This window comes from Hoplias malabaricus, chromosome 13 (genome assembly GCF_029633855.1).
Source record: "Hoplias malabaricus isolate fHopMal1 chromosome 13, fHopMal1.hap1, whole genome shotgun sequence".
Taxonomy (NCBI): domain Eukaryota; kingdom Metazoa; phylum Chordata; class Actinopteri; order Characiformes; family Erythrinidae; genus Hoplias; species Hoplias malabaricus.
Window position 1 is genome coordinate 24,582,597 of NC_089812.1, and position 63,742 is coordinate 24,646,338.

At 38.9% G+C, this 63,742-nt stretch overlaps 4 protein-coding genes across 8 annotated transcripts in view; 1 reads left to right on the forward strand and 3 right to left on the reverse strand.

Moving 5' to 3' along the window:
• The window catches only part of dcaf7 (ddb1 and cul4 associated factor 7), a 10,643-nt gene extending 6,187 nt beyond the window's left edge, over window positions 1-4,456 (reverse strand). For both annotated transcript variants that reach the window (XM_066642779.1, XM_066642781.1), the window contains exons 1-2: window positions 3,951-4,456; window positions 1-44 (exon numbers count right to left, since the gene is read on the reverse strand). The exon at window positions 1-44 is cut by the window's left edge and continues 115 nt beyond it. In XM_066642779.1, coding sequence (XP_066498876.1) covers window positions 1-44; window positions 3,951-4,088 — 182 coding nt within the window. In that variant the 5' untranslated portion in view covers window positions 4,089-4,456. The remainder of the gene's footprint in view (window positions 45-3,950) is intronic.
• Window positions 4,457-5,456: 1,000 nt separating this feature from the next.
• On the forward strand, window positions 5,457-14,198 carry ccdc47 (coiled-coil domain containing 47). The gene is made up of 13 exons (XM_066642251.1): window positions 5,457-5,588; window positions 7,976-8,268; window positions 8,691-8,777; window positions 8,966-9,140; window positions 9,527-9,648; window positions 10,069-10,134; window positions 10,263-10,364; window positions 10,461-10,571; window positions 11,394-11,479; window positions 11,582-11,640; window positions 11,816-11,925; window positions 12,505-12,672; window positions 13,117-14,198. Exons 2-13 carry the CDS (start codon window positions 7,984-7,986, stop codon window positions 13,195-13,197), a joined length of 1,452 nt encoding a protein of 483 aa, XP_066498348.1. The 5' UTR covers window positions 5,457-5,588; window positions 7,976-7,983; the 3' UTR covers window positions 13,198-14,198.
• Window positions 14,199-21,053: 6,855 nt separating this feature from the next.
• On the reverse strand, window positions 21,054-41,615 carry mylk5 (myosin, light chain kinase 5). Of its 2 annotated transcripts, XM_066642134.1 has the most exons (17): window positions 41,312-41,615; window positions 36,498-36,626; window positions 35,814-35,966; window positions 34,983-35,162; window positions 33,649-33,684; window positions 30,929-31,056; window positions 30,677-30,830; window positions 28,199-28,510; window positions 27,980-28,079; window positions 26,430-26,633; window positions 25,898-26,115; window positions 25,142-25,265; window positions 24,581-24,733; window positions 23,278-23,407; window positions 23,105-23,192; window positions 22,592-22,714; window positions 21,054-22,065 (listed from the first exon to the last, which is right to left on the reverse strand). In XM_066642134.1, the coding sequence occupies exons 1-17, from the start codon at window positions 41,442-41,444 to the stop codon at window positions 21,839-21,841; spliced, it is 2,592 nt and encodes an 863-aa protein (XP_066498231.1). In that variant the 5' UTR covers window positions 41,445-41,615; the 3' UTR covers window positions 21,054-21,838. The 2 variants fall into 2 exon arrangements, with proteins under 2 accessions (XP_066498231.1, XP_066498232.1); XM_066642135.1 differs by lacking the exon at window positions 33,649-33,684.
• A 4,217-nt stretch (window positions 41,616-45,832) lies between these two features.
• LOC136665437 (EF-hand calcium-binding domain-containing protein 3-like) lies at window positions 45,833-51,974 on the reverse strand. Of its 3 annotated transcripts, none has more exons than XM_066643067.1 (11): window positions 51,946-51,974; window positions 50,433-50,570; window positions 49,891-49,961; window positions 49,580-49,723; window positions 49,382-49,456; window positions 48,703-48,811; window positions 48,144-48,292; window positions 47,745-47,896; window positions 47,412-47,537; window positions 46,427-46,669; window positions 45,833-46,085 (listed from the first exon to the last, which is right to left on the reverse strand). In XM_066643067.1, the coding sequence occupies exons 1-11, from the start codon at window positions 51,966-51,968 to the stop codon at window positions 45,945-45,947; spliced, it is 1,371 nt and encodes a 456-aa protein (XP_066499164.1). In that variant the 5' UTR covers window positions 51,969-51,974; the 3' UTR covers window positions 45,833-45,944. The 3 variants fall into 3 exon arrangements, with proteins under 3 accessions (XP_066499164.1, XP_066499166.1, XP_066499165.1); XM_066643069.1 differs by having other exon boundaries at window positions 51,923-51,948; XM_066643068.1 differs by lacking the exon at window positions 51,946-51,974 and adding an exon at window positions 51,335-51,550.
• Window positions 51,975-63,742: the final 11,768 nt, after the last annotated feature.

Sequence of the window (63,742 nt, forward strand, 5' to 3'; positions counted from 1 at the left end):
CACACAAACTCAGAGCTCTCCTCATCTAGACCAACCAGCTGCACCTACAAACAAAAACCAGGACAGAAAAATACATCAGAGCTGGATATAAAGGGGTGGTTTCCCACACAGCGATTAAGCCTTGTCCTGGACTCCATAGGATTTTGAATTGTGATTTTCCATTCAAAGGATGATACAGTCCAGGGCTACGATTAATCTCTTTCTGGGAATCAAACCCAATGTGTTCTGAACAGTGAATGATTATCCTCATTTTTTTTTTAAATACAAGAGTAACACGGGACACTAACCATGTATATTATACTGCAGAGTGTTGCGTATGTTGTACTTTAAGTTTGATTAATTCAAATTTGGGTGGCACAGAGTGTGTCTCTGTCACACAGCTTCAGTATCCTGGGGTTGTGGGTTCAAATCCCACCTCTGGTCACTGTCAGTGAGGAGTGTGGTGTGTTGTCCCTGTGTCTTCATGGGTTTCCTCCAGATGCTTAGGTATCCTCCCACAGTCCAAAATATTGGTAAGTGGACTGGCTGTTCAAGTGTCTACAGGTGTAGGTGTCTGAGTGACTCTGCGAGTGTATGGTGCCCAGTGATGGACTGGCATCCTGTCTAGAGTTTGTTCTAGCCTTGTGCACAATGATTCTAAGTAGATTAGGATAATACGAAAAATTTTTTTAGATTTTAATGTGTCATGCTTTATTGTTGTTCCAAAATCAGTCATTCCCTGCAATAATCTAGACCAGTGGTTCTCAAACTGTGGTCTGAAGCAGCAAGAGGTGGTACACCAAATGACCTTGAAAAAATTACTAATTAATTTATAACTGGAAATATAATTTTTAATGTGTAAATTACGTAATGTTTCACAGTTTCCATAACTATGCCCCAGTGAAATTAATTTTTATGCATACACCTTAGTTGATTACATCTGTAAGGGAACGGCGGGTGACAGTGTTCCTCTGCTTTTTTCCAGGGGGGAAACGCTATCCCCCAGTTTTTGAGAAATCCGTGTAAATAAAACCCAGTTTCAGTTGCTTACTGGATGTAAGAAAAGGCTAGAGACAGACGTGAGCAATTTTGATTTAATTATAAAAAGGGCAATGCAAAAATGAGAAAAACAAGCAGAGACCAAGTCCGAGAAATACTCCAGATATACACCCAGAAGGACTAAATCCAGAGGCAAAAATAGAAGGAAACTAAGTAAGAATTCTGTACACACAAAGACAAAATAGAAGAAAACACTTGGCTGAAGGAAAACGTGGCCGTTCTTCGCATCATTACAGCCGTAAAACAAGGTTTAACACAGCGCCGCCCCTCCTTCACCTACCACCACAAGTGCAGAGCCGCTGTGACCTGCCCCAAGACCCTGCCGCACTGTAGCCCATTAAAGCACATAACTGATATTAAATTGACAGCTTCTCGTTTTTATTTCTTTCAAAAATCTTACTGCCCATAAATTTTATATGTTCTCATAAATGTATAATTGTGTTTAGAACATTCAGTTTAGGCCTAGTTATTTGTGTTCTCTCTATAATTTGTAGTATTTATTTTAAGCATGCAAAAATTCAAGCATTATGCCCCTGGAACAGGAGAAGAACCTGGGTGCACACATTTCTGTGGTAAAAATCATAGGTGGTACTTGAAGGTATTGGTTGATAATGGGTTGTACTTGGTCTAAAAAGTTTGAGAACCACTGATCTAGACCATGGGTGCTCAAACTTTTTTGGGGAAGCAAAATGCCATGTTTGTTGTGAACTGAGGGCCAAACAAAGGGCATAGATTTCAAATTGTGCTTTTAAAAATAAGCTATAGTCTACATAGTAAAAGAAGGTTTGACCTGTAGGCCATGGTGTATTAACCACCATGGTGTATTAACACAGAATGCAGTGTACAGAAAACTCCTGAAGCCTAGTCCACAAAGCAGGATTTCAGTTAGCCATGAAACATATGCCCAGGCATGAGGCTATTGGACACATTTGAGTTGGGGTGTAAGTTATCTGGTTAAAAACAGAAATCTTTTTTTTTCCCAGCTCTTTTTTTTGCAATCGATATAAATGAGTGAAAAAACTGCAATTTTAGTCTTAATTATTAACAACTTGTAATTACACACAGGATAAGATGTAAAATAACCTATGCCAGTCCAGTAGAGCTTTACACACAGCCCACCACACTCTCTTCCTACCTAAAAACATATGGTGTGAGCCTGAGGGGGGTAAAGGATTTCAGAAATGTGGGCAGGGAATAAATTACTTTGGAAAACTAAAAAAAATACACAAAATATTCTAATCTAAATGATACCGAGCTCAACGGCAGCATCTAGACCTAGGGTATGACAGACAAACCCTCTAGAGTAGTGACCTCATGCTTTCCCATAGTAAACTAAAATAGATTATTTACTGGCAGGTGTATATTGTAAATGACAAATGTTACCCTGAGATAAGATTTAAGAGCACTTCAGATATATTATTAACAACATCAACAATGTCAATGGTCTTGTCAAAACAAACTATAGAAGAGTGATTCAAATCAATAACAAGAAAAGCAGGAAGAGCCGTAGGTGAACTGAGCCAATCAGAGGCCAGCAAACACCCATGTGCTGTGTGACTACATGAAAAGGGTGGCCCAAAAAAAGCTTGTTACTATGCCGGGCAGATTCCAAACACTGCAGGCATGCAGACCTGGGTCTTATACATCAGTTAAACATGTCAGAAATATTACAAATACGTAATTTCCCAAATTTTCCAACCCCATTTCATGGAGTGAGCAAAACCAGTTTACACACATTATTTACACTCCTCATCTGGATCATAAAAGATGATAGATGACTTGTGTAAATATTACAGATAAACATCTTTTTAAAAATCTAAATTATTATTTAAAATTAATTATCTAAATTTATTTAGTACAGCAAAGTATATGAAATGATGAATAAATATCAAACATTCATAGTGACCTGAGTGTTTATTAGCTGTTTTCAAATTTAGAACTATCGATTCTCTAAAAATGTTTTGGGATTTCTATCATAAAAATATCTTTAAAGAGACAAGCCAGTTTTTGAAAAAAAAAACTGAAAAAGCTTTAAGTCAATCAGAAATCAAAATAAAATATGCTCATCTTGTAGGTTCATGTACTAGTTCAAAACAAGTGTAATATACGGTGCCTTATGATTTAAAATACAGTTCTCGCCTCTTTGCTTCTTTCTTTTTGATTTATAATCTAGATTATTCCCCACCTATAAAAGTCTCTCTGCTTTGTGACATCATCAGTGAAATCCTGCAGGCGTTAAAAACAAAACAAAACAAAACAAAACAAAAAAAACATACTCTACACAAAAATGTCACTACATTTAAACAACAGTATTTCACAATCCAATCAGAGCTCAATGTTTAAAACATGACCTGTCTGTATTAGAGCTTTTGTCTTCAGAATCACTCAGAAATACATCTCTTGAAGGATGTAAACTTTATTCTGATGTTTCTGTTTTATGGTGTGGACTATGAATTTTAAATGATTGTGAGTTGATATTTCTGTCATTTTGCTTACTCTATATGAAAATTAAATATTACTACCACAATTTAAGTTAATATAATTGTGTAAATGTTATGTGAACTTTTCTCATATTTTCAGCATTTTGCTCTCTTTTGTCACAAAAGTCCTTTTTTCAAACTCACAGTGAGAAAATATGAAGTATCTGTCTTGGTTGTTCAGACTTAAATCTCAAACAAATGAGAGGATGAATTAATGGATAAATAAATGAAGCTTAAAATCGAGTGACGATTACTGAACAAATTTCAAATACCAAGATACGCTGATTTTAACATATCCTGCATCCTTTCGCTGTCCATAAGCGAACACAAATATCCCATCAGGCCTCTATCCACAAGCCATGGAAAGTGAAATCGGAGTCCATGATGCAACAAACTGTCTTAAATGTCTGAATAAAGCCGTTTTATTTGTACCTTGTTGTTGTATTCCTCCACGAAGCTGCCGAGCGCCAGTCTGAAGCGCTTGTCAGGTCTGACGCTCCAGTTCATCGCGTATACGGTCCATGGAGCTTCATATTTATAAATCTCTTTCCTTTTACCGTGTAGAGACATGATTAATCTCCGCTCTACACGACCCTTAGCCGAACAAAGTCCAAAATAAACCCGTTAAAATGGAAGAAACTCAAATATTTCACAGCGACCCGCAGCCAGTCCCGTTAACGCAGACAAAGAGAGAGTGTCATAACACTGCAGAGACTAACTACGGAGATACCGCCGCCTCAACCCGCCTCTATAAGCTCTCCCCAGGTCGAAATCAGCGCACTAAGCCCTCAGCATTTTACAGAAACTCTTTAACTTAAAATTCAACGAAGAAGTCTTAACCCAAACAGGGCCTTTTCTGATCTAACAAGCCACAAAGACGACGGTTTGAGCTTCTGTTCCAAAATGTCCTGACCACTTTCAAAATAAAAGTCCTGTGCTTCCCTAGTAATCTGTATATTCTGAACCCTTGTATGCTCTTATGGGTATTTCTAAGTGTTAAACTTTATCTGTATTAGGAGAATATTAAAATTCATTTTAAGCCATAAAAGCAAACTAAAGGTTTACCTTTCTATATTTACTTAAATATATAGGTACTTGTTAAAATGCTATGAGAATATTTGGGCATTAATAAAGTGAAGATACTACCTGGTGAAAATGCAAATTAACTCTGTTTTACGGTGTTTTTTATATGCTAGAATCGTGAGTGAAAAAAGCAGGGTGAATCAGAGGTGAGGACCAGTGTGTACCAAATGAATAATGAGGTTTTAGACTTGCATCTAATCCACCTTTTTTTATTTCTTGGAAATGAAAGCAACTTACATATTCACTGCTCACTGATCTTTTAATACGGAAATTATCCCAACCTTTATTTTACCCACCTATAAGTTGAGTGGTTGTCTGCGTCTCAAAAGATCCCCCTATAAGTTATGATGGGTTGCTTAGGTTTATGACACAAGAAACCCTGGCTCTTAAATCCACCTGTCTGTCTTTGGTAACACTGCAGTTTCACTGTGGGAATGCTCCATGTTGCTTTGTTTATTTCACTCATGACACACATTCCAACATTTAAACAACATCACACAAACATGTAAAAAGTTTAAAAACTTGTTTTTCAATGGAGAATTTAAATGGATGCTTGCAGTGGCCAACACTGTGCTAACTGGAGTATGGCGCACCATCTAGTTCCTTTTCAAGTAGTTTTATAAAACTACATGCGACAGAATGCAAGCAAATACTTACAGCAATATTCTAACCACTAATATACTGACTTTGCCAGATAAGTAGAAGTTGCTGTTAGCAAAGATGGACACAATCCTATTTTACCCTTCATTTCAGAATACATTTGGATTAATATTGACATGGTAAAGGAGAACTAATCATGCAGAAAAACGTCTCCCTACTTAGGTGCCCTAGGTAGGGATTAAGTGCGCCTATTGGAGCGGGCCCCACGCCATATTCTTGCAGCTATAATGAGTATGGGACGCGGCCCTCACTGGGAGAAGACGAATTACTGTTGAGAGGAACAAGAAACTCGGTTATTTCATATTAAATTACACGACAAACCTGAAGGTAAATGAGTAAACGTTTAGATTGTGTCGTTGTCTGGTGGGGTTTGCGATCAGGTCGTGAAGTTATTAGGATAAATAAAACAGTCCCTTTAGGGATTTGGGACAAGAGTCACAAGCAGGTTAACGTTAGGTTGGTGGAGTGGGAACGTTAATGTCGTTTGTACAACTCGTGATTTATTGGTGGCAGGGCGAATTAAAGTGTTTATTTATTTCCCAAATTAGCCTATATTATTAAATGTTAACATATCTGCCCACTCTTACATTCAGTGTACTGTCAGAGACTAATAACCGGGGTTATCTTCTCGTTAGTATATGAAGACGAAGCTAAGTTGGCGTCATATTTGAATTGTCCGTTCCACCTTAAATGGTGCACCAGTTACGATGCGAGGTTTAAGGTGGAACGGAGAAGTCGAATAAGAAACTCAATTAAGCTTTGTCATAGATTTCATATTTGGTCCACTTGCTGCACGTTTTTTAACAGTTTAAACCTACGTTGCTGTTTTAAATTAAACACAACGGATTAATTCCGTTTGTTCTTTAGTAGCAACATTGGCATCAAAGTCTAGCTTTAAAGATGTGGTTAGTTTCATATTCGATATTCTATGTCACAATAAACTGTGCAGCATTTATATTGCATAATTTAAGGTTGAACGGACATTTTAAGTGCACCAGTTAAACGGAAAACAGACGCACAGAGTGAAGTAAGCTGCTCGCCTCTAATCTGTGGAGTTATATACTCATATCTGTGGAGATTTGGTTTGTCAGCACTGTGGGCTCTAATTAGCTTAGGCTTGGTTCGAGTGGTGTGGCAGTAGCCAGCTGACTATAGACCAGTCAGAACATATTCAGTATATTGCATTGATTTGACCTAAAAAAAAAAGCATTTATTTTTTACCTTTATAATACACTGACCTTGAAGGGCTGATCACATTCTCTATCACTTTGTTATTCAATATTCTGAAGATGAAATAATTCTGCAAAGATGGTTTGGCTCATAAATGTATACAATGTCATTTATTTATTATAAAACAGGGTATGACAGTATTATGTAAAGTAATCATTTACTTTTTGAAACTCTTGTCTGTTTGGGCTTCTTTCCCTGCACATTATTTTACTTTTTACTATTCTAGCAAATTTAACTCTCTGTATAATACATTTAAAGTAAATATCCTGATCCTAGATCTGCTCTTTTTCTCTGAGTAATCTGAGCAGCTACAAGGTTACAGACTGACAGACTTAAAGAAGAAGCATTAACTCAGTGTGAATGATTACAGAGACAAAACATGACTGTATTAATATTAAACAAGTTAGTAGAAACCCTTCTGTTTGGAGTTTAAAAACCTCCTCTGAGAAAGTAAACAATTGTGGGCTATTGATCCTAAAAGCAGAGTGGTTGGCATAGTGCTTACATGTAGTTTTTACATGCTTTTAATAAATAAATTATTTTATAATTTGAATTTTTTTTTTTAAATTTCTTTTCAACAGTAAAGTGACTGGTTCTGAGCAGTTACTGACTCCAAATTTGTGCTGGAGTCGTATTACTTATAATTAAGAAGAGCTGAATGTTTAGGATATTCTGGCCTGCTATGCTTAAATGTCTATGTTCTGTTTGTTTTATTGCTTGTGTAATCATAAATCTATTTTACATGTTTTTCAGTTATGTACAGGGTGAGGTCAAAAGTCACAGAACACCCTTTTATATCTTCAGTATGCTACATGACCACCTTCCCTTTGGTAAAACTTACCCTCGATCCAATATGGTGGCTTTCAAGATGGCGGCCATATTCCAGACATAGCCTAAAAGATAGGCCCCTCACTCATTACTTGTATTCAGATAAAAGGGTGTCCTGTGACTTTTGACCTGTACAATCAATTTGTATATAGTCATATATTCATAAAAATGATCAGATTTTGATAATTATGCTCAAATTCATGTGTGTCAAAGCTCATAGAGTTGCCTAAATGGCACAAAGGATTTTTGGCTTAGATTTGGATCTCAACTAACTCTAGGATGTGTTCGTGTTGTTTTCCAATAACAGCACCTGTGACTAAGGGATACATCTATGCTGTTGGAGTGAATGCTTTGAATGACTAGTCGTGAAGTGTACAGTTAAAACATCTCTCCCATGTTACTATATCCCTTAGGGCATGTAAACATTTCTCAATGTGTACAGTTTAGTGCAAAATAAAATCTCAATATAATAAGAATAGGTCGGCATGTTTCAGAAAACTCACATTGAATACTCAAAGGTTTTTTTTTTTGTTACATTGATGGGTAAGGGCACATTTTATTGAATAAAACTGTTGAATTGTTAGTTTTTTCCACTCTCATATAAGCATCAAATCTTAAGTTCTTATCTTTCCTCTGTTGTATCTGTGCTATTGTAGGTTAAGTCATGAGGAGCTGTTTGTTGCTTCTCCCTGCTCTTCTTCTGTTGCTGACCCTCCCTGACACCAGGGGGCGTTACAATGACGACTTTGATGATGGTGAGGACCTAGCTGAGTTTGACGATAATGACTTTGCAGAGTTTGAGGATGTAAGTGAGGACCCGACGGTGGAGGTGGAGAACGAGCCTCCACCGAGGCCAGCACCTTCGTCCGCTCCAGTGGAAGACGACGAAGACGAGGCCACTGTTGAGATTGAGGACGGACAAGACGAGTTTGAGGATGCAGATGCACAAGTGAGTGTAGTGTGTTTAAGGCAGAGGTCAAGGCTTAGATTTTTTTAGTTTCATTATTGAAGTGGAGGGTTAATCAAAGAGAATGTGATGCAGGATTAGTGTCCAAGCGTTACTTGGTGAATTTAGTGCTGGGGCTATGAGGCTAACAAAAGGAATTTAGGAATCGCCCAAATCTTTGCTCTAAATGTGTTCACTAAATATATAGGTCACAGACTTGTGAGTGTGATTTAGGATGCAGTGTGCAATAGGAAATGGAATACTGGTTAAATTCTGACCATTTTGGACAATAGGTGTTGTGTTATATTCTGACTTGTATGGAGTTACCTGCTTTGGCACTGACTGTAGGCTTGGACAAATTATAACTCAATAAAAGCTCTCACATTTCCTGTTTTGAAATGTATGAAATGTGTCTGCTCTTTCAGGATCAGGACATCAAGTATGACAACGAGGAGTTTGAGGGTTATGACAAATCCAACCCTTCCTTCAAGGACACTCTCATCTATCGAGAGGTAACAGATTTACTTATTTTATGTTTACTGCATTCGTACATATTCTATAACTGACATTTTATCTAATTTTTTTTATTGTAAATGCATTTTCTAGGAGACATTATCAGAATTACACGTCTCTATACTCACATTTTTTATCATAATTAACTGTATAATCCAAATTGTATTTTGTAAACTGTGTTTGACAGGTCCCGGCTCATCTCCAGAACAGCTGGGAGAGCTATTACATGGAAATACTAATGGTCACTGGCCTCTTGGCTTACATCATGAATTACATCATTGGAAAGAACAAAAACAGCAGATTGGCTCAGGCTTGGTTTAACTCTCATAGAGAGCTGCTTGAGAGCAACTTTGCCCTTGTTGGTAAATATCTCTCTCTTATACATTTCTTGCTGTTCTATCTTCCTTTTCTGCATTTCACTCTTATCTTTAATATTCCATTTGCACTAATATTGTTCATTCACCCTAGTTTGTAATCATTAGTAGGTATGACTAAGTGGCTAATGCTAACAGGGCCCAATTTCCCAAAAATATCTTGGTGTTAAGATTACCTTAACAGGGAGAGAGAGTGTTCAGTGTGATGCTAACTCTACAACTTAAGAATCTTCTTTGTTCTAAGATGTTTTTGGGAAATCCAGCCCTGTTTAGTTAACTACCAGTGACTACAACATACAAGATACTAGATTAACAAATCCCTCAGTCTCTGGCTTAGACGTTTTCTCTTACCTGGTGCTGTTGTGCTGATTTAGGTGATGATGGAACGAGTAAGGAAGCAACCAGCACTGGGAAGTTGAATCAAGAAAACGAACACATCTATAATCTGTGGTGCTCAGGACGTGTCTGCTGCGAAGGAATGCTCATTCAGCTCAAGGTACAGCAGGGGCTATGGGCTCTTGTTGGTTAAAGCATGTGTAAAATGACACAGTTCAGTTTCCCAACCTTTTACAGTTATTATGCTGCTCAATGCCTTTGTTTACATTGTCAGAAATGTTCAACATCAATTCTGAATGTTTGTGTGGATTAAACCAGAATGGAGCTGGGGGGGGGTATATTTTACTAATGCTACAGTCTAATTAAGAAGTGCTAATATCAATAGCATTTATATGCAATGTAATACAGACAGCCAGTCTCCAATGCAGACTAAATAACTAATAAAAATACACACTTATGTCATTAGGGAAATCATGAAATGCTGCAGTCTACATTCCTCCCTATACACACCTTTCTGTACAGTTTTCTACAAGTTGTGTTGCATGAAATTTTAAGTCGATTGTGTTTATACCTTTTGCAGTTTCTGAAGAGGCAGGACCTGCTGAATGTGCTGGCCAGAATGATGAGGCCAACCTGTGATCAAGTGGTGTGTAAATGCAAACACAAATCGAATACAAAAAAAATGATCCACCCACAAACAAGAGTATTATTATATCTGTATTATATATTATATAGTGTTATATATTATTATACCTTGTATCCTTCCTTCTCTAGCAAATCAAAGTAATTCTGAACGATGAGGACATGGACACATTTGTGTTTGCCGTGGGCAGCAGGAAAGCCATGGGTCGGCTGCAAAAGGAGATGCAGGACTTGGTGAGGAAATAGTTTCTCTGGATTTTGGTAAAAATAGCAATTTAATACGTGTTTAATAAATTTTTCATGCTTTCTTTCTTCCCTGTGTTCTTCCAGAGTGAGTTCTGTGGGGACAAGCCCAAGTCGGGGGCAAAGTATGGCCTGCCTGACTCTCTGGCTATTCTCTCAGAGATGGGCGAGGTCACGGATGGGGTGATGGACAGCAAGGTGAGCTTGAGCTTCCCATGCAACAGCACAATTTAGACCAGGCAGTACTTAGCAAAATGTAGAGTAAATATATTGACACAATGAGGTGAAATAGGTTATATAGTGTGCATGTGTGTATTTTATTTATATATATATATATATATATATATACAAGTTAATTTAAAGGAACACTAGGCAATATTTATACCTTGAAATTTCAGCTTCAAAATCAATGTTATGCTTCACTGTCATGTAATAGGGGTAACGGAGCATTTGTCCCTACTAATCACAGTTCAGCACTATGTAGCTTTTAGAGGAAGGTAGGACACAACCCCCTCCACTACCCACCCCCCACATTGACTTCAGTACAGTGCTGTAAAGTGTTTTTTTAAGGCAGTGTCATGGTTAAGGCATGTGTGGCGCTGATCTTCTTCAATGATGTAACTCATGATGGAAGTAGCAGAATGCATTCTGAAATGTACATGAATTTCTTCAATCTTGACTTCAAACTTACTGTTGTGATGCAGCAAGACTTCGGTGACACAAAGCATACTGCACACTTAAAGTAAGGAGTTAATAAGAATTATGAGGTAGAAGATTGACAAAGTCAGTTTGATTTGTACTCAATGGATCACTCATTTCACGCTGTTGAAGAAGAAAGTCAGAACATCCCCAAAACAAACAGCAGCCGAAAGAGCCTGTAGTATTATATAAACGTATCCAGTTATTTTAGTACAACAAAAATAAACTCTTTAATTGTTTTAATATTTTCTTTTTTTTCCCGGAATGACCCGTTCAGCAAATTCTAATTTAGTGTCATGGTATTTTCCCCTTGTCTTTCAGATGGTACATTACATCACCAACAACGCTGACAAGATTGAGTCCATCCATTTCTCGGACCAATTTTCTGGTCCAAAAGTTATGCAAGAGTAAGATTTAATTTTAATTTAAACTACTTGTGCACATTACTTTATAGAAATAGAATATATTGAAAACTGCTTTGTACTGTATTTCTCTGTTGTGTATTGTAGGGAGGGTCAGCCCTTAAAGCTTCCTGAGACCAAGAAAACGCTGCTGTTTACATTTAATGGTGAGTGACACAGGCCTGGAGAACAAGGCCAGCTAACTTTTGAATCTCTGATCGTCTTAATCCTTGAAGAGTTTCAGAATTCTCTCCTGTCCTATGGAGTCATCAGTTGAATACATTTATATTGTTGTTGGACCAGAGAGTTTAATAATAAAAGCGGTATTGACTGTTTCTCTAGTGCCTGGGATGGGTAACACATCTCCCAAAGACATGGACAGTCTGGTGCCGCTGATGAACATGGTGATCTACAGCATCGACAAAGTGAAGAAGCTGCGCCTCAACAGAGAGGTGAGCATACACCAACAGACTGTACATTCTGCAGATGAATCTGTGTCAGTCGTTCGTTCATAGTTTATAACCACTTATCCAGTTCAGGGGCGCAGTGGGTTAGGAGGATACCCGGAATCACTGGGCACAAGGTGGGAACACACCCTGGACGGGGCGGCACACACTCACACCTATAGACTCTTTTAAGTAGGCAATCCACCTACCAATGTGTGTTTTTGGACTATGAGAGGAAACCAGAACACCCAGCGGAAACAAACGTGAACACGGGGAGAACTCACCAAACTTCTCACAGTCACTGCGAGCAGGACTCGAACCCACAACCCTTTGTCCCTGAAACTGTGTGACTGACACTACCTGCTGCGCCACCCAATCTCTATTAATGATTAATAATTTTTATTATTTACCAGAAATATATTAAAAATGGGATATTTTTTTGTCAGATTAGCTTCTCATTGAAGAGTCATGAGGTGTGTGTGTGTGGTGCTTTTTCTGAAGGAGAATGACAATAGCTCATTCAAGTGCCTCATAAATGTGAAAAGAGTTTAAATTACATTATTTACTAAGTGTGTGTGTGTGTAGGGGAAGATGAAAGCAGATCGTAACCGTGCTCGTGTGGAGGAGAACTTCTTGAAGCAGACCCACGCTCAGAGACAGGAGGCAGCTCAGACTCGCCGTGAGGAAAAGAAGAGAGCGGAGAAAGAAAGGATCATGAACGAAGAGGACCCTGAGAGACAGCGCCGCCTAGAGGTACAGGGATCAGGAAGAGATTAAATACATGATGAAGTATTAAAAAAAAAAAAAAAAAGTGGTGTAAATGTAAAAAGCTTTACAATAGTTGGATTTGGTCACAATTAGTTTTAGGACAAAGTGATACTTGAGATATTACATGTAATATTTCAGCATTTTATTCCTCAGCCATGGCGCGCGCGCACACACACACAAATAAACTAGCATTTCTTTAACTGTCCTCTCAGTTATTGAATAAAAGAAAAGAAACCTGAGGGAAAACTTACAATTCCTAGCATTAAAAAGTAACTCGTACTTTCTATTTTATTTAATTCTAGTTGTGCTTTATTAGAATAGATAATTCCGAATCAATGCAGGTGAATCAGATTGAAGCCTCACATGTCGCTGCACATTTCCAGCTGTAATTACAGGTTTAGTTACACACATTCTCACTCTGTGTTTCAGGAAGCTGCTCAGCGTCGTGAGCAGAAGAAACTGGAAAAGAAGCAGATGAAGATGAAGCAAATTAAAGTGAAAGCCATGTAAAAACAAACACGCCCTTCTTCCACGGCTCCAGGCGCCTGAGAATGTACTCACTACTTCCATTGCTCCTGACTCTACACTTCTTATTTAAATGTGCATCATTTTAAATCACAGCTGCTTTACCCACAGAAACACTCTGGGCAGTCAGAAAAATCTGTAGCTTTATCTTTTGGTGACTGCTGACTTGGCGATTAGGGCAAACTCAAAGCTAGATTTACTACCTAATAATCTAATATAGGAAAAACGATGATATGTTTGTGAACTATTGCAAAGGTGAGAAAGGAAGATGCCCACAAACAATAAGTGCACTATTGTTGACTGGCAGTCGAGGTTTAACACAGCACATCACTGTACTGCTACATTCAGCTTTATGATCTTGGGGCATTTTCCTTGAGCCAGATTAAGTTTAAGCGCAGGATTAAAATGATTTTGAATGATTAGTTATTTTTGAGGCTTCAGTTTAGTCCGAGACGATAATGCATGTCTTGGAAGCTGACCTTTGATATGCTTTCTTCATCAAATGTATAAATTATTTGCAAGACATTTAAAATAAAATTAGAATGGATCTGAGATGACGCTCCTTTTAACCACCTCCTGTCCTGTTTCCTTTCCCCCACCCTAGTCTCAGCTGTTGGCAGCTGTTTAAGAGCTTGTTCAAGGAGCATTTTTAACAGGAAACGGGTGGGCAAGGAAGTACATGCTGTGTTTTGTAATAATGCACGCTTCCAAGTCCCTTTTTTTGCAAGTGTGTAGATTCAAACTTTTATATATGAATTATACAATTTTATAAAGGATGAATAGATGCTCAGCACGTCTGCTTCTTTGTTGAGCCGATGCAATCTATGTATGTATTTAATATAAGTAACATTTTTTAATTTATCTTTTAAGTGTGCGGTTGCTCTCTGCATGGTGTGGACGTGCTCATGAGAGACTTTCACTTCAACCATTTTCTGTAACATTTGTCTTTTTCTTCATATAAAGTTGGCAAACATAAATAAAATGTGCACTGAACAATTTTTACTTCCTCACATTATTTTCTGTACATTTTAAAGAGTCATTAAGACAAGAACACGACTTGAATGGGCTTTTTATACAGCATACTTTATACAAGGGATATTCAGTAATTCATTTAGTTTAAAGGAAAATCCAACTTGAGGCATATTTATAGACATCTGCTACTCCAATCTTTATTCTCACATAGCTCTGCGAGGAGGTGTTTACTGCATTCAGACACTAGAACGTTACTTCTGTTGTGCACTGATGATGATGATGATTGATTAGTTGTGGATCAGTTCATTTCAGCCTAAAGATTCTGAATATGGCTCCAATAAACTAATGCCTGGTGACTCGTGCAGTGTGCTCTGAAGCACCATTCTGTGGATCAAAGATAGGATCAATTTCTTTGGAGACTATAGAAGCTATGAATTGTAGGATGTTTGTATTCCCCTGTAGTGATAGTTCACACCTCGGTTCGTTTGACTGGGTTGGTATCTGTGGACGTGTGGTACTAAATTTGGCAGAACGCTGTGCCAGCAGTGAGCAGCGTTGGTCAGTTCATGTTTCCATTATGGCTTGTGACAATGAGCTGTTTTTTCTTAAATCAAAAGAACAGTGAGAATATATATTTCAGCCAAAAGCAACACAAGTCCTGAAAATATTTTTCCCATTGGAGGTTCATTTTATTTATCTACTGCATATTATTTTCAAAACTCATTTGTCCTCTCTAAATCCACCCTGCCACCTTTAACCTCACCACCAGAGAGACACTGCAGAGCTGGTGACGTCACACCAGCGAACCCTGGATTATAGGGCTATGGATTTGTTGATTTTTTTTCTGTTTTAATGTTTGATATATTTTTTTTAAACCTGTGTGTGTGTGTAAAAAGCACTTTTCCAAACTGGTGAAATGGATGTGAAACATCTGACAGGACATGATCTGGACAATCTCATGTTCAAAAGCCAAAGTAAAAGTCTGCTTTCCTTCATGAAAGGTCTCCCATTGGAAATGCTTCAAAAAGTGTATTACAGAAATCTAAAGCACAGTGAAATGGCAGTGAAGACAGAAAACAGCTCATTTTCTCATTACAATAAATATCTCTGCTGTCCATTAGTCCATTACTTTGTGAGCCCCCATATCTCTCCACAGATATGAAACAGAAACACAGCTGAACAGGGATTTAAAGGCATTATGTGGAGTTAACTTTCAATACCACAGACCAGGAAAGAGAAACATTTGAAAACAAAACCATTACATACAAAACTAAAAGAACATACACACTTACACAAAAATATTTCTACAGCACTACCACTGAAAGCCTTACAAAGGTCTGTAGGCGATTTAAACATGCCAAGACTCATGCATGCACAACATTGTACAACTTTTTCATATTCTAAAGAATCTACTGAATTTGATTTAAAGCCTAAACGAAACGTGGAAATCTATCCAACCTTAACCATTAAGTTGTAAAGGAAAATGAGTGGCGTGACAAACCCAGAGATCAAGGACAACAGAATTAACGAGGGAACCTCCACACACCAAAAGCTAAAAGTATCCCCCATAAACAAATACCTATAGGTAAAGAGACAAACATGAGGCAGATAGTACACCAATGTCACCACCATGACACTCAGAATGACCCAGAAGGCCTTTTTCTTGGTCGGGTTGAGGTTTGAGTGCGTTTGATTGCTGTTTCCAGGTTTCACTGAGAACAAGGCTCGCAGGGTGGAGATGTTACAGTAGATGACAACAGGCAGACCCAGGTAGAAGGAGATCAGACAGACTGGGTGAAAGATTTGAAGATCCAAGCATGTGATGATGATCCCAGTACAAACGGCATAGGCCCAGATTATCAGACAGTACAATGATGCCCAATTCCTCCAGGCTTTGTTAGCTCTGTGGATCACGGGATGAACCACAGCAAAGTAGCAGTCAACACAGATGACCGCTAAGAAGATAGGAGCTGACATCTGAGAACAACTGTAAAGCACACTTATGAAACTTTGCCAAATGACAAGGACACGAAGTTCATTGTTAAGAGCGTTCAGCATAATCCAGATACTGTAGAGTATGTTGGTGATGTTCAAATTGAGGAAGAGGATTTCACAGAATGAAGATGATGAGACTTGTCTTGATCTCTTGTATTTCTGTCTGATCACAGCTGCGGTCAGGAGGAAAATGGCTATCGCTATCACAGTTTTAAAAATGGCTAAAGGTTGTATGTGGCTTTCCCTACAATAGCCATCTGAGAGCAGAGTTGTATTTTTGTCCGGGGAAGTCATTGTCTCTTTGCTGTTCCAGTGATGTAAACTCTGTATTGGTATGTGTTGGTGCCAGTCCTCCAGTGAAAGCTCTCAGAAATGGTCCTCCACTCAAATACAACAGGGAAACAAGTAACAAATTATGTAATTGGCCATGTGCCCCTCCCAGTTGGTGGTGAAGGGCTCCAGTAGGTGTCCAAACATTTGCAGACAACCTAAATTATGGTGCGCAGATTGTGGACACAGATGTTTGGTTTTGCATCTATAGCTTATATATTGTTCATAGTAAGTATGATAATTAAATTGGAGCTGTGTACTACCTACACATGAGCCTAAGGTCACCATGCCCATTGCCAGGTGTGAGCCAGAGTAACATAAAACCCCTAGCATTAGTTTTTTCCATCCAATACCTTCCCTGAACTAATCCTGAAACATTAGCAGGAATCTAGTGTGAGTGAAATTATGTACTGTATAGGAAATCATCATATATAACCAGAAAAGACAAGGTCTAAGACCAGTTTGCACAATGTAAAAACACACTTAAGGTCTTTGCAAAAAGTGTTAATTTGGATTTGGTCTTAGACTTTTGACTAAAGTGTGTATTAGTTTTAGTCTCATTTTAGTCATTTAATTATTGTTAGTTTTAGTCTATTTTTTTAGTTGAGAAAACTATAATAATTTTGGTCTAGTTTTAGTCAATTCATTTTAAAAAAGCTCAGTTCATGTATTTTAAAGATTTTATATTTTATATTTGTTATTCATTACTAACTTTCATAAACAATAGCTTAATTTTTACATTGAAATATCTAAAATTATGGAAGGAATTTGGAAATACATTTTGCATTCATTTAAAATTAACATTTAAAGTTCAAAACCAGTGCTCAAGGCACTTGTAAACCTAGAGTGAGTGGACAACTCTAGGGAGTTACAACTCTATCAATCACTCTATGGCCCAGAAGTTGATATGAATGATGACGACTCCTCACTATTCTGCCTGGCCACTCACATCACCTCGACAAGTGTAAACAGACAGAGCATTTTCCTGTTCATATTTCTTTGCAATTTTCTGCTTTTCAAATTTTTGTTTAGTTTTTATTCGTCGAAGATTTTTTTTTGTTTGTTCTTATCTTCTTGTGAAATATACACACTGATGCTGCATTCATTAATACAACAGTAAGCTCACAAGAAATCAGTTAGTATTGATTGAACAGAAAGTGGTACCCAGTTTACCTACACAGTACAGGAATAGTAAAGGTGCTGCAAAGTCACAAAATGTGGGCAGTAACATTACAATAGGGTATTCAAAACATGCAAACCTCACTGGGTCTGTTGGTTTTATAAACCTGTATGTAAAGAAAGAGACTTGGGGTAAGTAGTACAATATCATCCCAACCAGAATGCTCAGAATGATGTGGAAGGCCTTTCTCTTGATGGGGCTGAGTGTTTGGTTGCTGTTCCTGGGTCCAGCAGAGTACAAGGCCTTCAGTGTGGAAAGGCTGAAGAACACAACTGTGGGAAGACTGACATAAAAGGACAGCATGCAGATGGGGTGATAATAGTTGAGGTGGTACATTATCGTGATCAGCCATATGACAAAGGCATACACCCAGACTGGTGTAGTGTACAACAGTCCCCTATGACGCAGGTTCTTGGCAGCAATGTATGCCACTGGGTGAACAACTGCTAAGTAACTGTCCACACAGATGGCCACTAAAAGCAAGGGCCCTGCAGAAAAGCGTGGACTGTAAAGAGCATCAATAAAATTGCCACTTATCCAAAAGAGATTCAGTCCTTCTACAAGAAGCAACAGCACGCTAAAGCAGTAGCAGGTGCCAATGACGCTGAGGTGCAGCAGGAAGATTTCAGAGAGTGACAAGGTGAAGGACAGGCTTCTGTCATTTTTTTTCCTGTAGTTTCTCTTCAGAAGTTCCATGATGACAAAAAGATTAGAAGGTAGACTATAGATGACAAAAACAAGGTTTGTGATGGACTCAGCTAACTTGAAAGATCTGCCACAGAAACCGATGGCTGAAGTCAAGTTTTGGTCTTGAGGCTGGGTCAGATTAGTTGCCCCAGACTCCATGTTGTATTCCTTGGACGGAGTCCTCCAGTAAGCTCTGTGCACTTCACAAACCAGAAAAACTAAAGTCCCTCCAAACTAGTTCATGACCCAACATCAACCCATTCTTCAACCCAAGTTAAATGACGAGGCTATGAATATACATCTCTTGAACTATCCCCATGTATATTATCTTAATGGCTGGAGACCAAGGCTCTGTCATTATAATGCAGCGATTGTATTTAAATGTTGTCTTCACTGGCAAAAATCATACATCATGGTGCCTGGTTTATAGGTTTCATATTTTATGTGGATGTCACATCCAAATAAGCTGACACTGGATCGTGATCTACTGAACCTGAAAGCATCTCATTTGAAAACCAATCCTGAAATGAAACCTGATCCACTGAGGGACCACAAAAAAATTCTTGTCAAAGAAAACGACAGAAGACTAATCAGCAAATGAAATCAGCCATGACAGAAAGCTGAATGATGACATATTTGCATACAGTAACATGGCTGAACTTTTGCAGTGAAGAAAATCAGCAGAGGTTAACTGATCCAGTGTTATATAAAATACATCATCAACACTGTTGGTAATAGTGCCATATAAATCTTGGAAGTGTTGGTCATTTTGTTTTTTTCCCTTCCACTTGGTCAATAATCACACAATCCTCACAACAGAACTAAACCAACCAATCTTACATTCACAACATCATATGAAGAAGTCTGGACTGAGAACAATTGAGCAGCATTGATCAGATCATACGGAGTCATGTGTGGACACTAGTGTGCTAACTAATCCCAAAGAATAATACAATAACAAAGAGCAAGTCAAGCCTTGGTGATCAGTTTACATAAGCAATGCAGGAATAGCAAAGCTGGGGTAAATTTTAAAACGGAATGCAGAAAGATGACCAGAGGAAACTCAATACAGAAATACCTCTCTGTTTCCACTTGGTAAATAAACCTGTATGTGTTGAAGCATGTAGTAAAAACTGTTAATACCAGTGTGCTCAGAATGAAGGACCAGAATCCTTTACCTGGGGAGGGCTGAATGTGTGCTTGGTTTTTCTGTATCCAGAAGAGTACAGGGTCCTCAGGCTGGAGATACTGAGGAACATGTTTGTAGGAAGACTGGCTTAGAATGGCAGCTTGCTCATGGGGCGAAATAAGGCAGATTGTAAATGACACTGAACAGACATATGATAAAAACATACATCCAGAGTAGTGTATTGTACAGCTGCATTCAGTGAAGCAGGTTCTTGACCATAATATACTCTGCTGTGTGAATAACTGTTATGTAAGGATCCACACAAATGGCCAATAAGAACAAGGTCAGGACAGTAAAGCTTAAACCACAAAGAATGAAAGAGAAGAGGTGATTGGCTGGGTTGATGTTCAGTTCTCTAAGATGAATTAATCAGAATATAGAAAGAATAGGAGATGCTGGTGAGGCTGAAGTATACAAGGAAAGCTTCATAGAGAGTCTCCAGCTCCAAGGAGTTTAAGGTAGGGGCAAATTGACAAAATGTTTCATCATTTGTTCATCATTTAAAGTCCATCTTTCTTCACAGGTGTGCTTCACTAGCGTTTCAATCAGGATGGCAAATGTTCATGTGTTTAATTTCATGACCCTTTTTATCCAGGTAGAAGAATCACTGACAAATACCCAAAGCAGTAGATTATTTTCTAATACACATTTAACAGCACGGATATTATTATTGTTATTACATGCAAGTCTGAAATTATGTCACAGGCCATACTAGTAAAATTTTACATTATATACAATCTTTACATCCAAATACGTTGAGGCTGATACGTAATAAAACTATGGGAACAAACTCATTTGAAAGCCAAACTCAAACTTAGCCACACTGTAACTCGAACCTCAGAAATATGCCGCATCATACAAAATGACAGAACCAATAAATTATGCACACTACAGAAAAAGTAGGATGGTATTTACATACCATGTCTGTTCATGGACATTACCTCCATCAGGAGACATCTGGACATACACACATACTTCATTACGTCTTAATAGGGTATAGAATTACACATCATTTCATTTGATTACAGGCTGTTTTTACTGAGTTCTAATGAATAATGTTTTTTTTTTTGTACTTATCAGTCCTATACAAATGCACTGGTGGCAAGAGAGGTAATGGCACATGTAATTTCCCATAAGCTACCGTCTCAATGAGACAATGCAAATAGGAAACCAAAGTCATTTTAGAGGGTTAATGTATTTTCTGAGGATCTATTGTTTCAGAGACGCAGCACAAATGAAATGTCACTTCAGGTTTTTAACATCATTTGTTTTAGATTTTGCTGCAAGGAACAGAGATAATGTAAATAAACAATTATCAAAACTTTGAAAAATACATATCTATGTAGGGGAGAGGTAACAGGGCCTGAATCACTAACATGAATAAACTGAGCCCTACAGCCCAATTTGAAAAGTCACAAGCAAATAATCTTAAGTAATCCTTGTTTTAAACACGGAAAACATCAACAACACAGAGGTCAGAGGTGGTGACTGCACTGGTGAATTTATTAATGTATTCAGTAAGTGATAACATGTCTATCAAAACTAGCACAGCTTTCCCTCAGTCCCTGGGATGTTATCAAAATGACAATAAAATAAAGTGGCCTTTAATGATATGTATGGGACAGCCTGAGTCTGAATGTACTCCAACAGGGTCTAAAGTAATGTAACATGTTTCATATTTCAAGAAAAAGAGAGAGCGAGAGAGAGAGAGAGAGAGAGAGAGAAAGAGAGAGAGAGAGAGAGAGAGAGAGAGAGAGAGAGAGAGAGAGAGAGAGAGACATATTGCTAATGCATAATTATATAGTCATGCGAAAGTTTTGGGACCACTGGTCAAATTAAATTACAATAAAAATCTTATCTAATAATAAAAATAAGTGAAACACATCCTCTGAATTACCAATGCCCACTTATGTTTCATTGGTTGAAATTAAAAAATGGAATGAAATGAAAAGGTGCCCCCTCCAGGGTGTATTCTTGACTTGCGCCCAGTGATTCCGGGTCGGCTCCGGACCCACCGCGACCCTGAACTGGATAAGCGGTTTCAGACAATGAATGAATGAATGAAAAGGTGATTATATGTGTAGGGTGCCATATATATGTCATGTTTTATGTGTAAAATTTTGTCTCACCGAGTATGTTAAACTTAACAAATAAATAAAATGCACTTTGTGTTCCCTCAAGAAATACATTTTGAGAGTAATTAAATCTTTCAGACATAGCTGTATATATATCTTATTATAGCATATCTATGTGTGGATGAGCTGAAGCCGTTCTCAGTTTGTGTCCTCCTCCTGGTCCGCCACGATGAGTCTGGCTGTGCACACTGCCTCTCCGTGGACGTTCATGGCTCTGCAGGAGTAAGAGCCACTGTGCTGTAGGTTCACATTCTCCAAGGTCAGGACACATGTCCCGTCCTCCTCATAATCCACCTGCACTTGACCCTCTTTCTCTTCCAGCACCTCGCCATCCTTTATCCAAACCACCTCAGGGTCTGGGTAACCTGTGAGTGAGTGAGTGAGTGAGTGAGTGAGTGAATTAGAGAGAGAGAGAGAGAGAGAGAGAGAGAGAGAATATATCCACTATATTTTCAAACATATCTACACAGCTCATGCAACATGTCTTTGGAAGGATATTAATAGGGAGTATGTAAGGATTTACACTAGACAGTAGAATATTCCTGTGAGGATTTCATTCTGTCATTTACTGAAGTTAGATGATTTGTTCTGGGTCCCATCCCAACTCCAGCTCAATCCCAAAGGTACTGGATGATGCTCCATCACTGCAGAGCACTGCAGGTCCAGTGCTCCACAAAAAGATATCACATATGTGGACTACGGTTATGTAGCTGGACAAAAGTGATCCTGTGCTCAGAAACTGACCAGTGATGAATGGGACAGGGGACATAAACTGTGCAGATGGAGTATAGTTTGTAATTGTACAGTGATTTAGAGAATCTATAAGGCATGAGATATTCCATAAGTGACCAGTGATAAAAACTATAAAAGGGACAGCAGTGTATTTCTCACCTTTGACCTGACAGAAGAACTCAGCGGTGGATTCCTCAAACACAGACAGGTCAATTGGAGTCTTAGTGAACTCTGGCTTGGACTGCATCTTCTTCTCCAGAGTCTTTAGGGCCTCATCTGTTTCTATTAGGAATCAGAGAGAGAGAGGATGTGTGAGCAGAGGGCTAGATGAAGAAATTATATCATATACATATGTATTTCATATATGTGTAAAGTTTGTAGACACCACTCATAATCAGTCATTTCCACCAGTTTAAGGTGCACACAATTTGGAGCAGCCCACATGAGCCTAAGCTCAGCCTCCTCTATGCCAAACATGGGCTAGAGAGCCCTTGGGCACTGAGCTGTACAACAGTGAAACTGCATTCTCTGGAGTGACTGAACACCATCCAATAATTCTGAGATAAAATGGTGTGGCATTGGTGTCCTAAAACTAACAGGTGTCCTTTAGACATATACCTGTGACTATAACATATCAATTACTATGCAGACTTAGGGTTTTAGGAGTTTTACCATCCACAGGGCTGGGGAGAGAAGCTGAGCTATCGGCTTTAGACAGCATGGCCATCCTCTTCAGAGCCAGCACGGCTTTTCCTGTTTTCTGCATAAACAGAGACTCCATTTAGGCTCCTAATCTCAAACACCATCAGCCTGTCTTACTTCCTGTGCTCTTATGTGTTCTGTACCTTCCACTTCTGCCTGGCTAGGAACTTCTTCATCTTGTCTTTGGAGAGGTTTTTGGCCGTGCTGGGGTCAACAGACTCAAACGCTGCCATCCAGGAGTGAGACAGCGCTTCTTCGCAATTCATCCGACGCCTACAGAAAAAAAAAAAGCGCGAGAGAGAGAGAGAGGATTCAGGATTGAAAACTATTATTTGGAGTTCCTAGTTATTAATCTATCTATCTTTTTAAAAATTATTTTATTCTTTTATTAACATCCGGTGCAGTCATACAGCACAGTCATATTTTCAGAGCTGACACAGGAAAAAGTTTCTTGTCTTATGTCCATGGATTTCAATAACCTATCTATATACATCCCAATACAAAATGTTTCATAATGATATGATTTTTATACACAATATTTCAATATATATTATATACGGCGTCTGTCACTGACTGACAGTCATAACAAGTCACATCAGTTCATTGCACTCAATTTTAGTTAAAAGTCAAATTTTAGTCATTCATTCATTATCTGTAACCCTTATCCAGTTCAGGGTCACGGTGGGTCCGGAGCCTACCCAAAATCACTGAGCGCAAGGCAGGAACACACCCTAAGGGGGCACCAGTCCTTCACAGGGCGACACACACTCACACATTCACACCTACAGACACTTCTGAGTCGCCAATCCACCTACCAACGTGTGTTTTTTGACTGTGGGAGGAAACCAGAGCACCCGGAGGAAACCTACACAGACACGGGGAGAACACACCACACTCCTCACACAAACCTATAACCTCCAGGTCCCTGGAGCTGTGTGACTGTGACACTTCCTGCTGTGCCACTGTGCCGCCCAAATTTTAGTCAAAGCTAGTTTAAAAATATTAATATTGACAAAGCCAAGAGGTGGTTGTTTGATGGTGATGTCACGTTGCTTTCAGTTCTTGCCATTTTTTCTCTGGCTTTTTGTTACATATCAGAATTATATCGCATTGTCTGAAATGAAGAAATATATTGTGATATAAATTTTGGCCGCATTATCCAGCTCTATACACAGGAATTCCCAGGAATAAATGTTGATATGACTCCAAACATGAAAAAAATAAATAAAAACACATCAATATTTTATACCATTTATAATTCTTCAACATCAACTGGAAAATATCAAATAACGGGGGACCACAAAAACATAAATGTGTTGGCAACAAGACCGATGGTTCCTATCACCACCACAACCTTTACAGAAATAGGTGCAATTCCTTTTCTCATAGGCTTTGTTTTGTGGTAAAACTTGTGATAAATCCACTGTGACACACAGCTAATCTAACCTGACGTCTTTGTGCAGCAGGGAGCTGATGAAGTCTTTGGCCTTGTCAGTGATGTCCTCAAAGCTTTCCTCATCAAACTCCCACTGGGCTGCAGTCACTAGAGCCAGGGTCTCTGAGTCACTGTCCCCTTGGAATGGAGATTCACCACTCAGCCTTTATACACATATAAGGCAAACATAAAATTAATCATTGCAGTATTATTCTATGCAGTTCTAGGAATCACATGTAATCACAATAGCAACCACTAGATGGCAGACATAGCTTAGATTCTCATCTTATTATATTATTCCTTTTTTTAATAAAGACATATTATTCAGCACCTGCTATAAATAATTCAGTAACTACTCTAAATGTTTTGTTATGTGTCTCCTATAAAACCAGTATATGATTTCTATAGTTATGAATCTGAGGAACAGACGTGTGGGCCACAAAAACACACAGGGCTGTTACTCAAACCCAGGGTAAGTCCAAGAGATTGTATACAGAGATTTGGTTTGAGCATCTACTAACTCTAAGGGGCAAAAACACAAACACAAACACAAACATGTACACACCACTCACAGTATAAAACAGATCACTCCAATGCTCCACATGTCTGTGGCCAAGCAGATGGGTTCGAAGTTAATAACTTCTGGAGCCACAAACTCAGGAGTGCCATGCATCACCTTCAATGGGTTGGAAGGGTCTACAGAACACGTTCACACACACAAACACATCAATGCTCCAGCATTATGTGAAACTGTGATTCATCATTAAACCATGTACATTTTGCACAAATAAAATAATAGACCCATGTCATATATCACAATAAAAACACTAATCCATTCACACTCTGATCCATTGGGGAGCCTGTGAGAGGGGTAAAGGGAAAAGTCACAAACATAAGTTTTTATTCAGTATGTGAGAGCGGACATCATTAATGTTCTCCTAAATGTAATCAAACCTTCACAGTAGTGTAGCAACCCTCTAGTAGTGTAAAACCTTCACAGAAGAGTGACATCTGTTACTGCTGCACGGACGGACAAATCTTAGAGGGTGTCCACAGACTTTTGTCCATATAACAAATAATCAAATTGCCCTGTTATAGCCAGTGTAAACACACATCGTCGCTGTCCAAAGTAATCTCCATTTTTGTTGGTTTTTACTTTACTACATTATTTGAACGCAGCAGCTGTCCAATAGGAACGCTCAAAAACTTTCACTGTGTATTTCTTTATGACAACAGTGACAATATGCTTTGGCTTGACTTACAATGAAAGTGAATTCATTAGTTTTCCAGGGGTCCAGTCATGTCTCTGTGGAGTCCTGGTCACTCACCAAGCTTGGAGGCGAGGCCGAAGTCGATGATTTTTATCTGGATGCCCGTTTTGTCCATACACACGATATTCTCAGGCTTGAGGTCCAGGTGGACGATGTTCTGCTGGTGCATGTACTGGATCCCCTGCAGAATCTGACGCATGTAACCCACACTGGACGGCTCGGTGTGCTCGAAATTATCATCAACAATACGCTCAAACAGCTCTCCACCTGCAATACTACAAACACAAACACACACTCGGCTCAGCTCTGATGTGTGACAAAGAAATCAACTAAACGTAAAATGGATTTTGTATTTTCTTAGCCAGTGCTGTCCAAATTGTGATTTGTAGGTTAAAATTTGGCCATCAGCAGAAAGTCACCATAACATTACCTCCTCACAGTGTAGAATAAATAAATGTCTGTACAGAATCAATATGTAATTAATATATATCTTGTATACTCTTAAGAGAAGTCCACATCACAGGTAAACAATGAAAAATAAACAATATTTTGTGCAGCCCTAACACAAACCCATGCCTCAGACACTCACAACTCCATCACCATCACAATCTCAGGTTTGTTGTCGTACGCTGCCAGACATTGCACCAGCTGGGGATGGTGGAGGAAGTTCATCAGTTCAATCTCTCGCTTTGCTGCCTCTCTCTCCTTTGCACGCCGACCCTTATAGAACTTCCCAGCACACACTCGTCCAGTCTCCTTATGGGTCAGCCGGAACACCTGACCAAACTTACCCCTGAGAACGAGAGAGAAATGAGGGAGGACTAAAGAAACAATGCAAACAATTTGTGGAAAAGTCCCATGTTACAGCACAGTTAAAGCTGGCAGATTATAAAACAGTGACAATATAGAACAATGATAAATGCTAGAATTTTATGTTAATAATAATCCCAGAATAAATGTAGTGAACACAAAGTATATTCCTGTATTAACTTATATTTTATTTTGATCTTTAATTTAACCAGGAAAATCATTAAGAACATATTCCTATTTACAATGGCAGCCTAGTAAGCAGCAATGACTACTTGAGGAAAAAGGAGGGGATAAAAGAGGGAAAAAAGGGCATCCTGGGCATGTTTTACAGCTTAAGAGTACAGAAAGATTACAAAATAATAAGGGTACAAAAACCAAAGTAAACACAAATAAATGTGAAATGATGGTAACTGCTGTGAAGGTCACTTCAGTGACAACCCTAACTCTAACCTTAACCCTAACCCTCACTGTGTGATGTACCATAATGTCACTAGTGCCCTTCTATCAGGATGAAACCCATTTTAAAATATCCCCTTTTTCCATCATTAGAAGCAGACCTCCTAGTTTGGGCATGACACAGCTGTCTAATGACAGATGACATCAGTGGTATCTTTAAACTGAAACACAACTTTGTTGGAACATGCACTTCTTGCAGCCGGAGCCAGTGTTTTTACAGGGACTGTTTTCCAGAGAATATGAAAGCTATCAGAGCCTGATGGCTAATAATGGGTTTCTCAAGTTTCTGAAACACAAACAAGTCTGTACCCTTTCATCCAAACAACCCTGCCCCCCACATATTTGTGCTTCTGCTGGTTCAGATAATTGTTATGTTTGGGACACTTTCTAAACAAAAATCTGTTATTGCAGCTTTTTCTCTCCCTCTCTCTCCTCTCTCAGAAATGAATAAATGTTTTAAGGTTAGGTTAGGCAAAAAGTATTTTTTATATTATACACATTTATTCATTTATTCATTGTCTGTAAGCACGTATCCAGTTCAGGGTCACGGTGGGTCTGGAGCCTACCCGGAATCATTGGGTGCAAGGCAGGAACACACCCTGGAGGGGGCGCCAGACACAATCAGACACTTTTTTGAGTCATCAATCCATGTGTGTTTTTGGACTGTGGGAGGAAACCGGAGCACCCGGAGGAAACCCACGCGGACACGGGGAGAACACACCAAACTCCTCACAGACAGTCACCCGGAGCGGGACTCAACCCACAACCTCCAGGTCCCTGGTGCTGTGTGACTGCAACACTGTGACTGTGGAACATATGTAAAATCCCCTTTAATGACACTAAAAACAATGTGTGTTTATGTTTGTTACTCACACTCCTAACTTCTCCATTACATTGTAGTGGTCAGTGACTTTGTGCTTATCATCAACTGTAACAGTCACAAAATGGTTTAACTTCTCTTCATGAGGATTCCCTTTAAAACAGGAAAAGCAAAGCACAGCAGTACATCAACACCGCCATTCTTTACAAAAATAACTTTAGCAACTTAAAAGTTGAGACTACACTAGTCACGGTTTTGTGGTCATTTCTCACCTGGGCCATCCATCTTGATCACCTGAGACTCCTGGCTGGGTTCACTGATACCCACAGTGTTGCAGGCTCTTACTCTGAAGCGGTACTGACCCTGTGGCTTGAGTCCAGAGGTCACTCTCAGAGATGTGCTCCTGCAGTGGGCAGAAAGCTCAGTCCAGTGCTTACTGTGATTAGAATCTACAGACTGTATTTCCACCACATAGCCAGTGACAGCTGAACCTCCGTCGTAACACGGGCCTGACCAGGAGAGGACCACCGAGCTCTGAGAGAGAACACACACAACTGGACACGAAGCAGGGGGCTGGGGCCGCTCTAAAACACATACAAACACATATATAAAGACAACTTTTAAAATGATTGCTTATGTAAATTCATTAATTCATTCATTTTCTGGTCTGATTTATTCTTTTATTAGGGTCATGGTAGGTCCAGGGCCACCCGGAATCAGTGAGAGCAAGACACACACACACACACACACACACACACACACACAAGACATGCTGGTATGTGAAATGGCTACTCAAAAGCATCCAAAAGTGTGACGGTGTGAGTGTGTGTTGCCCTGGGAAAGGACTGGTGCCCCCTGAAGGATGCGCTTCTGCCTTGCACCCAGTGATTCTGGGTAGGCTCCAGAAAAACAGAGACTCTGAATTGGATAAGTGCTTACAGACAATGAATGAATGAATTGCTCAGTAGATGTAGTCACAATGGCTCCAAAATGTATTTCAATACTTTAGCTATATATCCTCATTCATTCATTTATTTCTATAATCACTTATCCAGTTCAGTGTGGCAGTGGGTCCAGAGTCAACCCAGAATCACTGGGCACAAGGAAGCTATTTATCAGCTGGGAAAAGATCAAACTATTTACATTATTTCATAAAATGTTCAATAATAATAATAAAAAAACTTAAAGAGAAAAATACATTAAGCACAACATCAAAATGATGGTGGACTGTGGAGAAAGCCTGAAGAAGAATTCCAGACTTAAAAGCACAGAGGAGGAAACCCTGAAAAGCAGAGCTGCTTTTCTTTCTTAATGATGTCACTGCCCTTGCATTTATTCACAGGACGTTGAACTTAGAAGTGAACAAAGACATTTTAGATATAAATCTGTTGAAGTTTGCAATCAATAATAATCTAAAAAAAAATGCTGGCCACTTTAGGAAAGAGTACTTCACCAAGAAGACATTAACAGACATAGAAAGGTGTCTTAACAATTAATGTGTATAGGTCTGACATTTCTGTGAATTTAATACATTTTAACCAGCGTGTATAGGGTGGAGCTTATCAGAGACAGACAGTGTGAGTGTGTGATGGGTGGAGCTACCAATAACAGACAGTGTGAGTGTGTGATGGGTGGAGCTTATCAGAGACAGACAGTGTGAGTGTGTGACGAGTGGAGCTACCAATAACAGACAGTGTGAGTGTGTGATGGGTGGAGCTACCAATAACAGACAGTGTGAGTGTGTGATGGGTGGAGCTACCAATAACAGACAGTGTGAGTGTGTGATGGGTGGAGCTACCAATAACAGACAGTGTGAGTGTGTGATGGGTGGAGCTACCAATAACAGACAGTGTGAGTGTGTGATGGGTGGAGCTTATCAGAGACAGACAGTGTGAGTGTGTGATGGGTGGAGCTACCAATAACAGACAGTGTGAGTGTGTGATGGGTGGAGCTTATCAGAGACAGACAGTGTGAGTGTGTGACGAGTGGAGCTACCAATAACAGACAGTGTGAGTGTGTGATGGGTGGAGCTACCAATAACAGACAGTGTGAGTGTGTGACGAGTGGAGCTACCAATAACAGACAGTGTGAGTGTGTGATGGGTGGAGCTACCAATAACAGACAGTGTGAGTGTGTGATGAGTGGAGCATACCAATAACAGACAGTGTGAGTGTGTGATGGGTGGAGCTACCAATAACAGACAGTGTGAGTGTGTGATGGGTGGAGCTACCAATAACAGACAGTGTGAGTGTGTGATGAGTGGAGCATACCTATAACAGACAGTGTGAGTGTGTGATGAGTGGAGCATACCAATAACAGACAGTGTGAGTGTGTGATGAGTGGAGCATACCAATAACAGACAGTGTGAGTGTTTGATGAGTGGAGCTTACCTATAACAGACAGTGTGAGTGTGTGATGAGTGGAGCATACCAATAACAGACAGTGTGAGTGTGTGATGAGTGGAGCATACCAATAACAGACAGTGTGAGTGTGTGATGAGTGGAGCATACCAATAACAGACAGTGTGAGTGTGTGATGAGTGGAGCATACCAATAACAGACAGTGTGAGTGTGTGATGAGTGGAGCTTACCTATAACAGACAGTGTGAGTGTGTGATGAGTGGAGCATACCAATAACAGACAGTGTGAGTGTGTGATGAGTGGAGCTTACCTATAACAGACAGTGTGAGTGTGTGATGAGTGGAGCTTACCTATAACAGACAGTGTGAGTGTGTGATGAGTGGAGCTTACCTATAACAGACAGTGTGAGTGTGTGTTGTGTGGAGCTCTTGCGGTCTCTTAAGACAAGTGTGTATCTTCCAGAGTCTTCAGGCTGAGCATCAGAAATGACCAAAACACTGCTCTCACTACTGCTCTCTATAGAAAACCTACAGCTCTCCACCACCTACAGAGAGAGAGAGAGAGAGAGAGGGGGGGGGGTAAACACTAACATACAATACAGTGTGTTTATGAATGTACTGTACTCTGTGTGTGTTGAAGTACCTCTTCCCTGTTGTGGATCCAGCAGGACACAATTGGGTGGTTGCCTTTAAATTCACAGCTCAGACAAACTTTCTCGCCCACCGGCACCTCCACCTTGTCACAAGAAGAGACCACCTGCAGTGGGATGACTAGAAGCACAGCAGAGACCCCAGTCAGTCCACCTACATTAACTCTATTAAGGATCTCTGTTAATGAGCTATCAGATTAACTGGGACACTGATGGCTCTGTGAAATGTGTGTGAAATGCTCCGACTCTGTGTTGATCTGATAGTGAGCAAAGAAGACTGAAAGAGGATGGGTGAGAACCTCCTGCTAATAATATTAAGTCAGGTATTGAAGATGGGAAATTACTTCTGGATCACAAAATACTGCGAGTATGACACGTCTCCAGCTAAAAACGGGCTCTGAGCATATTGTGATATAGGTTTGTGTGCTGCATCAGAGCATCACGTTCATGTTCATGTTGTTCTCTAGAGATTATACAAGCTGTGTGTGTACAACAGATCCCAAAGTTATTGCATGGAGCTCCATTACCCCAGAAAACACAGTTCCACAGACCAATGCTGGAGACTGTAGGCAGTATAGCACTACAATTGGCATTTGGGAACTTCAATATCATTATTCATACTTTACTTTGAGGCCTAAACCACAGATGATGTAACAGTTCTCTGTGAAACATCAATGGGAGGATTTTGGATGACCTCTGACTAACATAAAGGTCAATATTTACCATTTGATTTTATAGCTTTTTCCTCTGTTCACCAAGGTGATGATATGCGTAATTAACCACCAACAAACACACACATACACACTATCACACTTTATGGCTCGGTATGCAATAAAACATTCAATTCTGACAGAGAGCCACAAAAGCAGCCATTATTCAAATAAGATTAAATTAATTTGACTGCAATGACAGAAACCTGCCTAATGTCCACTAACAGTGACCAAATGTTTCAGCTAGCAGCGAAAGACAGGCCTTAGATATCAGTGTTTTACATACCAGGCTGAAACGGGTTAAGCTAAAAGCTGTAGCATAGAAGCCCCATTCAAAACAAAAATTAAACTCTAGAGTGCAACTGAAAGAAGAATCAGAAGCTTAAGATCGAGTCTCGTCCTGAACTGATCTAAACACTTTGACGTGCTGCCTGCGTTGGCTAAAAATGTGACACACAAAAAGCGATGAGCTGTGAAAGCTCACTTCCTCCGATATTTTTACAGTTCTGTGTGCTCCACTTTAAATCAGACTTAGACAAATGTAGTTAATCAGCTAAGACAGTTTGGTTTCTGATTTTTGCTTCGTTATTCATTGCACTGTAGCTGCAAGTCTGTACTATTAGCTAACGAGCAATGGAAGTGTACTAAGATAACAGAATGCCTAAATCACCACAAAATGTCCTCTGTTGCAGCATTATTCTGATTTATTCTAATCCTAGTGTTTGGATGCTTTCCAAAATTTCCCTTCTGAAAATGAAGGATATTAATCAAAGATTTGGCTCATATACTCACGTAACAGTTCCTACTCTGCTAGATGTTGAAAGATTGCTGTGAGTATTTTATAGCATTCAGCCACATAAACATCAGTGAGGTTAAGTAATATTTTTGGATAATTAGCTTTGGATCATAACATGAACTGAACTCCTACTCGTCCCTTGCTTTACACATAGCATTGAACACAGTGATGTTATGCTCATGTGCAAATGCTACAGAATGCCCCATGGAAACTCTGCATTAATAACAGCTAACTTTCTTACAATGAAGTTTTCTAAATATAGCTCTATCACTCCAATGCAGGGGACCATCACTCCAGATTCTGTAGCTTCCCTGCTCCACAGCCCAGCATTGGGCACTTTACACCTCTCTAGCCTACAGTTTAATAGGCCACCTCTGTTATCATAGAGGCAAACTTGACATAAATCCAGTTTTACAGCTTTTCTCACTGTATTGGAAGCATTGCTGATTATAAACACATATCAAACAGGGCAGAGCAGCACACACAAAACACAGAACCAATGAGAATGATTCATTTATTTAATTCTGCTATTGCAAATGTCATTGCCTATCATACATAGAAACTGCAGTCTGCATTAACCTAAACACGAAGGTCAGATTGGTAAAGGTTTAACTGACTTCTGTGGACCAAAAGAGTGGCATTACTGGGCCCAAATGTTGCATGACTGATAGCTTCACCGATAAAGAAATCCAGCGCAATAAAAATACTAAACTGTAACTCTAGGCTATGTTGAGCAAAATAACAGGAGCCTGGACAGAGAAAACAACATGGGTCAGACAAAGTAACAAGGCCAAAACATAATACACAGCACAGACAAAAGTGAACACTTGCTCATCTGACATAAGGGCATTAATGTGGTTCTGAACATTGAACATGGTGACCTTAGGCTCATGTTCAGCTGCTCCCGAGAGTCTGATTTTATTTAATGGCGTTCTGTAGAGAGTATACTTCATAGGAATGTGTGTACAATTGAAAAACTGTGTCTACAATGTCTTGCTGCATTTTAAAGCAGCTGTATTCACTAGTTGTAAGGGGTGTATAAAGTGTGGACATATAGTTTATACACACAGTGTGAGCACAAGCCAGGTTCTATAAATGTAAACCTATAATATAGCTCATTTTAAATCCACAGTCTTCTAATCTACTCATCAGTATCATGAATCAGATGGAGAGATGGAGAGATGGAAGAGAGCAGTGATGGTCTTACCTGTCCCTGAGCTGCTTCTCCTCTTTGCAGTCACCTCTAGGACAGGTGAGGAAGAAGAGACACAGGTAAGCAAGCACACACAAGCAGGGAGGGGTTACATATGTGTGTGTGTGTGGTTTCAGTGACAGTCATGTGGCTGACAAACACATCCCCTTAAATGGGAACAGTTAAGGTAGGCATGAACAGAGGAGAACAGGTAAAGCAAGCAGGGAAGCACAATGGTTTAATGGACCCAGTTATCTACAGTATAAGCATAAACACACATGCTATTCATACACAAATAAGAGATATGACTACTTCCTGTTTTTTCAGAAACAGAGCTGCAGGGATCTGTGTGATGGCATTAAAGGCAGTAAAAGTTCACAAAATCTCATTTACTGTTTACACACTTTCCCCAAATGCAGGGCATCATCTAAGAAATGTTTGCTTCTTTGGTGAGCTATGAGGATAAAACACAAACCTTTGTGGATACACCAACATCACCCATTACTCATTCAGAAATGAAGGATATTAATAGGTAGCTTCTACAGTAATGGCTAAATCACTAGATTGTTAAACATAGCTGTAAAGATTTGATGCATTCATCCATGAGAAGTGAAGTACTGATGCTCGATGATGGTTTTGGATCATAAACCCTGAACCAACATATCCCTTAGTGACTGGATGGTGCTTCATCACTCCAGAGAACATAGATTCACTGTTCCACAGAGCAATGATGGATAGCTTTATATATTCATGTAATAATTCATTAATGAATCTGTAACTTCTTCCTCGTCGAAGGCTGTCCCATTTAATTTAATGTTTTTCTGTGTTTATATGGATGACAAGGGACTGCATAGTTCATTCATTCATTCATTATCTGTAACCCTTATCCAGTTCAGGGTCGCAGTGGGTCCAGAGCCTACCTGGAATCATTGGGCGCAAGGCAGGAATACACCCTGGAGGAGGCACCAGTCCTTCACAGGGCAACACAGACACACACACACATTCACTCACACCTACGGACACTTTTGAGTCACCAATCCACCTACCAACGTGTGTTTTTGGACCGTGGGAGGAAACCCACACAGACAACACAGTTCTCAGACAGTCACCCGGAGCGGGAATCGAACCCACAACCTCCAGGTCCCTGGAGCTGTGTGACTGCGACACTACCTGCTGCGCCACCGTGCCGCCCCCCTTTCATAGTTGAACATATAATATAATATGTAACACATTACTTTTATGGAGAACTACTCTAATAATAGCCATTTTAGCCTCGTATCTCCAGGGCAGAAACTAATGACAGAAGCTGTAATGGTCTGTGATTAAGACTTGCTTCAGTAAGTAGGTACCTTTCCTGTGTGCAGGACTCTGAGCCTGAGGACTTTCTGTTTGTGGTGACTCTGGCCCTCCTCTAAAAACACTACTTTCATCCAGAGGGCTCAGAGGAGAGGTCAAGACACCATTTTTAAGCCCAGCAGCAAGTGGTTGAGCACGGGTTGTGTTACTTTTCCGGGCAGCAACAACCATCTCTGAGAGAGAGAGAGAGAGAGAGAGAGAGAGAGAGAGAGAGAGAGAGAGAGAGAGAGAGAGAGAATGAAAATGATTAGCTTGTGGACTGGGTTTAATGACACATCTTCCATGTGAATTAGTGTACCCCCTAGTGGCCACATTGTTAAATACATGATATGTCTAACTATAAAGTTTATAGTTTTATTAATTAATAAAAAAAGAGGCTTTCCTTCATGATTAGCCTCTACACTTCTGAGAACCTACAGAAAACATACTTCTCCAGATTGGCATTGGAGACTTCTCCAATGATTGGCATTGAGAATGGTAATCATAGGCTCATGTGCGGCTACTCCAGAGTATTCCATTCTACTGTCAGTGCTTTGCTATATTGAGATTATACAAATTGTTTGAGTCCAACTGAACACCAGTATTTAAAATATATGTAGTGTATATGTTAGTATCTATGCAATGTATCTGTAATTTATTTAATTAAGTTTGATGTCTCTGATTTTCCCATAAACTCAGGACCATTTTTGTTCCAAAACGCTGAAAAACACACATGCTGAACAATAAGACTGGAGTTTGTGTTCAGGAAACCAGTGAAGCACAACTTCTTCACAACAGACCACTGTGTGTGTGTTTGTGTGAGTGTGTGCGCATGCATGTGTTACCTCTGACACACACAGCTGAGCTGCAGGACATTTTGCCCTCAGTGTTTTCAGCCACACATGTGTAAGCTCCAGCATCCTCCGGGAGACATTCCCTAACAACCAGCTTCACCTCCCCATCAATAAACGAGGATTTACCAAAACACAACGCCTCACCTGAGAGACAGAGAGAGAGAGAGAGACACACACAGAGAGAGAGAGAGAGAGAGAGAGAGAGAGAGAGAGAGAGAGAGCGAGAGAGAGACAGAGAGATAAAGACAGAGAGAGAGAGAGAGAGAGAGAGAGAGAGACAGAGAGAAAGAGAGAGAGATAGAGACAGAGAGAGAGAGTGACAGAGAGAGAGAGACAGAGAGAGAGACAGAGAGAGAGACAGAGAGAGAAAGAAAACAAAGAAGAAATAAAGATAAAAATTGAAAGGTATTAATAATCACAAAGGAAATACAATGAGACAAACACTTATGTATTTGATGCTGGGAAGTGTCTGCCGTTATTTCAGACATTAAAGTGCCTGCTCCTTCTTCTGAAGGATCCCTCCTAATACAACTTGTCATTTTTTTTAATTCACCGTACAAATCCAGGCGTTTCCCCCTTTATAAAGCTCATTAATGTACATTATCATAGCGGTATAGAGATGCTGGTTTTAGTAGATGTTTGTAAACTCTGTGGGCCTGTTTAATCAGAACTCACCATTATGCAACCAGGACACTTTGATTGGTTTCTTCCCTCTGACGGCACCCTTTAGAATGATGTCATTTCCTTCATCCACCAGGAAGTCCTGAAGGGGCTCCAGGAAGAAGGGAGCAGCATCTTCATCCACTACAATCCAAGAGATATCGGACAGAAAATAAGAGAGAAATGAAAATATATGAAAGCTTTCTGCATGGTGTCACTGAAAGCACAAATATTTCTGCCTTCACGTTGTGCGTGATATAACATATTAACGAGATGAGCTCACATGAACACCTCCGCACCATGTGTAGTTAGAATAAGGGAGGCAAATCCAACCAAAAATAAAACCGAAATGAAAACAATAAAATAAACACACAAACTTTTGCCATTTCTTTTTCCAAATATCACGACAAAATTAAATCCATGACTGTATACTACACATATGGAAGAGCACCTCCAAAAAAAAAACTCCAGCCATGGTTCTTTGGTTCATTTTACAGAGTTCATATGTAAAAGCAGCTTAGGTTTCAGCTGAGTCAAAGCAGCTGTTTACATTTGTCATAAAAGTCCATGAGGGCCCTGTAGTGTGAGACCCTGGCACTATAAAACCCAACATAATCCTGACCTAAATATGACACATCGTGGTATAGAAGGGCCAAATTCCAGCAACGCACAACTTAAAATCATCTTACAAGCAGTAAAATGACTTTCTAGGCATTAACATTATTTCACAGCTATGAGGCTTGCATTCTCACCCCCAACTCTCTCTCTTTCTCCATCACACACAAAACACACACACATATACGTGTCAAACCACAACAGTACCCACTCATATGGGACATACGCCTTGTTTATATTAAACACTTTCTTCACAGATGGCACAGAGGGTAGTTCATATGATTGTATGCATTTCAATTGTGATAAATGCCATATGTCACTATACACCTTTCTGAAAAAATCATGTACTTCTTCATAAATCAATAACACTGTACAGTAACAGCACAAACTGGATGATAATTTATTTTATTTTCATGAAGTAGCTGCATGAAACAAAGAAAATTACACAGATCATCCATAACATTATGACCACCTCTTTTTACACTCACTGTCCATCCTCTCAGCTCCACTCACCGTACAGGAGCACTTTGTAGTTCTACACTTACAGGCTGTAGTGCATCTCTTGCTCTGCAGACTTTGTTTGCCCATTTCACCCTGTTCTTCAATTGTCAGGAACCTCAGAGGACCTCTCTTGGGTGGTGGATCATTCTCAGTGCCGCAGTGACACTGACTTGGTGGTGGTGTGTTAGTGTGTGTTGTTCTGGTACAAGAGGATCAGACACAGCAGTGCTGCTTGAGTTTTAAACACCATGTCCACTCACTGTCCACTCTGTTGGACTCTCCTACCTCATCTGTCCGCATTGTACATGTAAAATCAGAGAGAGCAGCTCATTGCTGCACAATTTGTGTTGGTCACCCTTTAGTCCTTCATCAGTGACACAGGATGCTGTCGGCTTGATATATTTTCTTGGTGGATTATGCTCAGTCCAGCAGTGAGAGGTGTTTAAAAACTCCAGCAGCACTGCTGTGTCTGATCCTCTCATCCACCACGTCAGTGTCACTGCAGCGCTGAGATTGACCCACCACCAAATCATAACTGCTCTGTTTTGGTCCAGACCATTGAAGAACAGGGTGGTAGGAGGCTAATAATGTATGTAGAGCAATAGATGGACTACAGTCTGTAAGTGTAGAACTACAAAGTGCTCCTGTGTGGTCAGTGTAGCTGAGAGAATGGACAGTGTGCATAGAAACAGAGGTTGATTGGTGTTCATCAGTAGAATAAGTAAATACACTAAAATAAATACACTAATAAAGCACGCAAGCTTATTTGAGTGTCATGCTCAGACTTGTTGCTGAAAACCAAAAGACATGGCAAGCTGTAGGTCTCTGCTGACAAACACTTGTTTTTCCTATTACAGATTTCTGCAGAATACAGTGTGTGTGATTTTTCAGCCTTATCACAAATAATGTGGAAATGTGGGCATAGTTCAACTCATCCATTAAACCTCACTCAGTCATGAGATAAAATCTCTGGCAGCCTCCTTACAAACTCTTTCCCAGGAGTGAAGGATAAAAGACACATGGGTGAGGAAAACCATCTTCACTGGGGAAAAAAAAGCAAAAACATTTTTTTGTATGTTAAATTATATAACATATAGAGTGTGTTTAGAAAACATTATGAGGCTATTTGGCCTTTTTCTAAACTTAATGTGCTAGATTGTATCTTAGAGATTGTATTTTATCCACTTTCACTGGATGAAATCACTTAAAAAATACAAAACATCTAGAAAAATGTCAAATGAATTAACAATGTTCTCACAATCTCATTACGAGAAGTCCTAGAGTTATCGACTAGACTTGATTTCACTTAATACGGGGTGTTAGGAGGTTTTTTTCCTCCCTGTGAAGTTACACAGAAACCAGCAAGACAATGTCAGACATTTCTTTATTAAACTCCTTATGACAGCTGGGACTAAATCCTCCAGCCTCAATGTCTGCTACACGTAACCACTGTTGGCAAGAATAAAGAAGTATTTCACTCATTTCAAAAGCACACGAGTTTACTTTGACATGTTATTGAACAAGAATGCCTTCAAATACAACTGGATATCTACATTAGTTAATGTTCACTGTACAAATCCAGTCATCACCTCCAATTTATAGCCTCAATAATGTATTTTATTTAATGATACTTAGATGCTTGTTTTGATATAACTTGATCAGATAAAAATCTATCCAAGTTCTTATAATAACAGATAATAACTTATAATACAGAGTAGAAAGTGTGTACACTTGGCCCACAAACATTCAAATATACAGTGTATTTGCCTTTTTCCTGAATTGCTCAATGTTTTTAACCTTTTTCTGCTCTGACATGGTTTATTTTTAGCTTATCAGACTGGAAAGGCCAGTAGGGTGGCTGTTCAAATGCATTCTTGATGTCTCAAATGTATTTTTTTCCCCACACCCTCACTACACCTGCTATACATCACAGAAAAGACAATGAAATGCCATTATTATTATTAACATCTTATTGTGTTGTTTGCTATGTGACATTAAGGCTGTTATTAACAGTAACAGTGCCACTGCAGTAGTCTTAATCTGACACTTTCTGTCTTAGAACATGGTATTGTCACGTTGTATTTCAGTTCAGTACAGTATAGATCACTGGGGAAGTGTTTTTTTTTATTCTGTATAATTCAATAGAGAGCTCAGATTTCTTTACAGTGGTGTTGAAAGGAACCAGGATACACAATATCTACAACACAATGATGGCCATTTTTTTATTTTTCAAAACAACCAGTGAACTACTACAGAAGGCATTTTCTGAGTTTTAATATAGTGTTGATGATGGTAAAACTATGGCATGTGTTTTCTTTCATTTTGCTTTACAACACCCAGCATGGACTCCTCCAGCATGAATGAGTTTAAAGAAGTTCATCTCAACACTATTATAAAACAATGTTTCTGATATTATGAATGAACACACACAAAAACTGTATTCTTCAGATGTCTGGTTCCTATTAACACCACTTTCAACTGTTCTGTCATCATATGTTTCTCTAAAACAGAGAATTTCTGGGCACTTTCAAAGACTGTGTGATTATATCAGAAGCATTAACTTGTGCAGAAATGTGGAAGACTAACGTGTATTGTATTCTGGTTGAGTAAACTGAGTAGTTAGACTACACTTCATGTGTAGACAAAACATTTCCTTTATCATTTTGCCAAGCCACGACTGGCCTTATCACAAAGAGGTAGGGGACTGGGTTGATACTATCCACAAAAATGGCCTTAGACAAAAGAAACATCTGAAAACTGCTGGTTTATGGCCCTAAGCTGATGACAGTAAACAGCTGTTGGTGTAGCGTAATGATGCCTTCAACCCTGCAGAACTGGGCAAGACTCCCAACACTATATTATCTTCTATAACATGTTGTCACTGGATAAGAATTGTTAGCAAATGCCATAAATACAATTGTGTATTTGTATAATGCTAAATAATTTCAGCAATTCTGTATAAAATGTTACAGAGACTTTACTCCATAAAGAGACTTCTGCAAAATAGGCAGCGGATGGAGATGAATGTCAGGATTTCCTCCAGTATCAGTCCGCAGCCTGTTTACAGTTTTCTTCCTGGAATAACACCTATTTACATGAATACATTCCAGGTAGCATTTAACATAAAACTGTGTCAGAAATAGTGTAGAATTTGTACCAATATAAATATACTATAAAGTTTAAATCCTTATAGTGAATTCTTATTTAATGCTTTAAAACTGATTCTAAACCTGTGTATTTATGGCATTAAATTAGCACTTCATTTAATAACAGAATTTTTCCAAGCTGTTGTATTATTTACTTTTATATGTATAGAAAATGTTCTGCCAAAACTAAAAAAGTAAGATATTTGTGTGTAGATTGTTTCACAAACTACATTTTTATTATGAATTTTGCCTGTAACTCACTCCCTCATGTTTGGCAGACTCACACTCACCCTGTCACTCACCTCCACAAGAGGGTGCTATTAGCAATTGGGGTGTGATGATTCATATCAGAGAACAGCGTATTATAAGCACATATTAATATGATTATCGGTGTTTATCTGAATACGCTAATGTAAGTATGTTATCTTTCATTCATTTTTAGCAACTTTAGCATTGACTTAACCATACATTAAAGTGGCAACGAGTTTTGAAGCTGATCGTAAAAACACTGATAATGACATGATTTAATAATGCCACCCACCACACACAGACAAAACACAGACTTACTAGAGTTGCTTGCTCTCTCTCCATTCTTTAAGCTGCTGCTGGTGTTCGAGCGTCTGTCTCCTCCAGATGCTGGAGCTGACAGCTGGATCCTGAGAGTGGACACATATCTCTTCTGTTCTCCACACACACTCATAGCCTTCCACACAAACACACACTGACAGATCTGAAACGGACACTAACACATTTCCCCCAGCACTTATCAACCTTCCACACTCTTTTACTGCCTCCTACTCTCTCTGTATCTTTCTTTCTGTCACTGTCTCATGGTTTCCTCCTTTACTAATACTGTGCTCTCTCTCTCCCTCCCTCTGTCGCTCTCTCCCCTCCCCTCCCCTTTCCCCCCACTGGTTCAGCAGCTTTCAACTAATTCAGTGTTGTAAGTATCAGTTCACACTTTCTCTTCTTTTATATGCATCTGTCCTTGCATTCTTTTTTCTTGGTTTCTATATTTCTGTCTTCCTCGTAAGTTTATTTTAATTCCATTTAATTTCATTTTAATCTTGCCCTCTCTGACCCTCTACATTTCTCATTTTCCTAATGTCTTATTCTTTTCCACTCTTCTCTCTTCCTCCCTCATTTTTCACTCTCAAACAATTTTCCCCCATTCCCCCTTTTCTTCTGCCTCTCTCTCACTCTCTCTCTGTTCACACACTCCTGGTTTGCCCTCAGGGTCTGTCGCTTATTGAGGGACTTTGTGGCTGTGATTTTGTTTGTTTTTTCCTCATTCCTTTCTTTCTCTTCACTCGCCACTGCTATCAGCTGAACTTTGACCGTGTGTGTGTGTGTCTTTTGTCACTGCGCCATCCATGGAGACACAGCCATGTGATTAATGTGTAATTTAACACTGAGATGGGAACTTGTTTATATTAAAGCTGGATGAGATAACATCACTTTTAGAAAAACAAAGATCAAAAAGCGGGAGGTTTAAATTATTTTTAAACCAAACCAACTCAAGATAAAAATTATGTGATAAAACCCAGGAAAAACCCACTGATCCCCACCCCCCACTGAGTCTTGCATGACCAGATTCTCTACGGACAGTTCAGTACCTTTCACCACCCTAACATGGCCAAGAAGCACTTACTACAGCTGGAAAAGGAACACAAAAGGACCAACCACAAACCTGCTAGCTTGGAATGATGTACAGAAAGAAAGAGGCAGAGAGCCAATCAGAATGCAACTAGCAGAATCCTGACAGTGAGGTCAACTTAACACACTGAAAATATCAGACTCTCCATTAAACTGTGGGCAGAGTGTCTGTGGCTGAGAATAACAAACAAAGGCAAAGTGTGGGGACACTTCTTACGTGAAGGACCACAAGCTGTTCCCCAAACAGAAATCATTACAATTTACGTGAAGACCTGTTTGAATCTTGTGGTTAGGATTAGATTAGGGCAGTGTACTCCAATGTGGGACTATTGTGGTGGGGTGGGGGTGGGTACATATTACATGTCATTTGTAATAACTCCACTGTAACTTTGTTTTTCTGTTTATTTTTTTGGAATGTGGATTTAAAAGAATTAACACTTACGTTAAATTCCAGTGAAGTCTGGAAGCAAAAGAAAGGTACATGTATGTAGATGGGATTCTGTTATATTAAATGGCAGTTAGTGTTCTCCTGCAAGTGTGCTGATCTTCAGCTATGCTGTGTTTGTGGCAAGTGTGCTTTATATGTCTTAGAGGATGCAGTCTTCATGCTCTCAGATCGGTAGGAGATCTGTTTGGCTCTTTAAGATTTTGACTGTCAGCAAAGCTTAAAACAGCAGTGCTCATTTGAAGCTCCAAATCTGTCTGTCCAATTTTTTAGATGACAGATCTCAGTAATCTGACAGGTAGTAAAACTCAATATGCCACACAGATAAAAAAAGACGGTAAAAAATGGGTTATTATTTCTGACAGATATCCTGAATTTTAAAAGACCTGGAATTTTAATCCCATCCACTCTGGTCTCATTAAGATTAAAGCAGACAGCTCGGCACGGAAATCTCTTGGGAAATCTCATGGACGAGTAGTGGAACTCAAACCATGTGTTTGCTTGCTCAGGAGCTTTCCTGGTTTTAAAACGACCTTGTGAAAGTTCAAATAGGAGCCACAGGATTTTGTAGGAGGGCTGGAAGGTGGTAAAAACGAAAGGGGGGTGAGGGTTGAGAGAAAGAGAAGGGAATGTGGTCATGGTTTAAAGGACAGCTTCGTGTTCAGACATGCTTAACTCAATCAGGAAAGTTTGTTTAACATAATTTTGTCCCCCAACACATCTACAGCATGTCCTTACTGATCCCATGACTCAATTACCTTTATATGCAATCCATTCTATATGAGTCAACACCACACAGCAATATAAAGTGTATATCATAATTGTTCTAAAGAAAACTATTTATCTTGCAACACAAATCGCTATAATTTAAACATATGATGTTTACGCTGAGTGAAAAATTAAGAATAGATGGACACACAGAAATACTCCAATATATTAAAATAATTAAAAATACAAAGTTATAGGGGTTTTTTTGAACAGCAACAAAAGCTGCATTAAACACGAGTAAGTGACGAAATCCAAATCAGTTAAAAAAAAAAAAAAAAATAAAAAGATTGTAAAGATTACTTTATCTTTATTACTTATCTGTGCCATGAAAACTCTGGACTCCCTGTAACCCCCAGTCTGAAAAAAACCCACTTCCAAGGGCAGGACCACAACATCCAGACACAGGAGTTGAGTCAGGAAGCTCATTACAGTGACAGAAGTGAGGGAAATTTTATGATCCACAATGTCCTCTAAACAAGTGAATAAATCAATAAATTAGGAGCATAGTGTTTAAGGACCACAGAAATACAAGGAATAGTATAAATGGTGTCCAAAAATGAAAGTATGATCTTTTCCCACCCACCAAACATATAAAAAGTGAATATCTGAGGACTTTCACCCAGTGCATTGAGCAATTCTTCCTCAGAAAAATGTTTGGGAGTGTAAAAATGATAATAAAACTGCTTCATTCATTCATTATCTGTAACTGCTTATCCAGTTCAGGGTCACGGTGGGTCCAGAGCCTACCTGGAATCATTGGGCACAAGGCAGGAATACACCCTGGAGGGGGCGCCAGTCCTTCACAGGGCAACACAGACACAAACACTCACACCTACGGACACTTTTTTTGAGTCGCCAATCCACCTACCAACGTGTGTTATTGGACTGTGGGAGGAAACCGGAGCACCCAGAGGAAACCCACGCAGACACAGGGAGAACACACCAACTCCTCACAGACAGTCACCCGGAGCGGGATTCAAACCCACAACCTCCAGGTCCCTGGAGTTGTGTGACTGCAACACTAGCTGCTGCACCACCGTGCCGCCCTAAAACTGCTTCATTACTTACAAAATATAACACATAACCAGCACAAAGTACAAATCCTCTGCTATCTTCACTTTCTCTCGATATCAACAGCAGTTCTTTCTCCAGACTGTGTACCCTTCTGTGTTTTTATTAGCCAGGAAAAGCTAACAAAAAGCAGAAAATGAAAGAGTTAAAATTGAAACTACTGGGTTTAAAATATGTCAGTCATATTAGAAGGAAATACGTTAACTTCTTAAGCTTAAGACTTTTGAATATCAGTAGTAATTATAAACTTGTGATAATAAGGCACAGTGATTATTTTTATTGTTTTCTAAGTACTGTGACATTGTATGGGTTTATGTCCTTAAAGTGACCGTAGTCTAAGAACACAGTAAGTAGTCTGTTGAATGGCTTTATATTCCTCAAACAAATTGGGACACTGTCTCCCTCTGGTGCCAAAAAAAGGAGACAGTTAAATAAACCTAACCCTATTCTATATTAATATTAATCACATTTTGACCCACTTTGGAATTTCTGTTTCTTTTCTGGAGGCCTTTTGCGCCCATGGGCACCTGCATTTATGAAACAGTCAGGCAGTTTTTCCAAAGAGTCGTCTTCACGTTATGAAACAGACATTACACAGACAACTAGTGTCATGGATGTATCAGAGATTCTATTCTAAACCTATTGTAAACATAGGTGCTCCCATGTGGGAGACCCACTCTGTGGAGCATAAACTGATTCTTTATCTCATGTGTGTTGCAATTAGTTGTAAAAATACTAAATTGTCACTTTTAAATAATGAATACCGTTTACTTCTTTTTGCTAGTTTAAAAATAAATAAATAAATAAATAAAAATATTGTCATGTACAGACTTCGATTTAATCTGTCTTATGGGAGATGTATTTTGTCCCCGAATCATGATTTCTCAGTTAGCCAGACAATTTAAACCACAATTCAAGCCAGTCCAGTAAGAAAGAGCTGAGTCACTTTTCTATTAAACAATACTCAACTTTGGGCTTAAATTGTGTGGATAATTGAGAAAACCTGATTTGTGGAATATCTCCCCTGTAGTGTTTTAATGATGTAGAAAAGCAATTGTTTAATACAATACTAACCCCAACGTCACTGAAATACCTGTGACTGAAGGAATCATATGAGAGCCAAGCAATGTAAAGTTTTTGCTGCTTTAATCAGGGTCAGACACTTTTTTAAGCTGGAAAGTTGTTGAGATCGTGAGAGAGAGAGAGAGAGAGAGAGAGAGAGAGAGAGAGAGAGAGAGAGAGAGAGATTGATTGTAGGTTTTAAAATGTAGTGCTGTGTTCTAATAAACACCTACAACCTGAGTCTAGGCTTGAGCTATTCTCTCCTGTAGGGTGTGTGTCATCATTCTGCTCTTTCTGATGCTTCTCTGTGGCTCTAAGCCTTGTGGAGATGTGGGGCCTCTGTGAAAATAATTGTCAGTGCATTTACGCATATGAGAGTTACAGTTCAGCACAAATTTCAGACACATGAAAACAATTTGTCGAAAGGTTTGTGGACATCTTTTCTGATGAGTGATTTCAGCTACATTAAGATGCACCCATTGCTGACACAGCCTATCGATTATATACAAATACCTCTATTAAAAAGCATTTGCAATTAAACAGAACTCTCGAGAGCATTTCTACATGTGCAGATCACTAATGCCAGCAATCAGCTAGAGTATAAAGTCCTCCAGTATTGGGTGTCACAATCATGTATTTCCTAAAAACAATGTATAGGGGAACACAGTGGAATACATTACTTGTTTTGCACAGAAGGGAACCCTGTAAGGTCTGGGTTGGAGCCCTTGTCTCTGTAGCAGCTCTGAGACCTCCATCATGTTCTGGCAGGAGCTCCAGGACCAGGAGTATGTGCAGAAGATTTCTGGGAAACGTGTGCTGTGATGCAGACGGCAATAGCTCTGTAAAGTGTCCCAGGACCTCCAGGAGTCTCTGCGTTTATACTGGGTCAGAGTTTTCAGGTACTGATTCAGACCGGACTGAGCCTGGAAACAGAAAAGAGACTTGATGAAGCTTGCAGGTCCTGGTTACCAGGCCAGTGAGGTCCGAACATTTCAAGGGACATTATTCCCATTGTCACTCAACATTTAAATGAGGGTTATAATAGTTATGAAACACATTTGCATTATAGCAAATAATTCTGCTGTTTCTTATTTAATTTAATTGTATTTATTTTGTTTTATCAGGCTTGTGAAGGACTGGCGCCCCCTCCAGGGTGTGTTCCTGCCTTGCGCTCAATGATTCTGAGTAGGCTCTAGACCCACCGCGACCCTAAACTGGATAAACGCTTACAGGCAATGTATGAATGAGGATGAATGTTTTATCAGGTAACCGGGCTAAAAAAAAGTAGAGTTAAATATAAATATAGCACAAAAAGTAAGGACATTTGTGTTTGGTAGATTATTTCTTTGTTGTAACAATGCTGCTTGGCAATAAATCTTATACCACTGGAAAGCCTGTACACTTCTCTTTTAAATGCTGCCACATTTGTAAGGAACATGCATTTGTGGGATGAGCAGCAGAGCTGAGTATGTGGGTTGCACCCATGAAAAATTTGCCACATTTTCTCTGACAGAAATATGAATTAACGTTTTAGTATATTATGACTCATGTGCAATACTAAAAAAGCGGTTTTTAGAGAACAAACATGTCGTGTGTGATTTTATAGGTCAGGGTAAAATTGTGTAAATGTTATTTTATTACACTATTTCTTTAAATGCAGCATACCTTGGACACAATCTGCTTGATCTTGTCATAAGTGAGGCAGTCTCTCTCTTTCAGCCCCAGGTTCATCTTGATCTGCACTGGGGTGATCATGTATTTAGTTTCCTCTCCAGGGTGCTTGATTGACAGCTGGGATTTTTAAACACACACAGCATTCCAGTGTTAATGAAATTATGTTATTAGACACAAAGCATGTTAACCCTCCCCTCTTACATCATGTTTAGCAGAAAAATAATTCTCCATAAGGGGGTGCCATGAGCTCAAAAAGCTGTTATATACTTCATTAGGTGCTTCACTGAAAGTAGAAACAAATGCATGAAAACCCTGCCGTTTTACCTTTGGCATCCAATCCTCAATCTCAACAGTCTTCTGCGTTTTGGTGATCTTAATCCGGGCCATTCTTCTTTGAACACCACGGTGCAGAGACATGCCCATGTGGCCGTGCTCAGCTTTTTGACCTGGACTACTCTTCTGAGAAATGTTCGTTGCTGTAAAAAGTAAAACTTCATTATGATTTTAGAAGTATTCTGGACATGAAGTCCTATATATTTAGGATGTGGCCCTGACAATATTAAAAACAATATTAAAAACTATTCAGTGCATTTTGAAACTTCTTTTTTTATTTAAAGATATATACTCACAAATTAGACAGGAGAAAATAAACAACAGTGGACCTTAGATAATAAAATTGCATGTAATGTGTGTGTGTGTGTGTGTGTGTGTGTGTTTTCATACCCGGTGGCATCATGTACTTCATCAACTGTTTGTAGTTGAGTCCGAGAAGGTGGGCTACTTTTGAGTAGCACAAAAGAACATGACCATCATCATCATCATCCGGTTGCACTGTGTGCTGAATCACATGCAGAGTCTTCTTATGGTAATACCTGCAGGACCACAAAACTTCCTAGACTGACCTACTAAAGGACTTTGAAAAAAAATCATCAATATACTGCAGTTATACAGTATACATTGCAATTCCCTAACAGCCATGATCTGAATTTATTTCTCTACTTTCAGCTACTTTAGGTTGCACCCACTTCTGATATAGCACGTCATTGCTGGGTTGTGCACACTGGTGGGACTGGTGGTGGGTAGGGTTAGAGCTGAGCGATTTGACATCTTTCTACTAACTACAAATTACAATTGGAAAATGTGCAGCTTTCAAACTGAAAGAGCATGCAATATTGAATGTTACTATACTTTCATGATATCCATTATTCAAGACTTCAGTTAAATAATGAGGTTCTGAAGTTATAAAGAGTGAAAGATGAACAAAAAAAGAGTGAATACGTACTGTACGAGCTCTCCTGCAGCCCAGTAGGGAAGAATTCCTGCTTTCAGGAATTTAGCTAGAGTTTTATAAAACACCTGCTCTGACACATCCTCTCTGTCTGTGCACTCAGCTTTAGAGAAACACACAACGATATAGAGGTTTGGAGGTGAACATCCATAAGGAAAGGATACAGAAAATGTAGTCTGGCCAATTACTATTAATAGGTCTTAATATTTGATGGAAATGACATTGACCCTGTTTACACCAGGTTATTTCATTTTCTTGGAAAGAGTTTGTGTAGAAAAACAAATGAATCTGACATAAAGTGTATTTGTAGCAGAACAAACAAATTAGTGATGTAGTGAATTCATTTTCGGCTCCGAGAGGTGTACGCATATATGCTTCCATAATGCCTGGTTAAAATGCATCACAAACCCCCTTCCTGAAGTGGTTTGGGCAAATAGGTTTTGTGTGCGTTCACACCTGTGGATGATTTGTATATATTTGATTCCTATATCAGGATATAATCCTGATACCCAGTATGCATACAACAACCAGGTGAAAACAGTGTCGCCAAGTATCACTGTGTTATGTTTGTCTTATCCTTAATCACAACAGACTAACAACCTTTTCTAAAGAGCTGTGGCAGCATATTTTCTGAATCTAAATAGAAAGGTCTGTAAGTAGATTTAATACTCACTTTTCACGCAGTTGGAGAATTGTTGGCAATCCGTCATCACAGAGAGAAAGTCGTAAAATCCCACCACTCCATCCTCTGTAACACACCAAATGCTTTATTCAAAGAATACGATCTGTACTCAGAGAAATATGCCTTTGCATGTTTGTGTAGGTGTGTATGAGTACATGTGTGTGTGTGTGAGATGTGTGTAAAACAGACCGTCAGTGTCTGCCCTTCTCAGAGCCTTGTGTGCTTCTTCTGAGCTGATAAACATTCCCACAATATCCAGAGTAGAGCGCAACGATTCAGCGTCAATATACCCATCACTGTTCTTATTGAAACACTCAAACACAGCCCAAAAAGCTGAGAGAGAGTTAGAGAGAGTTAGATCAGCAACACAGTGTACAGTGAGGATCAAATAATCACACAATAATATTAATATGTAGGATTGAATGTTTACATTTTTTTTATTATTAAATTGTGTGTTGACTTATCAAGTCATTAAGTTTCCCTTACGATTAACCACTCACCATCTATCTGTGCCTCAGTGAGGGGCTCATCTTGTCGCACAGACGATAAATCTTCCACACGGCAAGTCCCACTGCAAGAAGAATAATGTATTCTGAAGTATTCTAGAACAATGAAGCTTTCACAAGTTTTCATTAGAGAGGCGCTTAAGTTGTATTGATTTTGCAATATTATACTAGATAATATGCCGTTCCAATAATATCCTGTAAAGCATATTTACATACAGCTCTTGGCCAAGATAAAGTTTCAGATCATTTTAAAATATGTAATAATAATAATACATGTAATATTAAAATAATATTAGTAATAATACATTTATAGTTCCTTTCATTAATTAGAGTACTGAGTGTAATTTATACAAAAACTTTAGGATATAATTTGAGATATGAAGATTAATAATTCCTAAAGATTCTCAATCAAAATCAATCGCTATGAGGTCAAGTATTTACTCCCCTAGCTTGACTTGGAATGAATATATCTGTTTCCAAGATATCTTGACTGTACAGTTCATCTTCCATGGAAATGTCCTTTAGGAAACACTCACAGAGACTGGAGGAACTCTGTGTTCAGAAAACTTGTGTGTGGATGCTCATGAGCTCTTCTGCTGTGCAGTTCAGTTTCATCCGAAATCATTTGCTCATGTGGTTTAGGGTCAGTATGACTTCTCATCATGGATGTGTGACTGTTAAAGACAGAAACAGTCAATAAATACAGAAATAAATAAACTGACAAAGATATTGGTAATAGGCATAACATTAAATTAACTAAAGATATTTTGATGACACACCTATCACATCATTTTGTTTTATTGATGTTTCATAATAATACAGCTATAGTATTTCTACTGTAATCTTTGTTATTTAAACCTTTTAGTCTTTAATGTTGTAACACACCTCTGGTAAATCTATATTATTTAAACATATTCCTCTTCAGCAGGTTAACATAGGCTTAAAACAGCTTTAGCAGCTGTATTATTTGAACCTAATCCTATGCATACTTAATCTTTTTTTCTTTAACCTACACATATATTTAAAATGTGAACCAAGACCAATCTTATCTAGCTACATTTAATTATTTCATCCCAGCTCTATTTCTAATAGTTTTAATATATGTCTGTAATTTTAATACAGGCTTAGGTTACACACTTAAGTCTTTATTTTAAACTAGACCTGTTTCTTACTATAGACCTAACTTTTTAAATTAAATACATACAAATATTTATGTGCAGAACCTGTAGAGGCCAAGGCACACTGACACAGCTTCAAAGGGTTCAAACACCGCCCCAGGTCCCAGTCTGTGAGACGTTTGGTGTGTTCTTCCCTGTGTCTGCGTACGTTTCTGCTCAGGACGTACCGTGACCGTGATCAGGATTAAGTGGTTACATAAAACCAACCAATAAATGTGTAATTGAGTATTTTTATGCAGTATTGACTTTTATATTTTCACCTGAAATCGCGGAAAGCAGATCTGCACTCGTAAATATGTCCTTGTTTTACGCATGCGCAGTGATGTTAATTAGATGTATTTCCAAGGTTAGAAAACACGTAAATATAAGAAGGATTGCTCCTGTTTGTACTGGGGGCGAATTGCAGGCTACTTTACAGAAATACGAGAAGGTAACTGGTTTATTAACTAGAAACCTGTGTAAATAACGGATTTTTCGTGTAGTTTAGCTCACTGTTCCGTTTACCCAATCAAACGTCCCCACGTCATTACTTTGTTTATTTAATACATTTTTATTTGCATTTAAATAAAAATAATATATATATACGATATATATATATAAATTATATATATATATATAATTTTTTTTACATTAAAATTAAATGTAGATTTATGTAATATACATAGCCTTAATGCCACACTGACTGATATACTTAAGATAAAAAAGTAATAATATAATTATTCACTAACCAACCAAATAATGTCTCTTAAATTAAAATATTTTATTTGAATAGATTGGTGAGACGTATCCTATAGACTCAATATATAAACTCCAGCACTTCCAGTGCTTGGACCCCTAATAATACATACGGTAATTAATATTAGTAGTAAACCTTGTTCTGTTCTGAGTGACCATGTTGTCCAGAAGGTGGCGCTGTTCTGCTGAGAACTTAAAGTGCACGGAGGAAAACCTTTACCTCAGAGTCATTAGTGCAGATCGGAATTAAATATATATTTTCAGGATCAGCTCTGATTGAATCATTTTAATCTAAATATCCACTTGTATTCTTTGCTTTTACATCCACATGCCTTGAAATATTTTCCCCCTTTAAATACGTTATACATAAAAAATCTAAAAGTTTGTAGAGTGACATCCATTGGTGAAAAAAGGTTCAGTTCTCTATAGAAAAGTATTGCTTGTAGAATGGGACATCCTGGAGCAGCTGGCTAAGTGCTGGCTAGAGGGTTATATGATGTTTGTGACCCAGAACCGAAAATCCACTATCTGTAACTGACCTCACTAACTTTATGAGGCTGTATGCAATCCAATACAGAAAGATACCAACAACAGAAGAGCATGTGTCGTTATTGGAGCAAAAGGAAAATTTATTTTTTATGAAATTACATTAAATATACCCATAGTTTTAGAAGTTTTAGATGCTTTTTCAGGGAAACACAGAGGCATACAACAGCTGTTCAGCGCCGACTGGAGTGAAGGAGTAAACTGTGTGTCTGTGGCTGTGAGGCTCACCTCCATTTTGGGGCCTCTCTAGGCAGGTCCCACATGGAAGTGATTACACTGGGAGGAGGAAATTACAGAGCAAATGTACAGCCCATCAGCTTTACTCACGCAAACACACACATGCACACACAACACACACACACACACACACACACACACACACACACACACACACACGCAAACACACACACACAGAAGACTGACTGAGGCACCAAAAACTACATAACACTTTCTTTTCCTTTCTCGTCTTTTGTCACACACACACACACACACACACACACACACACTGCCGCCTCGCCTCCAGCAGTACATTTCCACTCCAAACTCAGTCAGGACATTGTGGTTGTGTGTTAAAGGGGAATTCCACCCATTTTTTTCTTCATTTCTTTATAATTTCATTCACTGAAATGTCAACAAAGTCATCCAGAGTGGTTTGATCTGAAGTGGCTAATTGTAGAAATATGTATAGACTCTGTATAGATTCTTTTACCCTGGTAGTGATGGTAACCAGGGCTCATCATGCTCATAACACCAAATACAGCCATTAGTGTGTAGATCAACTTGTGTAGATCTTTTTAACAGTTGTAAATACATAATCTACACGTGCACCTCCTTTTTCTATGATATCACATTTCTTGCTTTATACTTATATAATCCAAAAAACCTTGCTTTTACGTTGCTCAAATTCTTCATTTTTAACCTAGAAAACTACTGTTTGATACATTCTCATATTAGACAGCTGTATGAACTTATAAGAGAACACAAGAAATAAGTGTTTATGAGCTGTCATTGGAGTAGCTTCATTCATTTCACAATGCAGTGTTAGATTTATTTATTAATTGTCGTTATTATTATTATTATTATTTTTATTATTATTATTATTATTATTATTGTTGTTGTTGTTTTTGTAAAATTATCTTTGGTGATGATTTTCAGACACAAACTGATGATATTATTTGAATAATAATAGTATAGTAGTAAATTGTAAATAGTCAGCCTTTTATTTATTTTTATTTTTTTGCTGTGTACCTCTCTGCCTTTAGTGGACATTTGAAAATAAAACCTAGCCCAACATCTGATGTAAAAAATTAAAAAATATATGTATCTGAGGCTTCAGCCTTGACTAATGACTGATTGACTTTGTTATCAATAACAGATTATTGTAATAGCTCTCTGTGAGAGATCATTCAGAAGCTGCAGAAGTCTGGTTCCCGCCACCACCACTATTAACATTTATGTAAATGCAAAGTTCTCTAGAACCCAGCATTTCTTATCAGCCCACTCTGCATGAGATTATTTACATATCAACAATGTATTTATGCAAAATATTAAACATTTCCCTTTAACTCCTGTCTCCTTCTCTCTCAGGTTTTGTGTGTGTGTGTGTGTGTGTGTGTGGGAGCAGGAGGAGTAGGCTATAAATTCCTCAGGAAGAGCTGTTTTAAAGGCCTCCATTAAAGCTTCACTGACTCGTCTGTCAGGAGCCAGGTTGTAATTTATCTCCTGAGGCCTTCAGACCAGGGGCTCACTTTATTCAACCAGCTCACACTCCAGCCTCCCAATTGGGCAGCTTGCACTGGACTGTGGGTCTCCTGCTGGAGGTCATGCTGGACCATCACCACAATGACATACAGTTTTTCACTTTATGCTACATATGTTTTTGTGCTTTATGTTTTTAATGGATGAATAAGTCACTTTAAACACCAATGGACAAAACTGATTATTCATTTTTTTTAATTAAGTGCAGCTCACATGAGATAAATAATTAATTGCTTTATAGGGCCTAAAATTATGTAGTTTATGCCCTATATCAGGTAGTGTCACAGTCACACAGCTCCAGGGACCTGGAGGTTGTGGGTTTAAGTCCCGCTCCGGGTGACTGTCTCTGAGAAGTTTGGTGTGTTCTCCACGTCTGCATGGGTTTCTTCCGGGTGCTCCAGTTTCCTCCAACAGTCCAAAAAACACATGTTGGTAGATGAATTGGCGACTCAAACGTGTCCATATGTGTGAGTGTGTGCCGCCCTGTGAAGGACTGGTTCCCCCTGCAGGGTGTGATCCTGCCTTGCGCCAAGTGATTCTGAGTAGGCTCCGGACCCACCGTGCCCTTAAGCTCGATAAGTGCTTATAGACAAGGAATGCATGAATGATGGGTACCCCATAAGGGGGCAGCCATGTTTATAACAGGTTTTATTTAAAATCTCCCATACATCCAAGCCACTAGGTGTCGGTATAATAGATGTTTTATAACATGATGTATGTTTTTTTAAAGGGCCAATATTCAACATTTAGTTTTCTTTCCCTTCAGTCCACTTGGACAGCAAAGAACACTTGATGGCCCTTTGTTACTCTGAGTTTAAAACAGATATGTGTAAATAATCTCATTTCTGATTGGTTACCCTGTATTAACAGAAAGATGCAGTAACAGCACGCCATATCACTTCATTGTAAATGGACAGGCTGCACTGTTGTAGATAAACAAGGGGTCATATGTAAATGTTTTTGTGCTTGTGACATCAAAACCATGAAATGAGATTGCTTCTTTTTGCTGCTTATTCTCCTTTCACATTCTGTGCCGACAGGGGAGAGAAAAACGTGATGAGACCTTGTCATTTTTCATATTGTACTTAAACTCTTATTTGAGAAAACCATGGAAATTTGGTTTTCCATGACATTGGTCCTTTAAAATGTGGTTGACTGTGTTTATATTATGTTTTTTATGCGACGAAAGGTATTTCATGTGGGGTTTAATGTCTGTTCCTTTTCTTTCTTCTTTGTTAGGAACTCACTAAGGAAAATCCCTGCCAACTAATTTGGTGTGGCAGCAAATATTGATTGAGGTCACAGCTGTTTAGGGATTTTGAGGAGAAGGATAGGAGGCAGAAAACCAGAACGTCCTTCCTAAATTCACCCAAAGACTAGTGTGCTGACCACTGCTGTTTACCCAGCGGAGAGCTTTCCACACAATTTGAGCGCGGAGCAAGCAAGCAAAACACAACCCAACCCACACGTCTGTGTCTGGTTTTAAGTTCAAGATGCATAGAGAGGCCACAAAAAATTGGTCAGAGTCATTGCATTGCTGTGTCATTACAGGAGTTTTCTGTTTTTAAGAAAGCTTCATAAGCATCTTTCTATGCCTATACGTCTTCTTTAGAGATTCAATTTTACAAAGAGCCTAAAAATGTTATGAAATTACTGTAAAACTCACAAGTAACAAATATGTTTAGGTTGAACTCATTCAGATTTGTAGTTTTTGTTACGTAACTTATGCAACAGCAAGCAAGTTTATCCAGCTTGAAGTTTATAGGCTAATATCTGCGTAGCATTAGTTGTTGTACCAGCCAAATTTAGCATCAGTGCAAGCAACTGGCAAGACATATTTGTTGATTAATTAATAGTGAATCAATTAATAGCTTATATAATAATACTTCAGGAAATGTTGGGCTGACCAGCATACCAGCTTCCAAAACACAACATACTCTAGTTCTGCTGGTGACCAGCAATGATGATAACAAAAAACAATAAAGGTTTAATGCAACAAATCCCCTTCTATTCAAATTAGAGCAATTACAACATCTTATAAACGTTTTGACTAATAAAGGGAATCAATTAAGAATAAAATGAAGCAAATAATGATATAGATAATTGAGTAAATAAAAAAACGAATTGCTCTAATATATATATTATGTAAAAATGAGCCCAATAATGTGGGGCACGTCTTGTAAGCTGCAGCTGTCTTGAAGACCCTGCACAAAGCAACCATTACACACCAAATGTGTCTTGGTTGACTGAAGTAAATGTAAATGTGTTCTGCCTACAGTAATGAACAGTGAAATACTGTGACCTGTGACTCTGCTGATACTGACCTACATGTCACCATGACACGTGTTTTTGTGTAATTATGTTGCTACTCAACCCGTCTGTCCGAGTCTCTACCTCTTAGGCACACCACACACACACACACACACACACACAATCCCAGCTAAATGCTGCACTCTGAAAATAGCCAGTAGTGCTGCACACACACACCCACACTCAAAAAAAAAAAAAAAAAAACACACTGAGAGAGCCATAATACATCTGTCAACACCTTTGCGAGCGGCAGCTGGTAGCAAAAGTTTTGTACCACACACACACACACACTCCAAATCTGCCACTGACAAATAAAATTATATTTTACATTTCAAATATTTATACTTTATGCTTTATAATACTATAATGTATAATATTTATATAGTATTCTGCAATAGGCAAAGAATGCTTTCATTTATATCATACATAATATATATATATATATATATATATATATATATATATATATATATATATATATACTGTATATGTACAGGCAACAAAACCCAGCTGAATGTCAGAAGTATCAGCATGAACATTAAAGGGGACTATTGACTAATTATAAAGGTGGACTACAAACATTTAGAAATGTAGTGTATATCTCTGAACCATAACTTTAAGATCACGTCTTTGTTTCAACATTGTCCATCTATTCTCTCAGTTCCAGTGACCACACAGGAGCACTTTGTAGTTCTACAATTACAGATTGTAGACCACCTGTTGCTCTGCAAACATATGTGTCCACTTTCACTCTGTTCTTCAATGCTCAGGACCACCACAGAACCACGGTGGTGCCATTCTGAGAGCTGCAGTAACACAGGATTTTTGGATTTTTGAAACACTGTGTCCACTCACTTCCCACTCTGTGAGACACTCCTACCTCATTGTAGGTGTAAAGTAGCTCATCTGTTACTGTGCAGTGTGTGTTGGTCATCCTCTAGTCCTTCATTAGGACTAGGACACAGGGCGCTATTTTTGGTTGGTGGACTATTCTCAGTCCAGCAGAGACACGGACATACTCATACACTCATACTAACACAACACAGACTACCACAACACCACCACGGTAGTGTCACTGCTGAGAATGATTCACCAGCCAAATAATATCTGCTCGGTGGGTGTCCTGATCATTGAAGAACAGCGTGAAAGTGTCCAAACAAAGTATACACAGAATGAGATGGCCTGCAGTCTGTAAATGTAGAACAGCAAAGTACCCCTCTATGGTCAGCAGAGCTGAGAGAATAAACAGTGAATGTAGAAACAAGGAGATGGTCATAAATTTATGACTGACCAGTGTTTATACACAATTATACACACATTTAATGTAATGCAGACATTATTGTGTTTTTTTATTTTTTATTTTATTTTTTTTTGTAGCTGGAAATAAATGTGTCAGCGTTCATGCTTTATCTCAATGGCAGCTGTAACATTTCAAACAGGAAGTAATTTGTGATAAGAGAGGCAGGAGCATGAACACTGCCCAAAGAGGGCTTCCTGTCTGTAGGCCCAGAAAAAAGAGACAAATAGAGTGAGATAGAGTGGGAGAGAAAGAGAGCAAGGGAGAGAAAGTGTGTGTGTGTGTGTGTGTGTGTGTGTGTGTGAGAGAGAGAGAGAGAGAGAGAGAGAGAGTAGCATGGACACCAACAAGATATATGAGTACGCACCTGAAAACACCTCAGGCTAAATGACATTTGGTCTGCTAGCGAACAGGTTTCTGTTTCTAGATGTGTGTGTGTGTGTGTGTGTGTTGGGTAAGCATTCCTCTGCCCACTGCTCAGCCTGTCCCTTCATGCCCTGAGCAAGAGGCGGCAGGCCATTCCTTTCAGTTAGGATAAATCAAGCGTAAATGCGCATGCACACACACACACACTAGTGCTATCAGGATAATTCTCTCTCCACCCCAGCTGATAAGCAGTAGTTTTGTCCACACTTTAGCATTTAATCCACTTTTCCTGAAGTGCTGATCTAAATAATTCACTAAAAGGCAGTGCTAATGCTAACATCTGCTAACTAAAAGTATACGGAATGTATTTGGCTTAATAACCTATAGCACAAAGCTACAATGTCTGAGGAAAGTGCTTAATTACCGATCTTTACTATAGGCAACATTGTTGATAAATCAGCAGGATGGCTAGTTAAAAAGTAGCCAACGATAAGAGCTACAGTACAGAGAAACAGTAGCTACTTTAGTGCTTGAAACACACACACACACACACACACACACACACACTATGAAACTACAGCATTAGTTAGTAATATAGATGTGACTGGGTGCAATGTTTTCTTTGCAGTACTAATAGTGTTAAAGATGACTTTTGTGACTCTCTCTCTCTCTCTCTCTCTCTCACACACACACACACACACACACACACACACACACACACACACACACACACAGATAGACAGACAGACTGAAACTCTCTATCACGGAATGTATTGCTGTAGTTGTGTCTATATGTAAATGTAAAAGTACCTTTTAAGTTACTATTACCATAGGTTTGCTTATGATCTCTCTCTCTCTCTCTCTCTCTCTCTCTCTCTCTCACACACACACACACACACACACACACACACACACACTCATTTATTCCCACTCTGCTGGATGAATTGATGATCAGTAGTTGGAACCCACCTTAACTCCCTAGATCATTGCGTTATTATCTTTCCAGTAAGATGAAATGATCATCATTTACAAATGTCTGGATACGGTTTGAAATCCAACCAGGATAAAAAAGAATCTCAGAAAGAATGAAAACGAGGCCTTAAAAAAATGTTGGCTTCTGAATTTCTTGCAGGAATTTTAAACTGTTGAAAGATGGTTATGGATGCGCATGAGAGAAAAGCCATCGGTGCAAAAAAAAAAAAAAGTTTTGAAACTTGAAGCTGGATGGTGTCCAATCCTCTTCTGCGTGGCCAAGTGAAGCGAGCCAATCATTTCAATATGCCTCCACTCTTTTCATATCTACAGCTAAATCCTTAATCAAGGAGTATATATTTCTTTATTCAAAGTTATGAAAAAATATATCTCATCACAACTATTTGTCAAAAGTAAATCAAGGACACAACTTTTCTTGATGTATCGATCTAATACAAACTCAGTTGGGATTTTAATATAATGCAGTAAAACAAGAATATGCAATGTTTTAAATTTCTTGAAACTTTATTTAACTGACAAAAGTGGAAAGAAAATTTTTTCAGTATTTTAATTAAATACTGTAATTGTACATTTAAAATATGTTTTGTTTGGACAGAGGAATATTTCCCAATGCGTTACACACCTTTCCGTGTAATTACACTGTTGATGAATATGTGGATGATTATCCACACTGTAATGGGAAATATATATTTCACTAATAATATATTTCACTTAATAATAATAATAAAAAAATAACAATTATTATTATTATTATTATTAATTTCATTAAAGTAATACCATTAGCCAATGTCATTTTAGACGTATTAAATGAAGCTCAGAAGAAATGTAAGATGTACATGAGCTAATTTATTGATCGTTAAAGACCAGCTCCTGAAGTTGGCAGATGGCTAAATCTTTGTGGATTCGTGATTGGTGAAAGTTTCTTGCTTCAGTTTAAAATGGTCAATCCAGTCTGGCCGCTTTCTTCTTTGTCTTCACAATGGCAAGAGTAATGTGAAGCTTTTGCAGGGAAACAGCATCTGACCATGTGTTTTCATTTAGGGCCTCCAGGTAAAAAACAACACAAAAACTAAATAAGTTTCTGTTCCACAGATGCAGAGAAAAGCAGTATCCTTTCTCCTCCATTTCTCCACCATCCTCTCTTCCCCCTCTGTCTGCAGTTCCTGAACGTGTTTTTCTTGGAATAAGAAAAAAGCACACTTGTTACAGTAAAGCTGAATTTTCCATAATACTTTCCAAATCTCCCCTCACTGCCTTCCTAACACACACGCACACACACACACACACACACACACACACACACACCCATTATCAAATTACTGAGCTCTCATCCAAGGTCTTTTCCAGAACAGGCAGACAGAAAATTTTGTTTTTCACACATTAGAAAGACAGAGGGTCATACATTTAGACCACTGAAGTCATGTTGTGGGTTGCATGGTGACTCTGCAGATGGTGTTGCTGTCACACAACTCCAGGATCTTGGGGTCCTGGGTTCCAACCCCACCTCAGGTGGCTGTCTGTAAGGAGTTGAGGAGGTGTGCTCTTCCTGTGTGTATGTGGGTTTGTGCTGTGTGTTTCTGTGCCCTTCTAAAATTTAGAAAGAGAAAGACTAGTCAAGCTTAACACTGAATGGAATTTTGGTCATATTAATTTTGACCATTGCTAATGAACTGTTGTCAACCAAAATGTAAATATTTAAGTGTCAAAAAAAAAACCTAGTTATTGTAAAGTATTTGGGTGTGGTCTGATATTAAAGAAACACTGGTGTTTTGTTAATTGTAGTTTTTTTGTCGGTACTTTTTGCATGTTAGTCCTGTTTTTATGAGAAACCGTACCAACTCTCTTTCAGTCTAATCACTCTCTCTCTCACACACACGCACACACTTCTGTCCCGTTCTCTCATGTGTTTAGCCTTTCTTCTTTTTCTTTTACATCTTTTTTTAATCAGTTATCCTACCCTGCCTCACTTTTTTGTAACAGAAGACAAACAGACTCCACTGTTAGATTGAACCGTGTTCAGGAAGTGAACTCTCCAAGCTCGTCAAGCCTTGCACAGGTTTACGCACACACACACACACACACACACACACACACACACACACAGAGGAGACCAGCAGTCCCGGCACTTGGCCACTGACTCATTCACTGCATTCCCTGCTTTCGTCTGAGCGGAGAGAGAGAGAGAGAGAGAGAGAGAGAGAGAGAGAGAGAGAGAGAGAGAGAGAGAGAGAAATGAGAATGGGGTGGGGAGAGATAGACAAAATGAAAAAATGAGATAATGAAGGAGTGGAAAGAGGGGAGCAGAGAAAAGAAGGCTTATCGCTAGTCATTCATGCAAAGCACATCTCTCTTTCTCCAAGCTCTTCTGTTCCATTCATTCATTTTTTAAAAGTAAGGATAAAAGTTAGACTTTCACTGTTAACTTTTAAATGAAGTAAGTAGGAGCACCTGTGAAGAGTTTATGTTAACATAAAACAGCTCTGTGTTAAGGAGTGTGGTTTATTTAGCTTCAGCTCTCAGCTTTGTGTTCATCCTTGGGGTGAAGGGCAAGTTTCCAAATTTTTGTTATAAATCACAGATTGAAATCTCCACTGTCCAAACACACATGCTGGTAGGTGGAGTGGCTGTGATAAAGTGCCCATAGGCCTGAGTGTATGAGTAACCGAGTGAGTCTGTGTAATCGTCCACTGCTGTGAGTGTGTGAATGACTGGGTGAGAGTATGAAACTGTCCACAGGTGTGAGTGGGTGACTGGGTGAGTGTGTGATGTCCTGTGATGGACTGGTGTCCTATCCAGGGCGTGTTACTGCCTTGCACCCAATGATTCAGAGTAAGCTGAAGTCCTCCGGTAAGCTGAAGAGGATGAATTGGTTCCAAAAAATGAATGAATGTATGAACATTATATATAAACCACACATGTGAGTCCACTGTTGGTTCTGAATAGTAAATGCAATGGCTGTATTCGTGTCAAATATATCATGGCTCCTGCTTTTTGTCACCAGCACTTTAAGAAAACTAAGGCATCAAAACTCACTAAACTGCTTCTCAACAAATAAATATTGCAGAAAATTTTGTCAATTTGGTGAATTTCTCCTTAAAAGCAGACATCTCTCCATGTGAAATAATAGCTACAATGTAGTTTCAGACTGCAATCATATGAGGTGTGGTCCAGACTCCCAAAACGATCGTTTTGTAAAATGACATCCTGTGAACTGATGCCTTCTGCCCTTCTGCTTTTTATTCAATGTTTGCCACATTAGTGCAGTTTCTTTTCAGACTTTTCAGGTTGTGTAAGCCATTTTATACCCTCATGTATATATATATATATATGTATAAACATTATTTGGAGAATTACTTTGTATAGTCCCAGAAGGAACCATAAAATATGATATATCCAAACCACTTAGTGCCATTATAATGGATGTTTCAAAACATTAACATAAAGAAAAATCTCTGCTTTCTGCTGCTGGGCTCTCCTCAACTTCTCCAGACTTACTACAGCTGAATCCAGAGTTCCATGGTCAACGGGACTCAGCAAGTAAGAGTCACATCTCTCCTCTGAAATGTTCAACCGTATTACATCTTTCATTTTCCATAAGGAAGAGATGGTGAGAGATTTTTCAGAGTGGGGGAAACAGACAGAGAAGAGTTATAGACAGTAAACACCAAGCTTGAACTGGAAAAAGCACTGCCCATTTTGGATGTAGCTCTGGTAGGTTAAAACCTCAAAATGTCATCATGAATTTGGGCATTTAGCTGCCTGGAGATTTCAGGGTCTACAAGAGACCCTATTACAGATATAAAAATAAGGGCATTAAAATTGTAAAATATTTGTTAAAAAAAAACACTAGTGCCAATGGAATACGCATCAAGCTTACATCTGGACATGCTTGTAACTCATTCATTCATTCATTGTCTGAAACCGCTGATCAAGATCAAGGTTGCGGTGGGTCCAGAGCCTAACCGGAATCACTGGGTACAAGATGGGAACACACCCTGAAGGGGGCACCAGTCCTTCACAGGCCGACACAAACATTCACTCACACCTATGGACGCTTTTGAGTCACAAATCCACCTACTGATGTATTTTGTTGGACTGTGGGAGGGAATCGGAGCACCCGGAAAAAACCCACATGGACACAGGGAGAAAACACCAAGCTCCTCACAGACATTCACCCAGAGCGGGGCTCAAACACACAACCTCTAGGACCCTGGAGCTGTGTGACTGCGATACTACCTGCTGCACTACGGTGCTGTCCATGCTTGTAACTCAAATAATATAATTTAGCATTAACATACTCTTTGAGTATTTTGAAATTCTGTGTGCTTCAAACTTCAAACAGAACAAACAGACTGTTTTCATCAGCTGTATATTTAACCGAATGAGGGAATAATGAAATCTCAGTTTGGAGAGAGTTTGTTTACAACCTGAGGAAAGCACGCAAGCGCATGTTAGCACATTAGCATGGATATGGAGATGATCAGCATGTTTTGTTTTCATTCTAAACTGTAGCTGATGCTCACTTAAAACATCTTAAATGTTTATCTTCAGCTAAACACTTCAGGGATAAATTTACCTGAGCTAATGTGTAGTGAACTAAACCTCTTTACAGCTCTTCTTGGTTAAGAGTTTAACTTAAGTGTTTTATAAGACCATTATTTTA

Coding starts and splice junctions, on each gene's coding strand:
- ccdc47 (XM_066642251.1), top strand. CDS start 7,984: ATGAGGAGCTGTTTGTTGCTTCTCCCTGCTCTTCTTCTGTTGCTGACC. Junction 9,141..9,526: donor GAGCAACTTTGCCCTTGTTG/GTAAATATCTCT, acceptor GTGCTGATTTAG/GTGATGATGGAACGAGTAAG. Junction 11,480..11,581: donor GGTCCAAAAGTTATGCAAGA/GTAAGATTTAAT, acceptor TGTGTATTGTAG/GGAGGGTCAGCCCTTAAAGC.
- mylk5 (XM_066642134.1), bottom strand. CDS start 41,444: ATGAGTGTGTGTGGAGAACAGAAGAGATATGTGTCCACTCTCAGGATC. Junction 28,080..28,198: donor GATCAAGATGGATGGCCCAG/GTGAGAAATGAC, acceptor CCTGTTTTAAAG/GGAATCCTCATGAAGAGAAG. Junction 26,116..26,429: donor ATTGTGATGGTGATGGAGTT/GTGAGTGTCTGA, acceptor TTGTGTTTGTAG/TATTGCAGGTGGAGAGCTGT.
- LOC136665437 (XM_066643067.1), bottom strand. CDS start 51,968: ATGGTCACTCAGAACAGAACAAG. Junction 50,571..51,945: donor GTCACTCAGAACAGAACAAG/GTTTACTACTAA, acceptor TGTCTTTAACAG/TCACACATCCATGATGAGAA. Junction 49,457..49,579: donor GAGAAGGGCAGACACTGACG/GTCTGTTTTACA, acceptor GGTGTGTTACAG/AGGATGGAGTGGTGGGATTT.